Genomic DNA, 72089 nt, shown 5'->3' with positions numbered 1-72089 from the left:
TTAGTTAAGCATTAACAAATACTTAATTAATCATTATTAAGTATGTTTTAAACATTACTTAAAGGAACATGCCACCCAATGTCAGTAGTAATATATGTTCTTACCTTAACTTTCACGAGTTGAGTCATACCTCTCCCGTGTCGGTACGTGCACTCAAACGCTCTGGTGCGCGGCGCGAATGTGTTAGCATGTTGCTATGCTAGCAGGCTCAGACGTAGCCATAGAGAGTGGAAGATAGCAGTAATCAAAAACATCCACGTTTTCCCTACTTAAATACAGTTGCACGAGTAGTTGATAAAAATGTGTAAGGTCACACAACATGAAACGTGGCGATTTTCCAAGCGAATAAACAGGAGAACTACAATGTGTGGCGGAATAGCACTTGGGAGTACTTCGACCTAGCGTAGTAATATTAATTAACACCTAATTGTAGATCCTATCCACCACAGAGTTTAGAATCCATGCTTGATCGACCCCTCAGCCTCCCCCTTCCCTCTGAGCAAGAGAGAGAGAGGCACACACACTAGAGGTGCACGGATGGGCTATTATTTCAACCGTAACTGCATAGCAAAACTTATCTTCCATCCGCACCAAAGTTTTTTGACCAATTTTCAAAACCGCACCCGCCAGCCATCCGCTGGTTGTTTTAATGTATATGGGTGATGCGGCGCTGCTTACATGAGGCTAGAAAGCTCTTGCCTGTTCTAGAAAGACTGATCCAATGCAGCAAATATATTAAAAGGCTAAAGTCCTACATTGGCTATGTTGTAGCCTATCCCCAGAATATCAGCAGCAAACTCAGTCTCTGTCTCGCAAAACAGTCTCCAAATAAAACGCACATCGGCCTGTAGCCTACAATTTTATCATTGTAATAAAAAACGCAATTTGGCACATAATTTCAACATGCTGCTATTTAGCCTACTAATTAATGCCTATTGTACTTTATTTTTTGCAAAAAGAAAGAAATCCTTGATAAAATAACAAGTCATTCACATTATAGGCTACTTTATGCACTGTCATGTCAGGGTGACACTATGACAAGCCTGTTCTGAAGACTCCCATTCATTTTGACTGCATGGGAAGAAAGGTAGTGTTGACAAACTGGCCGATGTGTCGGTTAAATCAGGGGTCCCCAACCTTTTATGTACCATGGACCGGTTTGATTCCCATTTTTTTTTCACGGACCGGTGGTGGGGGGGGGGGGGGTTGGGGATTCCATGTTCCGTGTTGTGCATGCATTACTTGAAAAGAACTAGCTCCAGTTATGTATGAACAGTGAAGGTAACGAACTCTTAAAAATGTGAAAAACGTGTACTTGAAGAAGTGAAAATTTAACAATATGAACTATGAAAATTTAACAACTTGAAGCTACATCTATCATGTGTGAACATGCTTAACAAAATATGGTAACAAAACATGGGAACTAAACGTGCATTACGAATATAATCAGTGGGAGCCCAGTGCTTGTTTCCCTGCAACAAGAAGGTTCCATCTGGGGGTGATGGAAGACAGTGACACCCTCAGTGTGTTTGAAATGTCCAGTCGATTGCGCAATTTGGTCTTAGTTGCAGTCATTGCCGAAAACCTGGCCTCGCATAGATACGTGGTGGGAAATGGTAGCAACGTTTTCAGCGCTTTTACGGCTATCTCGGGATATTCTGCTTTGGTTTTCATCCAAAAACCCGCCAGAGAGGTTTCCTCATAGCCTACACACTCTTAAGACCACCGTCATTTGCAATTTCGATCAACTGATCTTCCTACTGCGCTGACAAGTTAGGACTATTCGGGATATTGACAAATGGGTTGCGGACCCACTCATTGGTTTGCCATGGATCTTTGGAGGATGGGAAGTAACGCTCAAACTCATTTGAAAGCGCAACAAGGTGATCGCGCACCAGCTGCGAGAGAAAGGGCCCTGCCTCAGTCTCTCCCAAAACCCCCACTACTGTTTGGAACATATCAAATACATCCCGATCCACTCGTCGTACCCACAAATCAAGCTTGGCTTTAAATGCAGCGACTTTATCTGCCAGTTTAAAGACAGTCGTCATTCTCCCCTGCAGTGACAGGTTGAGATCATTAAGCAACCCGAATATGTCACACAGGTAAGCGAGTTTTGACACCCAGCCCTCATCACTAAAATATGCAGCTAACTGTGACTTTTTTTCTGTAAGAAATCTCTGCAGCGGCTCTCGCAACTCAAACACTCTGGCCAGTGACCTGCAACCAACCAACTTGGATAGCACACCACGGTGACCCATTCACCCACTCTAACAACTGTGCCTCAATATCCTCTGACATATCAACAATTCGCCTATGGACAGTGCTTGCAGAAAGCGGTACCTGAGCTATTTTTTTAGCTGCAGCCTCCCCAAGGAGTTCATTGCACATGCCTTTACCAGCAGGCAGAATTAACTCTTCCCCAAGGGCTTCTTAGATTTAACAATCCGACTAGCCACTATGAGGCTTTTAGCGCAGCCATGTTCACCGATATGGTTGCTTTACGCACTAGTTTTTTGTCCTTCTTGCTCGCGTTTCTTACGCTCAAAGAACTCAAGGGGTTTGTCTTTAAGTGTAGGATGCTTGGACTCTAGATGTCGAATTAGCTTTGATGGTTTCATTGCTTCGTTTGACAACTTATCGCCAAATACCACACATAAAGGACTTGGTGCATGCGAGTCACCGGTCTCTGCGAAACCATATTTTAAATATGACTCGTCATATTTCGTATTGTATGACCCCTTCTTTTTCTTTGAGGTATCTGGCTCACCATCGTCAGTGGGTATTACTGCAAATGTGACATTATTGCGAATTAAATTGAGTTTATTTAGTTTGCATGCATTTTTTTTAAACTCTTGTCGTAGGCTACGGCCCGGTTAGGAATGTCCCGGCCCGGTGGTTGGGGACCGCTGGGTTAAATAACCCGGTTCGTGTCACTGAGCCGGGAGAATCGAGTGCCAAACGTCAATAAACCGACTCAGTGTTCCTAATATCATTCTTTTTCACATACGGAGCAACACTGGCTTGATTGGCTGTGCTCGAGTGTTCTCGTCGCTACTCTTTCATCGTATCGCGTATTAGCACCTCTACTGGAGTGGTAGTAGAATCAGTCAAACTATGACGAGCCTGTATGGCTCTGAGCCTCATAATCGTGGCTGCCAAACGAGTCAAACAGTTTGCTAGGTTCTCCGGGGCTCGTAACCCTGGCTGCCACACGAGTCGGGAGCGTATCTATGTTCCCCGGGTCCTATGTTCCCCGCTTTGTATGGGACCGGGGAACATAGGACCCTTTTTTAAAAACCTAACCATAACCATAATCCTAACCCTAACCCCGAGCGGGGAACATAGGACCCCGGGAACATAGGGATGACCCCCACGAGTCAAACAGTTCGTTAGGTTCTCGGCAAGTTCCAGTAATCAACCGATCACATAAGCCTTTCTAGTGCAAACTAGATGCTTATGTTAATGAAAATGTTATTGATGGGAAAGTATTATATCACATACCTACACATAGGCCTAATGTTATCTTAGTAGTTACGTTAAATAAATGCTTAGAAGTAAATGACTGTAGGCTGCAGGCTGTCACGAGGAGACTGAATGAGACCGAATGTAACCGTGCAAACGCTGTACCCTTTATCGTGTCTTGGTTCTCGGCAAGTTTGATTCATACCAGCCTTGTTAGTGCATTGTAGCCTAGATGATTTGTTCAATGGCAATTCACACATTATCGATGGGGAAGTAGGCCTACATCTCATATTAGCCTACACGTCATATTATCTTAAAGTTATAAAGTTAAATGTTAGAGAAGACTACTCGTGCAACTGTATTTAAGTATGGAAAACGTGGATGTTTTTGATTACTGCTATCTTCCTCTCTCTATGGCTACGTCTGAGCCCGCTAGCATAGCAACATGCTAAGCTAACCATTCGCGCCGCGCACAAGAGCGTTTGAGTGCACATACTGACACGGGAGAGGTATGACTCAACTCGTGAAAGTTAAGGTTAGAACATATATTACCACTGACATTGGGTGGCGTGTTCCTTTAAGGATTAAAAAATATATTTTTCCTCATTAATAGAGTCTTATTTAGTACAGTAGGTGTTATCAGTGTGTTTTCCTTTGTTATTACATTACATTTAGCAGACACTTCTTGACCGAAGTGACTTACATATGTCAGCTATATTACAAGGGATTACATTGTCCCCAGAGCAACTTGGGGTTAAGTGCCTTGCTCAAGGACACAGCGGTGGAAGCCAGGAATTGAACCGGCAACTTTCAGGCTACTGGACGCTAGCCCACGTCCTTAACTACTACACTACCACCACCCTATTATAAATGATGAATTCCTAATGTGTATATACTGAACTCATGATGAATTCATAATAGGGGTGTCACGATTCTCCAAATCCTCGATTCGATTTAATTTTCTATTTTAAAGTCACGATTCGATTTTCGATCTTTTTTTTTAAATATTACTATTAATGCATTGCTTATGTTATTTTCGTTATTTTGGCCTTTTCCTTTTCTGGTTCGTGGGGCCTTTATTTTGATACCGCTTTTTATTTTGAAATGTTCCAACCGCAAGGTTGTAATGTAAACAGAACAAACATTAGGTAAACAGAGACGTGAACATAGTGAAATGAAACACATGAATGATAATTTGATTGTTTCACCACACTCCGAAGAGACCCAAGGCTAGTGTTCATGGAATATGTACTTATCAATGCATTTTAAGCCTTAAAGTTTTTGGACTGTAACTTGATCATCTTTTCACTTGCTACGTTGAGTAGGCTAAGTTAACGTTAGTGTGAATTGACGTGAATGAACGACAAAATACTTCCACACCGGTGATTTCAGAGTAGCAAGAGGGGCTTCAATTTCGGTAGGTTGATGTGTTAACTGGCTGCAGCCTAAAATTAGAGGAGTGTTGACGTCGCAGTTCAGCACGTGCGTGTGCGTTTGTACGTCTTGGCATACATGTTGGACGTGAGATTGGGGGTGTGGCTGCATCGTCGATTCTACTTTTGAGTTCGAAGTTCGAGATTAAGATATAAAATCGAAATCGTGAAACCCCTAATTTATAAGGTACAAGCAGTAAACTAATTCATAATTCCTTATGTTTATGTTTAAGGATATTTGATAATCCTTAACTCTTTAAATCTCAAAAATTATTTCAAGTTTTTGCCTGAAATTGTTCCCACCTCCATCAAATGTTGGACCTCTATAGAAAGCTGAGAACCTCTAGTTTTCATAGGAAACAGTCAAAATAAATAAATAAATTGTGATGTACTCACAAAGAGTTACAGAGGCTAGAATATAGTTTTTTCTTTCTGCCGGATTACAAGCATCTCTGAACTGACCACATTTCAGCCCTCTAGGTCACTTGATATGACTTAGAAACACAACTGAGCCCTAGCACCAGGTCTTGTGAAGTTGTGTGCAAAAGTAAATCAATATAGAATGAAAATATGAGTGCTTTAGACTATTATTTGCCAAGGTATGCTCATGCGTTTTGTAAAATCCCTATGGAAACTCCCCATAGGACTTTTTGTTATCCAAAATGCATACTGACAATCAAATGCTTACTGCACATGAACCCCTTTGTGTAGAAGCATAATCCTGGTCTCAAATGAAAGGTAACACATTGAAGTTTCATGCTTGTATTTGGATTATACTTCAGGGGTTCTGGTATGGAATGACTACACTAAATATGGAATGATTACAAAAAAGTCTCTATTTTTGCATTTACTTTGTTGGTTCAATGAGTGTGTATAAGATAGACTATACATCTGTACAACTAATATTGGATAACACAACATGAAGATTAAATTTCTATGGATTATTGTGAATATTTCAGTACCCAATATGTTGCATCTACTTATTGTGCTGCAGCTACACTGCAGCCAGAAGTCAGGGTAGCACCAAAAGTGGAGGGGGGGGGGGCATTTTGGATCAAATTTAATTGAGACATAATAAGATTAATCTGAGAATGTAAAGCACTATACAGATTGTACAGATTGTACATCATTTTTGGATTCCCAAGAGTCAAAGCTTTGAAATGGTGTATAACATTACTATGCTACATAGCAATATGGTGCATACAATTGATTTAGAATGTTGGGGGGAGGGGGGTAACCGTCCCGCCGGCAGGACACTGCAAATGATTAAGTAATGTTGAAAACATACTTATAATAATGATGAATTAAAGGATAATTCTGGTATTTAGCACTTGAGTCCCAGATGGCATGCAGCTAATGGGATACTGTGCATAGTTGGGAATGTATGGTAGGCCAATTTGGTGTGAATACACACACACACACACAAGGGAAATTTTCTCTCGTTGTTGAGTAGCCTGATGGTACACACAGTGCGTACGGGTGTACACCTGCAGGCGCGCCAGCAAACTAGTGCCAAAGTATGTTTCTAAAGCCTAAAGCTAATAATTCAAGGGTTCTTATTAACAATATAGCTGCAGGCAACAAGGGGGCCAAGCAGTCGGCTAAAGTCGTCATGGCAACTGGATGCTATTACATCAGACATATAGCTGCAAGCACTCATAGCAAGTTTCATGTCAAACAACCAAAGACTGACTGAAATATTGGGTCACTTCCTGTTTAGCTGCTGATTTAGTTTAGCTGTGACAGGCAAACAATTTTGAAAATGGCTCCAAAAAGTAATGCAACTGTGAGCCATGATCTGAAGATCATGTGTGTCAAATTTGGTGATGATCGGACGAAATTTGTGACCTGTGAAAATATTGTTGCGTTTCCGACAAAATCCAAGATGGCAGTTGGATCGATTATGCTGACGTCCCAAGTTGGCATGTGTCTGCCTAAGGACCTCCAACAGTATTAACAGACAGCACTAGTATGTTTTAATTCCAAGCACATCAACAGTTAAAAGCCTAAATGCATTTTTGCTAATTGAGGCGTCAAAGGGTATCACATTTCTTGAGCGACCTCCTAATGGGATCCAAAGTTCATGTACTAAGGTTGGTTTTGATACATAAAAGAGTTGCTGAGATATGAGCTTATTTAATTTGGCTGTGACAGGCGAACGCTTTTGAAAATGGCTCCAGAAAGTAATGTGTATGCAAGGCATGGGCCGAAGATCATCTGTGGCAAGTTTCGTGATGGAACGGATAAAATCTGTGCCCTGTGAAAATGTTTTTGCCTTTCTGACAAAATCCAATATGGTGGCCGGATCGATGACGTTGACATCACAAGTTGGCATGTGTTGGCCTTAACTCCCACAGTATTGACAGACACCATTGGTAAGTTTTAATTTGAAACATATTTAAAAGTAACAAGCCAAAATGCATTTTTACTAATTGCAGCACCCCCTACAGGTCAAAGGTCACCACATTTTGTTGAGCGTCCTCCTAATAGGGTTATGAATCAATGTACCAAGTTTTGATACATGAAAGCTTTGCTGAGAAATAAGTTCAGTTCCTGTTTGGCGATTTTGATTGGCTGTCAAAGGTGAATGCTTTTGTTAATGGCTCTAGAAAGTAATACATGGGTCAGGCATGGTCTGATGCTACGTTTACACGTGGCCGGCTATTTTCATAAACGGACATTTCACCCTCTCCATTTTCAAAAATAACATCGTGCACACCTTTTTCTTAACACTAACCTAGGTATATGCCTTCAAGAGCATGCCAAACCTGTACATGGCAGTGTAACGAGAAGCTCAAGCCCATGTTAGCCAATCAGAATCCCGAAAATATCAACAGCAATGAATCACTTCCTCTTTCTCTTTTGAACTGACTAAAAATCTCCGCTTCGTGACATAAATCTCCGTTTGTACCTGTTTAGATGCAAATGAACAAACAGAGTTTTCCCAAAAAAAACGATCAGCCCGGAGTTTTTAAAAACTCCGTTTGCGGGGGGATAAAACCTCCGTTTGCGTCTAAATGACAGGGTCAAATGCAGAAAAACATCACCGGTTGCATTATTTTCGTCTAAACAGGCCCTGAAGGTGATGATTGGAGACCATTTGTGACCTGTGAAAACGTTAAAGTGTTTTTGATCAAATCCAATATGGCGGAAAATTTAATATGGCAGAAATTAACGTCATAGGGAGAATGACATTTGTAATTGAAAGCAAGTATGTTAAGTCAATAACTTGGCCATTATTGGAGAACTAGAGCCATTTTATCATGAAATGTACCACCCTGTCACATTTATTATTTCAATCCATTATATTTAAATGTGGAAAATGTGCACAATTACATAACATTACACATATGTTTCATCTGAAGTCTGACAGGCAATACAATATGAAAAATTGGGTTTAAACAAAACTCCTACAGTATGTGTCATATGTGCAGTTATTCTGAGGCTAATTATTGCTAAATTACTTGGATAGCTCATCTTTAAGATGACAGAAATTGTAAATTGGAGACCTCGTGTCTGAAAAAAAGTTTTTTTTTTTCTAAACATGTGGAACATTTCTTAACATAAACCTTCTGTCAGTGGTAATGTATAAGGGGCCCTTGGGCAGGGACTGAACTATTCTAGACAAAGTTACAATGTAGGTTGGACAAGATTAGATGGAATAGAGCCATCCTGGGGTGGGGACCAGAGGCCTCCTACAGAAATCAATTATTATGTATGACACCAGTTAATGTCACTGCAGTCCATGAGTTGTGCTTGTTTCCTTTTGCCACATGTCTGGCTACTTAGAGCTTACAGTATGTCTGATAAATCAGGCTTGTCGTTGGCCCACTGAATTCAGTTGACACATATAACCAGCATCGGATGTGTGTATTGTAATGGTCTACAATTTGTATGTGGAATTTGTATAATTTGTTTGTTTGCTTATGTCTAGTGCTAATTAAGCTACAAGCCTTAATGAAAATTAAAATTAAGAAAAAAAAAAGATTCAAATTTCGGAAGGACCTAATGGGGTATACACTGCACTATACATCAGTCCAGCTCATGTGTCCACACTTAACTTTGCACCAAATTAGCTTTTTTTCATGTGTTATTTTCATGTTATTTTCTTCCTGTCAGATCACAGAGGGGTAAGCTACTGTAGCAGATTTTGATTGCATGTCAACAGCGAGTCTAGTATGTCGTTTCAGTCACATCATGCCATATTTCATCATGATGATTTTTAAAATATATATAAGCATTGTCAGGAGAGAAAAAAACAATGATATCAGTCATATCTACTGATAATACTCAAAGCTAAACCAGTGAGGGGAAAAAAGGGGTCAGATAATGACGAGTGCGGAGGAGATCTAGAACTGTTTATCCCAGAAGGCTGTGACTCTCCAGCTTGCTGCTGTGGCCTCGCTTGAACTCTGGATCAGAAGGATGAGTATTCATGGGAGCCTTCTGCTCGCCGCACAGCACGGCACGGCACAGTGCAAGCTCTCCTGCATCTGCTCCTACCCCTTCATTTCTCCCTCCCTTCCTCTCTCTCTATCCCTCTCTTACTCTCATCCTCTCTCTCACACACACCTCCTCTCTATCCCTCCCTGTCATCCTCTCTCTTTCTCTCTCTCTTCTCTCAATCATCTCTCCCCCCCCCCACTCTCTCTCCAACATGAGAGAGAGAGAGAGAGAGATGGAGGGGGAGAGAGTGAGAGAGCTCGGTGACAGCTCCTGAAGGGGCAAAAGAGAGAGAGCAACAGACAGAGACGCAGCACGGAAACAAGCTCAGTCATACACACACTGACACTGTTCTACACTCTCACTCTCTGTACATATCTTTGCCCCCCAGATATTCTCTTTTGATCACTCTATCACTCGCAAGCATGCTCACTCGCACAAATAATCAGGCTTGTCATGGTTTCATAAACAGAGCGCGATACTTCGGCGTGGCTTTCCTTTTAATGAAGAGTTCCCCCGATCCTCCAGCTGAGATGGAGAGCTTTGTCTCCCATGGCAACGGAGCATGACAATATGCAAGAGAGATGAAAAGACTAGGGGTTACGTCACCAAACCACACAGGCACATGCAACACTCAGTTATGTTCTTACCACTGTTCCGCTCATGAGGTGATGAACTCTGATAACGTTGTGTTTCTTTATTGAGAGCATACAGGAATCAGTGACTACGCTGGTGAGTCAGGGAAAGAGAAAGAGTAGATATTAAGAGAGAGAGAGACCACAGATATAGCTAGATATCACTGCATTCTGCCAAACCAATAAGTGGCAGGAATTTAGGCTTTTATTGACATTGTAAAGAGTTAAAGGAGCATCATGAATATTTCGTGACAGTTGTTTGGCCCTGATTTATCAGGACATATTTTGCATTTCCTCAAGGAACACAAATAACAACAACCGCATAGGACTCAGTGTTCTTGAGAAGGAGGGGTCGAGAACAACTTGAATGAACCAAGATATGTTAAAAGGCCAGAAGAATATGTGTAGTTTGATGCATACCTTAGTGATGCTGGAGGTAGATAGCATGGATTCATTTAAGAAATAGCTAACTTTGAAATAAATCCAACTAGATGCACCTCATTCTCATCCCATTCCTGACCTAAACTTAGGACAAGGAGGTTTAGAGTTTTAACAATACAATACCAATCTGAAACACACAGATTATTATGAATGAATCCATTAATGTTTGCTTACTAATATTCAGTAAAAGTCCTGAAACAGCAGTAATTATAGATATAGTATACATAGAACAAGACACTTAAGTACATTTGTACATATATAGTAATGAAAATATATTCATGGGTGTATCACTTTGGACTATTTCACAAATGTAAAAGGAGATTTTGAGGAAGTCTTCAGACAGTGAATTGATTTGCATCATTATCCTCAGCTGAACTCATACCTCAATTAGCTTCAAACTTTTCTCTTTCGGAAAGTCTCACCCCCTCTGAGCTGGAAGTAAATTTGGAAATGCAAATTGAGTGAGAACCTCAGCTCACAAAAGAGATGATTAGAGACAAAAAGGGTTCACAGCTGCGTAGGTGGTGTAAAAAATACCAGGAGCAGAATATCAAATGCAGAGAAGGAAGAAAAAAAGTCTTGTTTTTAAAAGAAGAATTGCATGCTGATTCGATACCAAACACCTGCGTGATCCGGTTTGTCTGCTTTTGAGGTTGTTTCCCAAAAGATTGTGAAATCTAAATAATAGTTTGACTTGGTTGACTCAGGATGGTGAGACAGTGATCTTGTTTTTAACTTTTTTTCCAATATCAAAACATTTGTACCATTTTTATTCTCATTTTATGTACATGCTTTCTGTGAAATATGATGCAAGTGCAGATATAAGCAGAGTTGCTGGGACTGTGTGTGAAGTATTTTTTTTTTTTTTTTGAGAAGTGCAATATGCATACAATCAACAGTGCCACATACTCACATATGTATGAGCAACTAAAACAAGTTCATTGCCTCTTATTACCCTGATATGGCCAATGGCCAGTTTCAGTCCTCACTTCCACCGAAAAGCATCTGTATCTCTTTATAAGAAATGCAATATTTGAAGCATTGGTGAAAGAAAGTAATAACTTTAACATTCATTTTTATGCTCAGGAGGCAATGCAGTTGGGTGCTGTGAGCGTAGCATTCCTGGAATGTTTACATAAGACATGTTTAAGGATGTTGGCATGAACTCCAGTGGACTTAATGACACTTGATCTGTGAAAGTTCCTCTAACCTACTTCTGGTACCTGGTTGTGAGGGATGCTTTTGTAATAGATGAATCAATATGCCCAATCAAACCTTCCAGTAAAGCTTTCAGCTATACCTGTAGTAGTTCTTTGAATGTAGTTCCTCGTATGCCAATTGGCACTTAAATCAGTTGATCCCTGTAGAGTTAAATTCTAGCTAGCTCTTTTAATCAATGAGCTTAATTTAGCACACAATTCAGAGTACCACTAACGTGTTTAACCTGTTTAACAGAGAAGTGTGTTAAGCAATGCCACATGCTGTGGTCAATTGTCTGGGTTGTGCTAGCCTGATCAGGAGCCTGTCAAGGGTGAATCACATGAAAAGTGTGCTTCGGCAGTTTTTCAAACTCTCTGTGGTCATGTGAATGTTTTTTATGCCCCTGGGTCTCGAGGGGGTGAAAGCCCAATGGAGAGCTGCCTCAGTGGATGAAACAGGAGTGGGTTTTCTCCTTTAAATTCTATGGCCATGCTCACAGAATACAGTCTCAAAATAGACTGCATGACATGACCTCAAAAAGGGGCAGATGCAGCGCCACTGTCCCTCTCCTTTGCCTCTTTTCCTCCTCTGCTCTCTCGCTCTCTCTCTCTCAGTCTGCTCTCTTTCAGTCTCATCTGATGTTAATTGTCCTCTTCTTTTTACTCCTGCTTAGCTCCCTTCCTCTTCCTTTCAGTCTTCCTCTGCCTCTCATTCCTCATCTCTCTCTCTGACTCACTCCCCACCCCAACCTCTTCCCCTCTCTCCTCTGCCTGGAGACTAGAGAGATCAGCTGGGAGCACCAGCAGAAATACACACACACACACACACACACACACACACACACACACACACACACACACACACGTGACGGACAGACAGTGGCACAGCACAGGCTTCGTGTTTCTCATATTAAAACCCGACGTGCTTGCATTAATAGCCACCCATAGATGAAAGCAAGGCAGTTGTGTTGCAATCCTGTAGCACAGAGGCAGCGCTTTCATTTCTGCCAAAGAGGAGTGTAAGGAAGCATGTGCCAGAGGCTCCCATAAACGTCAGGCGCGGTGACAAGCAGCGGAGACTGGGGTGTGTGTATATGTATGTATGGGTGAGTGGCTGGGTGCGTGGGAGGATGACACACCCTGAAAGCCTGCCAAAGGGAAGCTGCTATTTTGTCAGGAATTGCCCCTGATTAAAATTCAAATGGCTGTTGCACTATCTTTCCTCATCAGTTGTGTCGAAGATAATTTATTTTGGTGTGAAGTAGTTATGGGACAGACTCTAGTGTAATGTATCTCGGTGTAGTCTTACCAACTTTTTAAATTGTTTACTGTTCAATTTAACTATTGTATTATTGTTGTTATTTGTATGTCGCTTTGGACAAAATACTAGCTAAATACCATAACCATAACCATAACTCTATGAGACAAGCTCTAATTAATGAGAGTATCCAAAATGTGAACCATGTATATGTCAAAACCTCTTGTCAATGCAGTATGATGTTTTATGCTGTGTAACCTTATGGCAGCTTTGTCAAAAAAGTGACCAAAAAACACAGCACACCCTAGGTAAAAAATATAGACAGTATATATATTTAAGTCCCATACTTAAGAGCAATGCTGAGAAATTAGCAATGTTAATGCTGTATGATAATATTGTTGCCCAGACTAAGTAGTACTTTCAGTTTAGCCAAGTGTTTGCAAATGGTTACAAAGTCTATGCTGTTTGAAATGATTGAGTTAGCCAGTGATTAAATTAAAATGAGTTTCACCCTTCTGAGAACCATTTAGTTTCTCAGCCCTAGCTTGTTCCTTTAACAGTCTTGCACACGTGAGATCTCAATTAGTGATGCCATGACTTTTTCTCAGTTTAGTCAAAGTGTTCATTGATGTGTTTTTCTTCCAAATCAACAGGTCTGTCAGCAAACATAGGCATGGCAAAACAATTCATAGATGACTTGACATTCAAAACATTCTGATGTCATATTATGTTGGAATATAATTATGGTACCAGTGAAAAGTCTCTAATTTTGTTTAATTGGGAAAAATGTGAGGACAGATGAGGCCCAGAGCTGTTTGATGAATTAATACTCTGTGTGATGTCTGTTTGTCTGACAAATTTAATGTGCAATAAAGAAAATGTAATGCAAGTAAATTTGTTTGTTTCATTAAAAAAATATATATATTGTAAAATATACGCCCAATCTCATAACTTGACATTGGAGTTTAAATTCTTTTGTCTAGATGTGGACATGTGTGGGTCCATTTGAAATTTCTTTTCGTGAAGCCTGACTGGCATGTAGTTGCTTGCTGCCTGTCTGAGTGTGTGTTTACGAGTCGAGTGGCACAGAAGAAGCTCCACGCCGGCCTGTCATCTCTGAGCCTGAAGGGAACACTCCACCATCTGTGACACAAGCCCCATCAGGAGGGGGATGCTGTTCCGTGACACTGAGGCCCAGTGCCCAGCCTCACCTACAAATCCAGGAAGACGTTTCAACTCCCTGTGCCAGGTCACCGCCGCATGGTATTTATTCCCTTCCCTTGAATGACCCCTTCTCTGAAGCTCACGGGCTGGAAACCACATCCAATAAGACACCAGCATTTGTGCGACAAGACGTCGGGCATGTGCACCAGTGTGAGCAAACAAACAAGCGTCAGTCTGTCCGTCCCTCCTTCCGCCCCTCCATCCATCCAAAAACTGGTTTCCCTCGGACAATTAACTCGTCGCTCATCAATCTCACAGATCACATCCAAAGCGGTTGAATCAAAACTTCACTGAACATGCACTCACGCCAAAATACAGACAAGGCTTATTCACGGTGTCTGGTTTTGTCACGGTGTAACCTCAAACAATCTTTTACACACACACTGTCGCTCTTTCCCTACCCCTCCTCTTTCTTTCTCTCTTTCTCTCCCTTACTCACAAACACAAACACACACACACTGACACACATCACTCAAACAGTATTCATTTTCAGCAATTACCGACCAAACCTATTCAGACACACATAAGATGAAAGAATGCAGAGTATTTTATTATGGCAAGTGCTCTGAGAAATGGGGAGGAGAGGAAGGGGGATTGAGAGGGAGTGGGGTGTTGGGAGGATAAGCAATTTTGCAGCAGTGAATCAACAGTGAATAGCACAAGTCTCCCAAGGCCATCTGTCCTCGTTTGACACTTGCTGGGTATTGGCAGCGACGCAGGCGCAGTCACAGACGGAGCCCCAGCCTGATGCAGCAAGCATGGCAAGTCCCTAGCACCCTTTCTGCACGCTTCTGTTCTGGGCTTTGGTTCTAGAAAGGGTCATTGATTAAGTTCCATAGCAATTTTGGTCATAGAACTGTTTCAAGAATTGAAATATCTTTCCTTGAAACTGTCAAGAATTTGGTTTCAAGAAAGGATAGTTCCAAAGATTGTAAACATGGTTTAAAAGTTTGGTGGTTGGAATGACAGTTTGAGAACAGTTATTCATGTAATTCATGGATATTTGCTGTTGTCAAAGTTTTAATTGGATTAGCTTGACAAGATTGACCTTTTAGGCCTGGGGTTGGCACCTCTATTTTCAAAAGAGACATTTTTTACCAGATATAATTTTAAAGAATCTGCCAAAATATTTAATCCCTTTAAGTGTAAGTAGGCTTCAGCCAACTGGGCTGAATGATCTTATCAACATCACCTAAATCAGGGGTCGGCGACTAAGTTTATGTAGGTACAGTATGTAATGACCTTGACATTTCGGCTCAGTGTTCAAATGCAGTGTTACCCCTGAAGACGACACAAAACTACCAGCCAGATTGTCATGAAAGTGGGTGGAAAGCTGTAGCATGGGCAAAGAAAGAATCCATAACATTTTGCAACAATCATGGGGAGCTTTGACTGTCGCTATGCTGCATGATTTGCATTAAAGTTCATTTGTTCGTTCAGCCACAACTATGTATGATGTAGTTCCATAGATGCCTCAACATGCTGCATGGTGTCATTAATAGCATTGTTAGCACTACTGTGGTTTGAGCGTCAGAATTTTGCCATTTTTGACTGAGCTATGACACACAGGCGTGATATATTCATCTGGCTTTGAGGACAGTAAATGATGAGGGACATGTACTGGAGTTAAGTTTACAAGCTTTGTTAAGAGCTGACCAGAAGATAAAAAGAACATTGGAAACAACATACACTAGACAATTAGTGTTCCTAAATGGGATTTTCAGTTTTTAATTATATAGTGTCATGGTTGTTTTCCAAGTAGGCCCATAATTCACTGGTTAAACGTATCTCTTAATTGAACATACTTACCTTTGTGATTTAGATGTTTTGACTAAAGGAGCTGAGTGTTAATATCCTGATCAATTGTTCATTTGTTAAACATGTGGCAGGGCTATAAAATCCAAAGGGCTTGAACAGTTGGCAATAAAGTTGAAGTGAAGTTATTGATATTCTGACTAACAAGCTATGACAAAAAAAAAAAGTAAAAACTGTCAAATCGATTGAGAACCACAGGACACAGATATTTTTAAACAGAGAACATTTGTTTTGAAAAATAAGTCAGCTTGTTCGTAAGCATTGTATAGCCTTTGCGTTACATAAAAACGCCTTAGTGTCTATTTGAATGGTCCTCTGGCAATTCAAATAGGTCCATTGTCCCAAATAATAGCACATTAATAATACTGCTTGTCATAATACTCTTTAGGATATGCGTGTATTCAGAATATTCCACACACTGAAGCATTTATCTTGGGAATCTCAAGTGACAGTTAAAGCTGGCTTAAGGTTCCAACAGAATATGTATCAGTTATGCTCTCAGTGGACCAGCAACACTACATGTTTCACTAGATGAAGTGGGTGAGGATCTGTTCCAGTGCCAAAGAACGAATGTTGTTAGACTCTGAAGAAGGAACGTTCTCTGACTTGCACAGTGCTGTATAGTCACATCATGCAGTTTCACTAGCTATGCTGATCCATAGGCATTCACAAATTCTTCTTTGAGATTTGCTGTACCAAGACAATTCAAAAACACAGGCATATTTGTGTTATGCCAGACTAGCCAGAACTAGATGCTTTATAATGGCCACAGTAAGATGTGCTTATCATGTACAACAGGCTGGAGAGAATAAACACAGGTAGGATGGGGGTGTTTGCAATAATACCATTGCACTACTAAGACTATCTGTCTATGTTGTTCTTTATTCTTTACCCAGTATCAATGTATCATCAAATGTATAAAAGGCTTGGATTTGATTGCAGTGTGTGTGGGTCATTTGGCAGACCAGCTAGTGCAAGGGACTCCTTCTAGCCAATCACCAAAAGAGAGTAAAGACAAAGCTAGCAGCCATTCATCCCACCTTTCAGCAGCATGATTCCCTGTACCCTCTCAAAGCAGCAAAAGGGAATGAAAGTGGATGTGCAGTGAGGAATGGTATCTCCAAGTAAAAATGTGAAATGTTATGTGAAAATGTTACATATACTTATAAAAGTGGACAGTGACATTTTGCTCATTCTGCTTGCTTGATGTGATGCCTGATGACAATGGAAGCAGTGCTCTCCAATGTTTCCATCTGTATGGCAGAGCAAAGACTGGTGTCAAACCTGGGTTTCCCTCTTTGGCAAGCTGATCATTTTGCATTATGTATTTTTATGTTTCAGCAAAGGAAGCTGTGTGATTTTGTTAGTTGTATGCCTAATTATCTCAGCTAGGCAAGGCAAGGGTAAGTTATTTAGTGTGGTTTATGTATCTGTGTGTAGGTAGTTTTACACAAAAACTACTGGCCCAATTTCGTCAACAGATGCAGTATTCTAAATGGACTCTGCATTCTAACTCCTCAAGTTATTTCTGTTTTATCCCCCGGAGACAGGAAATACTCTTTTCTGATAGGCTGGTGGGGTGGCTATTAATTCTGTATATGGGTCAGTGACATGACATGCAGATTTCTGTGTCCGAGTCCATTACTTTGGTTTAAAATAATTTTAAATGATTCATAACAAGCATCATTTTATTCTATAGAACCTGTATGATTTGAACATATTTTCTGTTTATCATAAAAATAATATCACTGATTCTTGAGATAAGGGACAAAAGTACTTTTGAAAAGTGACAAACAAAAAATTGGATATCTTCATTAACATAGGTCTCATCTATCATGCTTGGAAAGGAAAAGGTTTTTTTATTTAACCACTTTTTATAACAATTGACATTTACTGACTTAGTAACTTGTCATTTGTCAACTGCGTCTGACACATGTGTTTGATCAATTCAACAACACTGTAAAGTCTTTAAGTGTGTAGAAATGTTGTGCCTTAACCAGGTTTAGTGATAAATTGCATTGCATACACTTTTAATATAATTTTACATTGTTTTGGAATAAGCCATTTGAAATTACCTTAAATTAGTTTACTATTTTCTTTTTTTTTTCATTTTTAATATATACAATCAGGGGTTTTGTTCACACAAGACACTGATGCATGTAGATAAGTTGGTGTTTTAATGTATGAACACACTCAGTTGATCAAAAGAAACATACATTTTTTTATAAAAATGAAAAACCTCCATCTTACGGTGTTTACACACAACTGACGTGTTGACATACTAATCGAGAATCAAACTGATTAAAGATATTTACCTAGTTTTGACATGGCAAAGGGAGAGAGTATCAAACTTCAAACAAAGAGTTTCTACAGGGCCTCAGGCAGGTAAGTTTTATGATTTGCTTCAATTTCTCTCAGCAAGTAAATATATATAGAGAGTTTTATCTGTCATTACTGCCTTCGGTGTAGAGCCAAGTATTACAGTAGATACTTATATATAATAGTTTGTCTAACCTGCGGGACTTGGGCATTGGACAAGGGGTGTTGAACATGCCTACGCTCTATGAAGTCCATAAGATCAGGGGCTATGGCATAGAGCTCCCTGGTCTGGCTTGCTTCGAGGGGACAAGCTGTCCCTGTCAGTTTCAGAATCTTTCACTGGACAGAAACAGACATTCCTCCTTCCAATTCTCCTACTTGTTTTACTTTTTTGTTTTGGATCCTGTCCTTCCATCTCTGTCTCTCCTTTTCTAACTGGTCCCTTGTACTTTCTGGGTCACTGTTAAGTCTTTATCTCCTTTTTCTCTGGTACTCTGTTTCTTTGCTCCTCCACTGACAGTTTTTGTCTAGCCATGTCTGCCTAGAGTACAGATAAAAAAAAATACTTTTTATCAAAGTTATTATCTGGCATTTGGGTATATTAAGATATTTTAAGTCAATCAGCATGCATACTTAAATCACATTATCATGTTATGTACAGTACTTGTTATACATCACTGAATGAGTATTTGGGAGCACTTTTCCACTCCGTCAGCTTACATGTCAACAGAGTTCAAGTTCAATTTATTTCTTTGTCCCAAATAGGCATTTGGATTGCAGACAGGATCACATACCACACGACAATAGACACAACACAATACAATACAGACAGATATGCACAAAATAATAATTGTTGTGATAAATAGGTCTGACAATGCCTAAAAAGTCAGTAAAACCAAGATAAAACCTCATTAAATAAAGCTGACATCTGACGGAGTTGACAAAACGACATGTTTTTAACTTAATCATGTGTAGTAGATGGTAGCCATTTTGATTTTCCTCAGTTGCCAGCTGTCACTAAACTAAACCAAAATACCAACTTTTATTTCAAACTTCTTGATTGAATTCATCCCTTCTTTGGAGACAGTGTTGACACATAAAAGCTGTGACCACAAGGATTTTGAATATTTTTAGGGGCTGTATTTTGCACACCAGCGCATGGCGTAAAACTCGTTTTCCACCCGCGCAAAGTTTAATTCGGTATTTTGCTATCGTACACCACCTAAACCTGGTCAGAAGTCAATGGTGAGTTGTTCATATGCTATTTTAAGAGCGCATGTCAACAGTCATATTGGCAGGTGCACGCACCATCCTTCTATCATTCATGAACGCACACCAGCACACGTCCATGCAAAGCATTACAAATTGCACAATTACAATGGGAAACATAATTAGAATAAAGATATTACGAAATACTGTACATCTCATGATGAGTAGTTATTCACCATCATTTACAAATTGGTAATGACGGTTAAAAGTGATTAGGGGAGAGGCGAGAGACAGGTATGGAGCACAGCTGAAGACGCACTGTCACGAGATATAAGCAACTCCTCTGCAGGATAAATGTTGTTTTATTCAGTCATTTGAGCAATATTAGGGTAAGTGTTGCTTTTTCCAGCCTATGTTTTCGATGGTAACCCATTGTCTGATAGTGAAAGTAACTGCATCGTTGACTGACACCTTGGTGAAGTTAGTTTCACTTTGCCAATGAGTTCAAATAATAGACAAGTGCAAATGCGTGAAGGCTATGCTAGGTTTTAGTAAAGCAAGGTTTAAGAATGACTATTCCATACGGTCTCGCAAGCAGCCTCCTTCAGATGCGCCGTTGAATGCCAAAATACCGATGCATTTATTTGACATATCGCGCTTTGCGCCGTTAAAGGGAATGACGGATGTCTCATTGGTTTAAATTATGTTACGCCCCAAACACACCCATATGACTGATTAAAAAACCCATTAACACCTTGTTGCGCCATGCGCTCCACGTTTGATAACAAAACCCCTCCCAATGTGAACTGGACATCCTACTAAATTTGAATAGACTTTTGACGAGTGACGATGCACTTTAGAATGTCATGATAGGGCCCCATGTGTTGGACTGCTGCATCCATCAACAGAAAGAAGTCAAAGGGGGTCCTCAGGGTAAAAGCTGACCAAAATATGCCTGATTTATTTTGACTTATATCTGACGGAGTTGACATGAATTGAGGACAGATTTTGAAAGGCTGTTGTTAATGTATGAAATAAAGCAATGTTCACTTTAAGTATTTTGTGATATTGTATTAAGCCATCCAATTAACCTCATATTCATATTTGTGCATTTTGGGCATTTTAAAACACTTTATTTTTGCAGTTTGATACTGTGTACTCTACTGTGACGGAGGACGAGCTCATTTGCATGGGCTTTCATAGTACAGGGCCCACTTCCCCGAAACCATCGTAGCTTAAGAGCGTCGTGAAAAAACTCGTAGATCTACGAGTGCTCCAGAGTACTCGTTACCGGCTAAGAGCGTCTTAACAGTACTTCTCACTGAGGTCACCAACAGGACATACAGAGGAATTACAACTTAGAATACATAATCCAATTTACGTTCCCATTCTTTATTGTGTTTACCTGTGATGAATCAGATTTTAGCGTGCAAAATTTACATCTACATTTAAATGGTCATAATAATGTGATGAAAAGCGGACAAAAATGCAATCAAGTTATGAAACGAGACGTTGCCAGAATAGTTTGACATTATCTTTGCTAAGTGAATATTTTATTAGGCCTATGAGGTAAAAAGCAGAGACAGCAACATGTGGTTTAGTCTGTAGCCTACTGCATCAAAATCTAAGCCTACACATTTTCTCTCTTTCTTACTCGACTTCTTTCTTATCTTCAAACGTGTTCTTAAGTGACACCGCGAAAAATTATTGCATGGCGCAACAATCTAATCTTAAAATAATTACAATTATGTATGTCTCTGTGTGGTATATAACCTACTTGCTTACATGCAGATGTCAAAGTGTTTCTATTTTCGTATTGATGTGAATTATTGTGTAGATCCGAAGTTTAAATGGTAGGCCTTTAAGGGCGTCGTAGTGGGGGGACAAGTGGGAATAAATTACCCGGGCCCCAAGTGGGGGGAGGGCCCCTAAGGAGTTGAATTTTATTTTCCTTAATAATAAATAATTTCCTTAATTTAAAGATCTTAATAAATATTATTAACTAATATAGATGCAAATATTTCGGGTAAATGCATCAGTTGATTGATGTATTAAATTGTGTCCATGCCAACATTGTTTGAGGGCAGGCACCCTCTCCCTTGCACGAAATGGTTCAGTCCACCTTCCCCTGCTAGGCGCATTTTTGAAGTAACATTCATTCTGCCGAAGCGGCAATGCAGACGGTCACGGTGTGAAGATGTCTAAGTCTAAGAAAGCTAAATCCGGTTCCCAGAAAAGAAAAGAGAGGCAAGAAAGGGAGAAAAAAAGAAATGAGGGAAAACAAATGTTAACAGCCTTCTTTCCCAAGAAAGGTGAGCACAATGTGAAAGCAACTCCTGAAGGTTACAAAACACTTCAATACCACCGCGAATCCGCGATTATCAGCGCTAAAACAGCATTAACACAAAATTAGAAATAACATAATGCCTGATTTATAGCCTACCACAACATTTCAATAGCCTACTAATTCGAAAATTATTATGAGCTAATAGCTTAACTTAGTAGGCTCAATGTTATATAGGTTCATGAGGAAAGGCTGTCAAATTAGTAAGCTAACTTGTGAAACGCATCACACTCAGTTAGCTATAGATAGCTGTTCTCTCAGCCAAAAGTGTTCAATTTGTATAGATAGCTGTTCTCTCAGCCAAGTGTTTTCATTCATTTCATGTTCTAGCTTTTAAACATTCTTCAAATAAAACAGATATTCAGTGAAGTCTTGGGTAATAAGATTATTTTCTGTTATACAGTACATATAAGAGTTGTTAGATTAATTCAATGTGTGATTAGATAGTTAGTTGTGAACCTCATGCTTCATGCTTACAGCCGGTGGTTGGTTGGTTGGTTGGGGGGGGCCCATGGCCACCACTTGTGCATAGGGCCCAGAATTTGGTGCTACGCCCCTGGGCCCAGTTCCCCGAAAGCATCTTAAGCCTAAGAGCGTCGTAAAGTCCCTCTTACGAACGTCTTAAGATTTGCCGACTGTTTCCCGAAACCATCGTAGCTTAAGAGCGTCGTGAAAACACTCGTAGATCTACGAGTGCTCCAGAGTACTCGTTACCGGCTAAGAGCGTCTTAACAGTACTTCTCACTGAGGTCACCAACAGGACATACAGATGAATTACAACTTAGAATACATAATCCAATTTACGTTCCCATTCTTTATTGTGTTTACCTGTGATGAATCAGATTTTAGCGTGCAAAATAGCCTATATTTAATGGTCATAATAATGTGATGAAAAGCGGACAAAATGCAATCAAGTTATTAGACGAGACGTTGCCATAATAGTTTGACATTATCTTTGCTAAGTGAAGGCTATATTTAATTAGGCCTATGAGGTAAAAAGCAGAGAAAGCAACATGTGGTTTAGTCTGTAGCCTACTGCATCAAAATCTAAGCCTACATATTTCCTCTCTTTCTTACTCGACTTCTTTCTTATCTTCAAACGTGTTCTTGACACCGCGAAAAATTATTGCATGGTGCAACAATCCAATTTTTAAAATAATTACAATTATTTATGTCTCTGTGTGGTATATAACCTAGGGATGCTTACATGCAGATGTCAAAGTGTTTCTATTTTCGTATTGATGTGAATTAATGTGTAGATCCGAAGTTTAAATGGTAGGCCTATAGCTGTGACGTGCAGTCACCTGACATCACCGTCAAATCAGAGGATATTTCAGAACTATTAACGTGGACAGCTCCCCTTAAGAGCATCTTAAGAGCAGTGCACGCGCGTTCACGCTACGAGCATGTTCGGGAAACAGTCGGAAAAACCAAACGAACGATCGTAAGATGAATCGTAGAAAACCCTCGTAAGAGCGTGTCTCCGTCGTTATCGGGAAACTGGGCCCTGGGCCTATAGCTGTGACGTGCAGTCACCTGACATCACCGTCAAATCAGAGGATATTTCAGAACTATTAACGTGGACAGCTCCCCTTAAGAGCATCTTAAGAGCAGTGCACGCGCGTTCACGCTACGAGCATGTTCGGGAAACAGTCGGAAAAACCAAACGAACGATCGTAAGATGAATCGTAGAAAACCCTCGTAAGAGCGTGTCTCCGTCGTTATCGGGAAACTGGGCCCTGGGCCTATAGCTGTGACGTGCAGTCACCTGACATCACCGTCAAATCAGAGGATATTTCAGAACTATTAACGTGGACAGCTCCCCTTAAGAGCATCTTAAGAGGAGTGCACGCGCGTTCACGCTACGAGCATGTTCGGGAAACAGTCGGAAAAACCAAACGAACGATCGTAAGATGAATCGTAGAAAACCCTCGTAAGAGCGTGTCTCTGTTGTTATCGGGGAACTGGGCCCTGCACTGGCCCAGCCGACTTGCCGACTGTTTCCCGAAACCATCGTAGCTTAAGAGCGTCGTGAAAACACTCGTAGATCTAATAGTGCTCCAGAGTTCTCGTTACCGGCTAAGAGCGTAATTTACGTTCCCATTCTTTATTGTGTTTACCTGTGATGAATCAGATTTTAGCGTGGGCCCAGTTTCCCGAAACCAAGAGCAAGATCGTCGTAAAGTCCCTCTTACGAACGTCTTAAGATTTGCCGACTGTTTCCCGAAACCATCGTAGTTTAAGAACATAAGCATATCTTATAGCATAAGCCCCTTTCTTTTCAACCAGATTATGAGATGAACCATTTTTCCAAAAATGAAAAGAAATAGATTAACATGTAGCTTGCCATGAAGAGAAGTCATCGTACAAGAAATATCTTCAAACTTTGATTATGGCTCCATAAACTCTTAGTCTGAATCAACTTTTATTGTCAGCTGGATTCCCAAGTAAATCCTGAGAAAACAAAAGTATTATATAATAGGCATAATTATGCCAATGTGAATAAACTAAATGACCTTAACTTTCCATCATTGGGGCTGAAGCTTAATATCATCAAGCATCACATATGTAGTTTTTTTCAGTGCAATTCATGTTGGTGCTACCATAAACAATTTATCGGTTGAATATTGAAAGAGAGGCATTTCTGAAGTTCCTGGACAATTAGGAGGAGATCTTAATGAATGTTCATCGCAAACTGCCAAAGATCACAGCTGCAGCCCTCTGCTCCACATTTGTGTATTATTCATTTCATCCTTGGTAGGAAACACTCTCCAAAGCTTTTTAGAATTCTTTCTTTTTTCCTTAACCACAAAGTATTTTGCCTCAGTATGTCTTTTCACAGTACAAAACACTGTGAACATTAATGTAGATTTATATATGGCAGCTAATGCTTTTGTTTTCATTACATTTCCTTGATTACTAGGTTTTGTGGAATGATGAATGACATTTTCTCACAAGGAACAGAAAATTGCTCTAGCTTGAGTATCTTATTCAAGGAAAAGGTACCTCAGACTTTACAAGCAGAAACAAATCATAATGTCCTGTGCTCATTCTTGCATTTCAGACATAACATCAAACTGCACACGTTTGTTTGTCATTATAAACAAACAGAAATAAGAAATAATTTCCATGTCCCTCAACCATCTTGTGAAAATGTCAGTCATCTTGTGAAAATCACATTTTAAGGTATTAATTCAGTCTGATATTGTTTATTCAGTGCAATGCGTATTGCCTAGAGGCCATTTTATTTCTTCTTTTTCCAATAGACAGCAGGGCATCTCCAAAAATGTTCTGGCAGATTTGAGAGATAGATTTCTCTGTTGCCTTGCGGTCGAGGCAGTTGGATCTCTCTCCATCCTGAACTCCAGACGTTAAGCCCCCTGCAGATGTTTGAGGGACACGGGGCCCCAAAAGATGAATTTAAAATACCAGCCTCTCACCTCAGATTAGTAACATAAGATTGTATGCATTGTATTCAATATATCACATACTGTATACATACTATATAAATCATGCACTGTGGATGTGTTGCTCAGACAAACCAGTTCTTATGTCAGATCATTCTTCTGACGGTTTATGCTCACTGACACAAGAGTGTCACCTCTATGGAGAGTGTGAGAAAACATTATGTCGATTGTGCAGAGCCAATGACAAGAGAGGGGGGGGATATGTGTCAGAAAAGAAAGAGAGGGAGAGAAAAGAGTGGGGGAGAAGCATGGAGAGAGAAAAAGACAGAAAGAAAGAAAGAAAGAAAGGGTAAAGACAAAGAAATGTGCCTACCAAGAACAGTGTTGCTCTCTCTATCGGATCTTCGCGATGGGAAGGTAGATAACGATGTCGATGTGTTGTGATTCAGTGGTTAAGCACGGCTCAGATAAGCAAGGGGCTGCTAGGAAGTTCATTCAAGTTGAACGGGAGCTACCCTGCTTTGATTCACTGCTGACAAGAGTGGGGTGTGGGTGGAGGGGGGTGGGGATGTGAGATGGGGTTGAATCACAGCGTTTCATTTAATAGTTTATGAGCAGTGTATCAGTGAGCATGTAGAGTATAGAGTGTGTGTGTGTGTGTGTGTGTGTGTGGTGATGGTTGAATCCAAAGAGAGAAGCCGGCATTGATGATTATCATGAAATTGCTCTCTGGTGACTCTCTTTATGATATTCCATCAATGCTGGGCTTCTGGAGGTGAGCCAGCCCAATGAGTATGCGGGAGGCACTGGGTGTTTTTCTAGCTCTGCATTGTCCTCAGACGAACCTCGCATGGCTGCCAAGAATCCAGCACAGTTTATAGAAGGTAACTGGGTTAGAAGCCAACACCGTATTTCAGCAACTTCAGAAATAAATAAAAAAAGGAAAAGGAAAAGAGGGAGAGGGAGGGAGGGAGAGAGAAAGAAAGAGAGGGAAAAATCTTACAGCGAAAGAAAGGTAAGCATTTCTTCTTTTTCTTCTCCAACAAACTTTTGTTCTGCTACTGTGGGAAAGCGTATGGCATGAAAAGGTGCAAAGCAGGTGAAGAGGGGGTGGAGGACTGAAGAATATACGGCACAAGACGAAGGAGAGGAAGAGGGCGAGGGAAAGAGACAGAGAGAATAGAAAGATTATGTTCAGCTGTACAGACAGGATCCTTGTGTGCACTCTTGCTAGGAGTTTATTAATGCTGACAGAGCATGCAAACCACACTAACTCTGGTACACGCTCTAGGCAATAGAGGATTTTCACGTACGTGCTGGGCTTCCACAGAAGGTATTTACAGAAGCTGAGGGGAAGCTCATTGCTGAGTCGTGGTGGTGTGACAGTGGCTGTGGTGTGACTCTCGGAGCCTGGCGAAAGTCGCCAGGTCTGGGCCACATTTGGCTCAGGCACAGAGATGACTCAGCAGCTGGCTGTCTTTGTAGTGTCTGAGGGTAGAACAGGCAGTGTGTGTGTGTGTGTGTGTGTGTGTGTGTGTGTGTGTGAAGGGAGAGAATATAATAAGAAAGAAATTATGGGATGCGTTGGTGAATTTGGTATTTGAAACAAAACTGTCAGATGACACAGCAGACTAATAATGCAGAGAGATAAGAATACAAACAGTGCTATTGTAGATCATGGGTCATCTGCCTTCTCAACATTTTTGGTGCTTCTTCTCATAAAAATTATAAAGCACTGACACATTGCATCTAATGTCATCTCATGAAGTAACAATACACTATCTTTACAATTTATTATTTATGAGTATACATTTGTTTAGTTATTTGGTCATATAAGATGCATATTTGCCCCAAAATATGCTTTGGTCAAGATTAATTTAAGATGTCAAAATCTTAAGAGATCCAGATTTAGTGTTTATACCATTCACTTTTTTTTTATTAGTAAACAACAAACTAAATCAAATTGTTGCTGATAAGCAGGCATTAAAAAGTTGTAAAAAATTAGCATGACTCAGTTTATAGCTGCAGAAATAGCTAGACTAAATATGCACATGCTGTTACCAAAACATCTGTACCATTCCTTAACAGTTATACGACATATTGACACATGGGAAATGGACAAATTTGTCACAAATGTCTTACCTTGACAGGTGATGGGAAAAGCCAGTGTCTCAGTCCAACACACATTCTTGTAATGCACGGATTAATGGTATAGACTCTACGCGACAAGAAAGAGCAATCGAGGTTAGCCTAGAGAATTAAAAAATCTGATTATGATTTGTATTGCTGAAAACTCAGTGTGTCCTTACAATGGCAACTGTATGTTAAAAGTCCAAATGATATAAGACTCTGTGGTTATTACTCTTGTGTGTCTTTGTTCAAAGTGACTGCTTTCATATGAGTCTAAGGATATGGACCAATTGTCATAAAATCATTATAAGATGAAGTGAAATAATTGTGTAAACCGATCTTCTATTCGGTTTCAACAAAGACAGTTAGTTGGAGTCATGACAGAGTTCAATCTGAAACTCACAGAGGGAGTGAATCTGTCTCATGCTGAATACATGTGAGAATGTAGGCCTCGTCACCACACTTTTCCTGTCTGACACGTGAATATGCAAATTATCTGTCATTTTCCATCGTCTTAGGCTGTCCACAGGGTGTTTGTGCATCATGATTGAATTCTGGTCAGTCCGGCTAGTTGGCATTAGGGATACCAAGGAACTGTGCTGCCATAGCAACTCAAAAAACAGACCTGCCAGCTTTAATCCACCAATGAATTAAATCACCTCTCCTCATCTCCGCTAAGAAATCACACTCTGAATTTGTATCTATTTGGCACTGGTACCTTTTTCTCACCAATGCAGCCCAGCATAGAACAAGCCCATGGTACAGAGGGATCATTTTCTCATCTGCTAAAAGTGACAGAATCACACCATTGTCTGAATAATCAGCCTTATGTCTAATCAGCAAGCACATCCAAAATCCAAATGATTGCATTCAGTTCTCTGTGCTGTGGTGTGCTGGGTAATTGTATGCCTTGGTGCTGCACGTCAGTCCTTTTTATGAAAAAGCCATTACTGAGACAAATTACCCGTGGCACCATTTCCCCAAACCTGGATTTTGAGGATTATGTTTATTACAATTAAGCAATATGGCACGAGTGAGAGTGGTGTTGGTAACAGATATTTCCATGGCTGTGATTCAGTCGTAGGTACAAGGCCAGGGCCATATCGCTTTCATACAACAGTTCTACGACCAACTAATCGAATTTAAAAATATCAAAGTGTTTTCTATCATTTATTTTTATTTTTGTTCATCCATCCTCCACCCACAAAATTTGTTTCAATCTTAGTCTTGGCGTCTCCTGTTGCCAAGCAACAAAATATTTCACTAGAGAGCTAAGTTCAGTGAAAAAGGCTATATGTGCTTGTGCACACACAGTACATACAGTAGTAGCCTACTTGCTTGTCTCACGCTAAATTGAGCATTCACCCTACTCCACTGACTCCATTTTCTCACTCAGTGGGCCCTATTATTGTGGTCTATAATGTATGGTCACTAGTTAAAAGCTTATTTAAATTTAGTTAGATGTCCAGTCCACATTGGGAGTGTTTTTGTTATCAAACATCGGGTGGATGGCGCATCAAGGCGTTCCTATGATTCTTAATCAGTCATGGGTGTGTTTTGGGCATAACATCATTTAAACCAATGAGAATGACATCTGTCTATGACAGGAAGCAGCGCATCGGTATTTTGATAGTCAGCTTCGCATTTGAAGGAATCTGCTGCCATGCGAGACCATATGGAACAGTTATTCCACTAAACCATGTTTTACTAAAAGTATAAAGTATGTTTTACTAAAAGAGTATAGCCCAATAATGTTCAAATGACTGAATAAAAAACATTTATCCTGCAGAGGAGTTGCCGCTTACATCTCGTGACAGTGCGTCTTCAGATGTGCTTCATATTTGCCTCTCGCTAATCACTTGTATCCGTCATTACCAATTTGCAAAAGATGGTGAATAACTAATCATTGCGAAATGTATTTTGTGATATCTTTATTATAATTATGTTTCCCATTGTAATCGTGTAATTTGTAATGTTTAGCATGGATGTGTGATGGTGCATGTTTGTGGATGAGAGAAGCAGGGTGTGTTGTGCACTAATGATAATGCGCTCTTAAAATAACATATAAACAACTTGCCGGGGATTTCTGACCAGGTTTCTCTTGGTCAGTGGCGTAATGCGTTTCTAGGTAGTGTACGATAGACCCCTCCTTAGGTTGTTAATTGCCACACCCCTTGGCGCATTGCTCAAAAAAAGAGACGGGCATGGCAAACAACTCAAGTCTACGACAGGAATAAGCTTTGCATCGTGATAATTATAGACTTTCCGCCAAGTTTTGAGTCACGAAAATAGGGCCCAAAGAGTTTTGGTGGCTGTAATGCTGTAATGGACATGGTATTGAGACAATCATGAAAATGATTGTAATTGATAGTTCAACAGGTCCTAATAACTGCTACTGCATGTTGCTGTGAACCTGTGATGCGACTCTGCTAGCCTACCATGCTTCTAGCAGCAGCAGTTGGGTTGAATGAACAAACAGCAGTGGGTTTTGGTCAGATTTTTGGCCTGTGAGATAGCCATTTAGCCATGTGGCAGATTGAGCCTCCTTCAGAGTGAGGGGGCGAGAGACCATGCAGTGAGTTGCGAAGTACATCTGCTAATACCACTGAGGTCTTTCTCTCTTCTCTGTGGCCTTCAGGGTTGGATGAGTTCATGGGTTGACAGGTCTCACTGCCACAGCCTCTATCTGTTGAGTACCGCTATCTTGTTGTGTACAGGTATGTGTGTCTGTGTGTGTTTCCATGTATCTGTGTGTGTGTGTGTACTGTATGTGTGTTTGTGCATGTGTCTGCGTGCATATGTTTGAGTGTTTGTATGTCTGAGTGTATGTGCTTGCGTCTGTGTGTATATATTGAAGAATGCTATTAAAGCCGTCTCCTTAATTCCAAAATGGAGACACCAAGTCGACCGCGTAGATTCCAGTGTAGTTAAGAGCAGGTAAAACGTGCTCTATTTGCCGCTCTGTCTGCCTACAATACACATTCTGTAAAATGACAGTAACAATAAAACCACTAATATTCAACAGTATGTACGTGTGTGTGTGTGTGGTGTGTGTGTGTGTTTGGTAGAGAATTAACCCTCTACTCTCCACCAGCATTAATGCTATGCTGTTTCCAAGGGACCACTATGGTGTGGCTCTGTATATGCCATAAATCAGCTCGCAACGCTGAGCCAAATGGAGGGACGGTGAAATTTGATCATGGGGGTGCATAACGTACCTCATGTTCTATAGGCCCTCCTCGACAGCCAATCACTGTGTCTAACCTTGCTGTCCTTTTCCCTGACCCTGGGACTGTGGTTCCAAGTTGGGGTTAGTAACTTTACACTGTACTGTGCAGGAGCTTCACTACAAAAGTGGCAGCATGATCAAAATTTAGACGGCTTGTGTAACATGTGTTGCTCGCGTGGGTAGGAATTCTTAATGGAAAATGCCTTTGATCTGTAGGGGGTAGTGTCATCTAACTAACTGTTCACATATCACTCACTCATCAATACAGTGCAATAGCTGTGCTTGCAATTTATGTTCAAATTCAATTAGGACCAAACATTCATGATTTAGGTTTTCATTTAAAAGATATGAATAAAAACGCAACCAGGTTAGTTCCTGTGTGGAGCATATTTATAGACCTGCATTAGAGGGTCAAGAAACTTGCATCATTAAGTGCAACAAATGGCCTGTAATCAGTATGATCATAACACCAGCTAGTGTGTGAGTGTGTCTGACGCAGAGCAAAACATCAAAATTGTGTTTTTATGTGCATATGTGTATATCTATAATAGAAATGTATATAGACAGAAAAAAAAAAACCATCATGATGTATTTGCAGTCAGGCGGTCCCACTATTAGGTGGCAATCAGTGGGATAGTTGATACGCATATACACTTATGTAAGTATGCATGTACAAACAGTATTTAGGTGAAGTGCAGTCTGCAAATGAAAAATGTTTAAGTACTTTATGTACTGTCAGAATCCGTCTGCCATTCATTTAGGTCGTGCATATTTCAATGACATTTGAAATTTCAAATAGGCCAGAAAGAGTGTCCTCAGGCATAAGGTGTCCTCAGAGGACTTTAGGAACCACATACGAAGGAAAAGGGAGGGGTGGAGTGAGGGTACCCCTGCCAAGCTATATATTGTTTGAACTGCATTGAATACATTCTGTGCTAGCTGTATTTTTAACATGCAACATGATAAATATTGTACACTAAAGTGGCGTTAACATATTTATTTTGCTACTTGATACCCGCCTCCAACTATATTTACTCATGTTTTGTAATGATCACCAAGCTAGCGAAGCGGCGGCCATATAGTATTAGTATATTTTTTGTTCCGAATGTTATTTATTTTTTCAGTAATTTGGCGTCAATGATTCCCGGGACACTAAAAGACTGTGCTCCACAAAACTTGGTGGACATGTAGCCTCACAAAGATGACACGGAACCATTGATTTACATTTTGATCCGTCACCACCAAAATAAGTATTGTCTGCCGGTCACTATCAGCTGGACTTATTTTCCGCTTATTATACGGCTACTTGCCAAAACGAGAAAAGAAAATACACACAATGGGTCCTTTAAAATTATTTTGTTACCATTTTGTGGTATACACACACATTCATAAACTGCACACAAACACACACATGAACAGGCACACTCATGTGCGAGCGAGCACACATGCACACAGAAGCAAACACACACACTCACTCACTTACATGAGTTGGAGTTGCAAGAGTAGGGAATGGAGTAGGAGATGGAGACAAATTGGCAAGCATGATATATTTTTGTGGAGAGAATGGGCAGGACTGAGCAGCGGTCATATTTTGTACCGATATGCAGTACATCTAGTTTAGTATGAAAGTGTTCTTTGTAGACTCTTCATCTAGCGATTTTATTGAAGAGAAAAGTACCCGTCTCCTGATAGGAACAATAAATAGTATAGTTTACTGCAGAAAACAGCATACTAGCACCACAACTGACGTAGGTGTGGATCAGGGCCAGATCAGGACCAAAAGTTCTCCAAACTCATCTCCTATCTAAGCTGCCAACTGCTTCCCCACAAAATGATTATTCAGACACAGTCAGGCCAGAGCAGACAAACTATGATGGTTTCCCTCTTTTCCTTTTGCAGATATAAAGATGCAGAAAGTTGTTTCTCTCCGCATGACAGGTAGACAATTCCTTCAGCAATCTGTGTTCATGTGTCTTTCACAATCTGCATCTATTGCACCACTTTGTTCTGTTTTGCACAGCATGGGCCACACTATGAAGCACAAGTTGAATTTATTCAAGTGCTTACATGTTTATAAAAGCCATAGCCACTCTTGGTCGGTCATCTGCCAGTCAATATGGCCTCTTCAAGTTGCCTTACTGTGAGTGATCCATACTGAAGTTATTTTGCAGAAAAGAAAAGGTGAGTGAAAGGATATGAATCACATGGCAAAAAAAACAGTCATGCCTCTGTTATTTGACTTGCTGAAACTAACAAAGTGCTCTTTCAAATCTATTCGCTGAGACTCATTTTTGCACTCTGTGTTTTAAATGAGAGAAGAAATTCTGAAGACAATTCTACATACACCAGGCTATGTTCAAACTACGGCTAAAAGCCTGAAAACAAAATAGTGTCCACTATAAAGATATTTTTTTTTCCTCTACTTTTTTAGTAGATAACTAAGGTTATCTTTGTTATCACATACAACTGAAGGGAAGACATGAACATCCCCAAAACACTATTTGCTGGATGCAGACTCAGAGCAAAATTGTAAAAATGTATTATTAATAATTAATAATTGAATGTGCATAACTTGTCAAGCATGTTGCTATTCTTCAGACTGCTTTTGTACATGCTTCTTCAGTCTTTGTAATCACAACAATGAACATTAGTAAAGTATATATAATAGTTTTAAACATTTTTAAACTAAAACTATAAAGATCATTCTTCGTGCATATTGTATGTGGACTCAGATATAGACAAACTGTTCCTTTGATTTCTCCTTTTGATCTTCAGTGTCATAGAAAACATTATGAAACAGGATGGTAGCAAACCAAGATGTTGTTTATGTATGAGTAAAAGGTCACTTCTCAATTGTGTTAGGAAGAACTCCTGTCCTCCCAGGAGGAGACACACTCCAAAGATTCATGTGACATGTGGTCACAGTTTGTTTAACCTAATAAACAAAATGAACCCAAAAACAGGTCGCGTTTCTGTGTGAGGCCAAGACAGCGAGTGCACTCCTCAAAGATGCACATCTCTATTTTGGTTCATGGTGTGTGTGTGTGTGTGTGTCAGGCTAATGCCCTCTCTTCGTCACAGCACTCTTCAAAGAAATTTCTGGCAATGTCATCCCTATACACACAAGGCAGTCTCGGTCCAGACTCCAGATTTGAGGTTTGCCGATGGCAGAATGAGCTATACCAAATGCCATCAGAGCAGGGTTCTCCTTCTTTCCATCTTAAAAAATCTACAAAAGACAAATTTCTGAGAACACCTCCATCTCACTTCTAACACTCCAACATGCCTAACTTGCACTTACCGTGCACTTCTGTACCTGATCCCCTGCCCTTTGTCCTATTAATTAGCTCTTAGAGCTTATTCCAACTGCTAAAGCTTGATTGTTGTTCCTAGCTTGTAAGTGGCTTTGGATAAGAGCGCCTGCCACATGAGTTAACGTGAGTGTGATATACGTCAGTGTATATGTCAGTATATATGTCAGTGTATATGTGGACTACTCACATCCTTGTGCTTGCACCACTCTGCAACCCGACCGATGAGACATTTACATTTTTATTCTTGTACAGTTGCCTTTCAGCTGTTTGAAATGTCCTATACATTGGTAGGTCTTTTTACAATTACTTTCCTTCTTTAGACTGATTCTGATTTTAGTCCTTTCTAAAAGCTGTTACATATAATTAGATAATGCAGGGAATTCATGGACCATTTTGGCAAATTCAATCCTGTAATGTTTTGGAGGATATAGACATCTCAGACTAAATGCAAATCAACTAAAATATTCATTATATTTCATTTTTGACACAGTATCAAACTAGCCACATTTCATGGCTTTTACTTTCAGCTTTGTGTAAATGTTCAAACCATGATTCCGAACATGAATTCCACAGCTGCTGAAACACAACAAGGTATCAAAGGTATCAAAGGTATCAAAACGAAAGTTGCACTGAGAGTCCCCTGAGAAGATAGCAATGCAGGGGAGAGACATTGGTCTAGAAAACCTAAATCAACATCCCAGGGGAAAGCTCAGGCGCAGGCAACCTCATGGCTATTACTAGGCTATCTGGTGTAATTTTACATTTATATCCAATCAGTATAATTCCTTAGACTGAAGGAAGTCCAACAGACATTAGTAGTGGTTCAAGGTTTCGCTCCATCCCAGCTGTGAATATGTAATTGTAGCGCCCCTAGACTCCACCAGGCATGCCTTAAAATAACCGAAGGCCCAGAGCCATATAAAGGTAGAGTTGCGACAATTCCATTGACGCTAATGTTCCATTTTTTTCCAACAATGGCAGCTAATGGAAGCCTCAAATAGTTCCCGGAAGTTAACAATTAATAATAGCACCAGTGCAGTTACAGCAGTATAGACTGTTTGTAGCCAACATTTCAGACTCAGACGTACATTCCTTTGCCTCATCCGAATAATAATAATAATAATAATAATAACTAGAAAAGCATTTCCTGAAGGAAATACAGTGCATGAAAATGCAAAAAATATGATGTAAAATATCATACAGAGTAAAAACAAACTATATTGGTTGCTAGGTAGATGAGGTTTAATATAGTTGGAATGACTGAACAGTTAAATAGGTGGATAGTTAAATGATTTGCTTGGTAGATAAGGTTTAATATAGTTGGAATGATTGAATGGTTAAATAGGTGGATAATTTAAATGGTTAAATTATTTAGGTAGATAATTGACGATAACTGACAGTTGGAATGGCTCTAATGTTTGCTAGCAGTTATGCTAACTATGTTATCAAAGATAATAATATTAACCAAGTTACTTAACTTAGTTAACTTAGCTAATGTTTTCATTTTTAGTAGTTATGCTAACTAGCATGTTAGCAATGCTAACTATGTTAACCATGTGACTTAGCTAACCTAGCTAATCTTTTTTAGTAGGTATGCTAACTAGCATGCTAACATGTTAAGTATGCTAACCATGTGACTTAGCTAACTTAGCTAATCATTTTTAGTAGGTATGCTAACAATTTAACTAGTATGCTAACATGCTAACTATGTTAATCATGTTACTTATCTAACCTAGCTAATCATTTTTAGCAGTTATGCTAACTAGCATGGTAACATGCTAGCATGCTTACTATGTTAACCATGTTACTTAGCTAACTTAGCTAATCATTTTTAGCAGTTTTGCTAACATGCTAACAAGCTACAGTGGGTAGGAGTCATAGTTGATGACAAGTAACAGTTACAATGGCTGAACAGTTAAAAACGTCAGTAGTTTAAAGGGTTAAATTGTTTAACAGTGAAATATTGTAGTGAGGACTTTTATTTTAAAACAGTTTTTGGCAGAGGAAGCAGTTGAACAGGATGTGTAGTCTTAATAGGGCCAGTTTGTATGCTTAAAGCCTGAGACTGGCAGTTGATGCAGGTGGCCCGAACACCTGCCATAGGATTCTAATTGCTTAACGGCTCTATTGTGATGTCATCAGCCCATGTTAAGTCTATGGGGATTTTTAAAAAGTTTTTCTTTAAAGTTTTCAAAGTTGAAAAGACATACCAACCTGATCTGTTTGAAGACCTACATTACAAAGTTTGAATGAAGTTTCTAAGTTAAACTGTTCAAGAGAAATTGCATACGGAAAAAGTGGTAAGTGGAATAATAATAATAAGAAAAAGAAGTTGTTGTTGCCTAGGAAGAACAGTACAGTGCATTTTCATGCACTGTAATAAGAAAAATAAGTTGTTGCCTTAGGAAGAACAGTACAGTGCATTTTCATGCACTGTAATAACAGTAATAGTAGTAAAGTAATAGTAGGCTATCAATAGCCTAATTATAATAATAAACAATTGATGTATCGACTATGACTTTTCTGCTGCTCAGTCTTTATCAGTTCCTCATCAAATAAATTAAAAGAGGCTAAAAGCCCAATAAATGTGCCACACTAATAGCCGAATATAAGATAACCTTCCCTATCCCATTTCAATTAGGCAGCACTACACCACCACGAACAAGCTGTCATTAAGTTTTTGCGTTTAGTAGGCCTACAACTTTTATGACGTGACGTTTCTTGGGCATTTAGCTTCACCATCACGTCAAGTTGTAACGTATGCGCAATGCTCATCAAGGCTATGGATTTAAGTGGCTTAAAGGCAGCAAAAGTGGGATATAGTGCAACTGCTTCCCCAAAACAATTCCTCCATAACTGTGTATTTAATCGTTTGATATGTGGATAACTTTCAGTGGACTAAACAAAAGGTAAAGATTTTGTTATCACAAGGCTAGCTGGTTCGTTAAATGGCGAAGCATATAGCCAACTTTGTTTGCAGCAGTGAAGCTAAGTTTGTTGTTAACATTGTTGGTAACTGTCAGGGAATTTAACCCCAACATATAGATACAAGAACCACAACACGTAGTGGCTTTGCCCACAAACTCTGGTACCAAGAGGAGAGCCTGCTAAGAAGAATTCCTCACACCATCAGTCTTTGACTCTGAAGCCCAAAAGCTGTGTCTTTTATTGTACAGATGCACACAGAAAAGAGGAAGCAAGACATGGTGACTTCATTGTGACATACTCTTATCTCACCCACACACACACACAGACAGGGTGCAGTTCCTGTCTGTCTGGGTGCACACTTCTTAGAACTCAGCACAACAACATTTAACTTGAACTCTGTTCTTAGAACTCAGCACAACAATATTTCTGCTTACACAAATGGTTATACAATGATAATAATAATTTCCTTACAGTAACGTAAACGTTTCTTCAGTTAGGAGCAGTAGCCTACTGTTTTTTTTTTTTATGTTGCATTCATTTTCATTGGCAAAAGCTAGCCTAATATGCATGAGAACCTATAGATTTGAGGGAGCTGCAGCTGTTAGCATCAGCACGGTCACAGCAGGCACTAGCCCAGTGAAGGATCGTGTAAACCCCATCCCCAGAAACCAGTTTCAAACCAAGCTTGCGCTGATATCATGCATGACCACTGATCAAATTGCAATTTTCTGACAGGATGAGCACAACCATGCAGGTTCTCTGAATCTCAAGCTCTTTAGCCTAGCATCTTAATGCTGTATTCACAGCACGGTGAATGACAAACAGTGACAAAATGCTGTTGTTTATGAGTTCATAGCTGGTTTATCAAGGACTATTAGTCCATTAGCTCAAAATTGAGTCAAACCCGGAACAAATTAGTAACAAGCTGAATTTTTCAGGATATATTCAGAATACCTTTAGGAATAACATACTAAAAGTCCCCGTGAATCCCCCATGTGCTTTCTGAGATATTCAAGATGGCGTCCAAAATTGCCGCTATTTGGAGATTTTTCCATATCTCATGCTTAAAACATAATACAAATGCAATAAAAAATGTTTAAATATAAGTTCTCATACAAGGAATCCAAATTCACCATTGACACACTGCTAAAATGAAAGTTAACCAAGATTACAAGGTCATTAATGAGAAATTCACATAGTGTACCTATTAAGCCCAGGCACCATTTAAGCCCATTTGTAACTTTGAAGGGCCTGTCTAATGCTATTCATTATTTTGTCTAATCACACAATGTCTTTATTATATGTTAGTTTTTATTTGGCACCAATCACATTTGTCAATATTGAATAAGGCTTGCTTACATCTGTGCAGTCTCAAGGAGGCTCAGATAAAGTCGCTTCAAAACTTTGGTGTTTTCGAACCCCTCAGATAGAGCCTCTTTTCAATTATTTTCAGCCACTGACTTAGTATGTAGATTCATATTATGTAAATTGGGAGATTATTGTTTATTGTTTTGTGTGTATAAACAGGTAGTTCATTGTCATTTTTTACCATTTGACTTTATGTAGAAAGAGGAGTTATGCTAGTTAGCGCAGTGAGCAAACCATCGTCAATAGTCAATACATGTAGCCCTACTGATAGATATGTAACGGGAGTATTTTGCTCTCCATAAATATCCTCTGCGTTGTGTTTTTAAAAGAAAAGTTGAAATAATGCAACGTGACGTTCGAACTGGGTCTTACTGAATTTGTTTATTTTCGGACACAGGCTATCACATGCAGGTGCTCCTGTTGCGTGAAATCTTGACAAGCCCGCCTGGGGTAGTGGGACACTTAGTTAAAAGTTAATTTTTGCAGAGCATAGCCCCACGTCACACCTACACCACATCCCCTTACCAGGGCTCCGAACCGGTTCAAGGAACAAAAACGAAAACCGAAAACGAACAGAATTTTACGAGGAGCGGAAACGGAAACGAAAACAAAATGGTCTTCAACTGTTCTGGAACAGAAACGTTATTATGAAATCCACAAAACCGGTTAATAACGTTTTTTTTTCGTTCTCTATATATTTTATAAAATTTCACAAAAGCATATCCTAAGTGTTCTATTCGTTTGATTGTAGGCGAACAGCCTAATAATTTGATTTCTGCAGTTTGAAAAAAAAAAAAACGAATAAATGGACCTTTGGTCCAAATGTGTATATTTTGTCTTGCTGTTGTAATGTAACCTATCCGTCTGCCACTTCGGATCTCAGGCCAGCTTGTAGCGTAGGCTACTGAAACTGATTTGGAAATTGTTTATAGCCTATGCGTAATAGCCTATTTTGCCTGTCCACGCCTTGTCGTTTTAAAGTCGGGATTTGAAATGTTTGCGCAATTATAGCCTATTCTATGTAGAAGTGTTAAACGGGAAATTTGAGATAGGCCTTTTCAGCAACAGACAGGTTCGTTTATAAACAGGGTTGGAATTATAGCGCAAGCCTTTGAAGATCTCCATATGGATAAAACTTAGGCTACAACCAGGTAAGGAGTTTAGCACGTATCCAGAAATATTTTTGATAAGAAATTATTTATAGACATAGGTTAGGCCTACAGTAAGTCTGTGATTTATTATTTTTGGGCATAGCTACGGTATAGGCTAAATCAAGGGGAAATAATGAGTATGTCTTTTCTAAGGTAAAGTCCACAAAAATAGACTTGATAGGCCCGCCAAACACTGCCGGAACTTTAAGAACGAACGATATTTTGCGTTCCGAACCGGTTCAGGACCGATATGTTGGTGGCGCATGCAAGAACGAAAACGTTAAACATAGGCCTACCTGAACCGTTCGGAGCGGAACGTTTGAAAAATAATTTCGTTTTCAAGCCCTGCCCCTTACCCTTAGATTCCCGTGGGAAAATAAAGAATATACAAAAACTCCAAAAAGAAAAGCACAACTCATGTGGGGAAATTCAGGGAAACAACATTAACCCTGCTACAGATACACTGCTTTTAAGCATAAAAGGATTAAAAATGTTGAGTATACAAACTATATGTTTTCTGATTCATTTTACAAAAAAATAAGAATTTGGATGGGTGAAATATGTTCAAAAAATGCCTTTTTCCAAGGTGGGCTAAAATGGTACAGTGACCCAAAAAACAGCTAGCGTAAGCTAACTTAAAATAAGAATTCCTTGTTAATTCAGAGAGTTTGGCAAAAGAGGAATAACTATGATGGCAAGTTTTAAAGCATATTTAGGCTACAGGCATTTCTGTATACATTTGATCATGTTTATAAACCATCTTAGTGTCTATGAAAAATATGTGAACTTAGAAGGTTCAAATCTCTCATGTCGTGAGCGACTTCCGCGACAAAAACAACAGATTTATTATTTAGCAGCTGCATTTTACCAGTAACAAAAGTGATTTTGGTAGCTCTTGGTCTGAGCGCATAGTTAGACAACAATCAGACAGCAATTTTCCCTCTATAACCTTTGTAATGTAATAGCACATAATATTATATATAATGCTGACTTCATATAATGCAGCATCAATGCCAGCTTTACTAGATGATGAGGGAGAAACTGAAGAATCAACACCAATTTCTGATGAGGATGATGACTGAAGTGATTTATTAGTATGAAATGTCTCCATTCAAGAAACTAATATGAACTTGACTTACTTACCCTAAAAAACATATATTTTGACCTTTTAATTACATTTGTATCAGGTTTTAAGCCTGAGATACGGAAAAAATCTCCAAATGGCGGCCATTTTGGACGCCATCTTGAATATCTCAGAGAGCACAAGGGGGATTCACGGGGACTTTTAGTATGTCATTCCTAAAGGTATTCTGAACATATCCTGAAAAATTCAGCTTGTTACAAATTAGTTCCAGGTGTAACCCTATTACTACTGGACTATATATCACGTTTTATATGTTATTATGATCACTCGCATCGCATTACCATGGGGTTACTGTGTAGGTAATGCTACGGTTAACTTAACATGCCCACCATTACACTGGAGAGATGTTAAAAAACTTTTTTTTTATTCTCCCGAGACGCTAGCTACTTAAGTTCGCTCATTATCTCAGATCAGTGAAGAACTACCAGAGAAAACGTTGGGGAGAAAACTCAAACAAGTTAATGTTAGATAGTGATGTAGTACTCGAGTCCGGTCTCGAGACCAATTTCTGCTTTCTCGGTCTCGTCTCGGACTCGTTCGTTCAAAGACTCTGTCTTGACTCCTGTCTCGGACCACAGTGGGAGGAGAAGGACTCGTAATTTCAGACAGAGTCCTCGAGACCAACGCATTTTTTATGTTCATATAAAAAAAACACACAACAACAATAATAATAAAATGCAATGTTGACCGGCATTATTTGAAAATGACATCCCATGGTGCAATGCAAAGATACTGCCGTCAGAGCCGTTTATTTATCTCTATGGCTCTGCTGTCGGTGAGTGTCTGTAGGTGTTACGGGACACAGACTCAAGGCACAGAGAAGTCAAGTTCTGAGATTTTACTTGTTGGTTTGCATGAATTCAAACATAGAAACTGAAAACAGGACTCTTCAATTCTCAAAGGACACACTTGGAAGGAGTAGTTTCAAACAGGAGTTACTGGATCAATTCAAAGGGAAACAAGGCAAGAGTCCAACGATTTCACAGAAATGCAAATGTCCAAAAGGAAAACACAAAAGTCAACTTAACTGGTGGGTTTCTTCTCTGCAAGATTCAAGAGGCAAGGAGCTGAAGTCCGTGTAGCTCAGTGTGAAGCCAGACAATGAGTGAACACAGTGCTGTGCACAGTTTACACAGTGCTGGCAATTAGGACAAACGAGGGACAACGAGGGCAGGTGTGGCCTGTTAGTAGACAGGGGAGAGTGAGCGGGAAGCAGTGTTTTCAGTAGAGTCAAGAGTGGGCGTGGTTGATGGAGAGCTTGGTGTTGCTGTGACATTATCCCCCCCCCTCCAGGGGCCACTCCCGAGGACGAGGGGCCACGGCGACGCGGTCGATCCCTACCACGAGGGCCTGGTCGGCTGGGATGGGTTCTATGGAAGTCGGCGAGCATGGTGGGGTCCAAGATGTCAACTCGGGGGACCCACGATCTTCGGGCCCATAACCTTCCCAGTCGACCAGATACTCTAGACGACCCCTGCGGCGCCGAGAGTCAAGGATGGTCTTCACCGCATAGACAGGACCCTCTTCCAGGAGGAGTGGCAGTGGAGGATCCGCAATCACACCAGGCTCTGTGGGAGAAGAGAGAGGTGAATGATAGGGTTTGAGAAGCGAGACATGAAAAGTTGGATGAAACTTGTAACTAGGAGGTAACTGCAGCTTGAAGGTGACTGGATTTATCTTCTGTGTGATAGTGAAGGGGCCAATATATCTGGGACTTAGCTTTTTACAGGGGAGATGCATCCGGATGTCTCGGGTCGACAGCCACACCTTCTGCCCAACCGCATACTCAGACGGAGTGGATCTGTGGACGTCAGCATGTTGCTTCTGACGGCGGACGGGCCCTCTGCAGGTGGTGGTGCGCTTTATCCAAACTCTCTCGCTTTCACGGTGCCATGAGTCCACGGCTGGGACGTTGGATGATTCCCCAGACCAAGGGAAGAGTGGCGGTTGGTAACCGAGCATGCACTGGAAAGGGGTAAGGCCAGTGGAGGGTTGGCGCAGGGAGTTTTTAGCATATTCGGCCCAGGGGAGGAACTGGTCCCAGCTGTTTTGGCGGTCATGGCAGAATGTGCGCAGGAAGCGACCAACTTCCTGGATCTTCCGCTCAGTTTGGCCGTTGGTTTGAGGGTGATAACCTGAGGAGAGGCTAACAGTTACTCCCAACCTTTGCAGGAAGGCCCGCTAGAATCGAGAGATGAACTGGGGCCCACGATCTGACACGATATCCTCTGGAAGGCCGAAGCTCCGGAAAACGTGTGTGAATAATGCATCAGCTGTTTCTGCTGCTGTTGGGAGGCTCTTCATTGGAATCAGCTTGCAGGCCTTTGAGAACCTGTCTACAATGACAAGAACGCAGGTGTTGCCATTGGAAGGAGGGAGATCCGTGATAAAATCTACGCCTAGGTGTGACCAGGGCCTTTGTGGAATGGGTAATGGGAGGAGTTTGCCAGCTGGCAAGTGGCGTGGAGTCTTGGTCATTGCACATTCTGAGCAGCGAGCAATGACCTGGCGGACATCCTTTGCCATTCCAGGCCACCAATAGCAATTCTGGAGAAGGGAGAGAGTGGCATTGGCACCAGGGTGTCCAGTCCAAAGAGAAGAGTGGGCAGCCGTGAGGAGTGGAATGCGCAGACTTCTGGGAACATAGACATGGGAAGACGGAGCAGGGTCAGTTTCGGCGGCGGCTAGAATCTGGGCATCAATCGCCCACTGAATGGGGCTCACGATGATCTCTGGAGGTAGCACAGGCTCAGGGGGATCGGTTTCTTCCTCAGGGTTATAGAGACGGGAAAGGGCATCTGCTCGTATATTTTTGGAACCGGCGCAATAGGTGATTGTGAAGTGGAAGCGTGTGAAAGAGGGCCCACCTTGCTTGTCTGGGATTCAGTCTCTTGGCCTGACGGAGGTATTCCAGGTTTTTGTGGTCAGTGAGAACGGTGAAGGGATGCTTGGCCCCCTCCAGCCAGTGACGCCACTCCTCCAAGGCAAGCTTAATGGCGAGCAGCTCTATCTCCGATGTCATAGTTGCACTCCGCAGCCGTGAGCTTCTTGGAGAAGTAGGCACAAGGGTGGAGGCGAGGAGAGTCCTCTTGAACCTGGGACAGTATGGCTCCAACTCCAGTTGTAGAGGCATCAACTTCCACCACAAATGCTCTCGGGGTTCGGATGGGTGCAGTGGTGAAGGCTGTCTTGAGTTGATCGAAGGCCTGGGTGGCTTGTGAGTTCCAAGCCAGGGATTTGGGTTTGTTACGAAGGAGGGATGTCAATGGGGCAGTGAGCATGCTGTAGTTCTGGATGAAGCGTCGATAGAAATTTGCAAAGCCTAGGAAACACTGGAGTTCTTTGATGGTCTGTGGACGAGGCCAGGACTGCACTGTTTTCACTTTCCCATCATCCATGCTCACTCCCTGTGGGCTGATGTCATATCCCAGGAACTGGACTGTGGTCTGGTGGAATGCGCATTTCTCTGCTTTGAGGTATAGGTTGAATTGCCGCAACTTAGACAGGACCAGGGTAACATGCTTCACATGAGTCGGGTAGTCACACGAATAGATCAAGATGTCATCGATGTAAATAATGACAAATCGGTTGAGGTACTCACGGAATATCTCGTTCATGAAGCCTTGGAAGACCATAGGGCATTACCAGATATTCATAGTGGCCTGTGGGTGTGATGAATGCGGTTTTCCATTCATCTCCCTTATGAATTTGTACCAAGTTGTAAGCGCTACGGAGATCCAGCTTGGAGTAGATAGTTGCTCCTCGTAGCTGTTCAAGAGCTGCAGGAACAAGTGGCAGTGGGTAGCGAAACTTGGTGGTGATTTTGTTCATTGCCCTGTAGTCGATGCAGGGCCTCAGGCCGCCATCTTTCTTAGACACAAAAGAAGAATGGAGAGGCGGCTGGCGATGTTGAGGGTCGAATGTAGCCCTGTTCTAAGGCCTGGGCCACATATTCCTCCATGGCATGGTGTTCGGGGAGGGACAACGGGTAAATCTTGCCATGTGGTATTGGATGTCCTGGAAGGAGATCAATGGCACAGTCCCATGGTCGGTGTGGAGGTAGACTGGATGCACGTTGTGGACAAAAGACATCTGCGAAGGAGGAGTACTCTGGAGGAATGTGAATGGGCTGGTTCTGGTTAGGACTCTAAAGGGTTGTGGCTTGGACTGGCAGGGGGGCAGTGTGGGCCCGTGGGATTGGGAGATGGGGAAAACATGACCCATGGCAGGATTCACCCCAACGGAGAATTTCACCCGTGGTCCAGGAGATGGCAGGTGAGTGCTTCTTTAGCCAGGGCAGGCCTAGTATTATGTCGACTGTAGCATTGTCTGAAACTAATGGGCTCCATGTGAAGGCTTCCTACACTTAGCTCTAGAACATTAGTTTGGAATTGTACCTGTTTGCGGGCGAGAGGTTTTCCCACTATTGAGTGGACAGTGAAGGTTGTGGAGCTGCGGGTCGTCGGGAGCTGGAGTTGATGGCAAAGGGATCCAGATATGAAGTTCCCAGCGGAGCCCGAGTCAAGGAGTGCAGAAACCTCGTGTTTGGAAGAGGCAACAGTGAGGGAAACAGGGATAAGGAGAGGTTTAAGATGCACTTCAGGAGCATAGACTGAACTCACCGTTGGACGTGGTGGGCGAACTGGACATTTGATTAACCACCATTAATTAATTAATTAATATAGGACTACTGGCCTGCACGCACGGAGTTTGTTTAATGCATGGAGTTTCCGACCGTTTTCCCCTGAGAGCTTAGAAAATAAAGTGAGGAGAGCTACTTGTGTTTTACATGTGTAACATTTATTCACATGGCCAGTTCAAAATCACCTAAGGTTTTGACTGAAATGTGTGCCGATATCAATTATTGGGAAAAACATTGTTTGGAGTGGATGGCGGGTGGATTGTTGATGTAGCTGCAGGTGCAGATGACATGACTACAGCTCATCCATGCATCTATAATGTTGGAATTTGATAGGATACAGGAACTGCAGAGATAAATTGAAAATGAGGATAGGTCATGTCGCAATAGTGATACTAAAAAAAATCGGGGGCATTCATGTGCATTTTGTATGTCCATAATTACAATAGCACTTGATGGCAGCGTTTACAACTGAATAACAGATGCCAGGTACGCTCCCTTGACACCAGACCCTACTCAATTGAGAGTGAGTCTGGAAAAGGTTAATTGACTTGACTTCCAGCCGGGCCGTAAATAACAGTGAAATTAAACTTAAATTGGTGCATTAAACTCTTACCAAATCGTTTCAGAAGTGTAGTAATCTTGTAAATGAAGGTTTTAAATGCAGTTGTTTAAATTCAATTCCAAGGAAATGCTCGTCTATGCCAGATTAGTGATTGCATTTGCATGCCTGTGTTTTAGGGCCGAAGTTTGTAGAGGTATTTCCCCCAGGGGGGTCATCCCTATGTTCCCCGGGTCCTAGCCGCTCGGGGTTAGGGTTAGGTTTAGGGTTAGGGCCCTATGTTCAACTGGTCCCATACAAAGCGGGGAACATAGGACCAGGGAAACATAGGTACGCTCCCGTCATTTTAATGAAAACATTTAATTTCAATTATTTAACAGTTTTGTTTATTCTGTATTGTTTTGTCATCTCTCTCTCGTTTCTAATTTAGAATTTGCAAAGAGTGAAACAGCACCCCCCTCTTAATGTTATATGGTGAATATATGGTGAAACACAGTATTACACCTGCCATCTCTAGGGGAACCCAGTTTGAGTGAGTTGGCAGCCTTTTTAGTCCAAGAAATATTGGTACAGGGAGACAGAGAGAGGCTCTCAGCTTACTTAAAGGAACTGTATGTAAGATTGTGGCCAAAACTGATACTGCAATCACTTTCAAATTACTGTAGAGCGGTGTATCCCCTCCCCCTCCCCCCTGACTGGCAGAGCTGGCAACCCGGATGCCGAAACACTACTGACTTTGTGATTAGTAGATAGGTGGAGGGTGGCGCATCAGGCCAAAACACAACATGACAACATCAACATCAGTTGAGGGCTGCAACTTCACTTTTTTATTGACAATATCCAGTTCCTCCAGGATTTCGCGAGGATTTTTTGAGATTGTTGCGATCTAAAATGCCTGATTTCGCGACAACTTTTCTAAAAAATTGTGATGGAAGTTGCGGTGTTTTTAGCTGTTTGTTGCAAAGAAATTGCGAGAGGAAGTGAAAATTGCAAAAATAGTTGCGATTTTTAAAAAAATTATTTTTTAATTGAGGGTAATTAAGGTTAGTAAGACCAAAATTACACGAATCATCTTGATGCTTATTAAAAAGGATAAGTAATAGTAAGGGTTACAGAAAATCAAAGTAGGCCTACTTTATTTGTGTAAATACTTTGACTGGCGTAATTCACAAAGCAGTATAACCTTTCGTAGAACTGTCCAAAAAAGACAGCCCCCTAAAGAGATGGCATAATGTCATATGTTTCAATACATTCATATATGTTGTAATTCATATTAAGTTCATATCTTTTTAATAATTCATATTCTGTGACTTGCATAATTACTAATAGCCAACTAAGTATCTAGTAATTTCATATTGATTTAAACTATTAGACTACACTTTTCTTGTAATGTTATTACATTGGTGGTGTGTAAGTCTAATTGACTGCCTGCCACTTTAAGGACGTGAGAGTACTGTAGGGTAATAACTAGGGGTGTAAAGATTAACCGATACGTATCGGTATCCGTTTTTAACATGTAAGATACGGCTACATCGATACGTGAAGCCCCGTATCGGAAAAAAACTGAAATGAACCGGTCGTTATATCGATTGACTTGTTATGAATCAGTGCACAACCTTTTCTGCTCGCTCAGACTCATTTACGTTCCAAGCAGCGCGTTCATCCCACTTCCGGTTTTGAAACTGCACGTGGCACGGAATTGTGGGTAATACAGTTCGTTTTTGGTTACATTCATTGCCCAAAGTTGTCAAATGACCTCATTACCCATACATCTATTGCAACTTAACCATGTGACAACTTGCACTCGGTCGGCTTTTGTTTTTCGAAATCCAGCGCGAAATTAAGCACTTATAGCATTCCTAAACAGCAACGATAGTCTTTAGAGTAGCCTTACCTTTGATGAAGGGATTTCCTTAATGTTAAATAATAATTTGGCCCTTGCTGCTAAAACGATGCATAAATGATTAGCCAATGATTTTGTTCATATTCACTCAGACTTGTGGCATTTTAGGTTTCTGCATTAGGTCTACTGTTGGAACAAAATAAGCCCAGAGAGTTCATTGATTTGTAGGCCTATTTTATTCTTGTAGGGTAGGCTAGGCCTATATGAGAAAAGGCCAAGAGTGTCTTAAGCACTGTTTTATTTTTGTATTGTCTTACCTCAACAAGGCTACAGCTCCATGAAAACAATCAGATATAACTCTATAAAATCTGTAAAGTCTATAAAAATGTATTTTTATGTTATATTTGGCTGCTGTGCTTGACTGAAATGTAGACTATTCTTTTTTCATTTCAATACAGTATATGAAACAAACCTCAGTTTAGATAATCATATTCACACATTTTGTTGCCTAATTGACAACCATGACCATGATAATTGATAATATAAAATGAATGTGCACCTTGAGCAAATAATAAAAAATCTTTCAGAATGCTTTCCATTCTTGAACTGCATCGAATTGCATCGCATCGAATCGTACTGAATTGTTTTTTATAAACATGTATCTTTTCTTGTATCGAATCGTGCCCATGTATCTAGATGCGAATCGTATCGTCTTTTACATGAGAGATTCACACCCCTAGTAATAACATATCTAAGTGGATTGGAACACTTGCATCTCACTGTGTTTGGCTACGACTGGAAATAACTTTTTGCATATTGCATTACAATATGTGGATAGAATTCGGGATGTTTTCTATGTCATTAGTTAAAATAAATGTTAAAAAATAACTCGTATGAAATCATTCTTGGATTAGAGGTAAATGTCTTACAATGTTATTAATTTCTATGATTTTGGTAGCACTGCACTACACAAACTGAGCCCACAAGCTAGCAAACATGACACAAGCTAAAAGGACATCTCCAGGTGTAAACGTTTGCCAATGGGTTGCATATTGTAGCCTACTCAAATGTCAGTAAACAAAGTAGGCCTTAATTAACTTACTTTCATAGCTTAGGCAGGTTAGCAACACTAGGTTGACATGACAGATGCAAGTAAAGCAGATCATTAACGTTAGCCTTCTATTTATTGTCATCAAAACTGCAGAGGAGTGAACAAGTTATAGGGCAGTCTCTGGTGTCTGCAGATGTGAGTGTTGCATCTGAGTCAATATTCTGGGCGAGAGGCTGTTGTGGTAGGTGAAATTCCACGGGGAAATCATGATGATTGGTCAAATTTGCGAAAAAGTTGCAGTGTTTGGACAAAATTGCGAGGTCGCCCAGAATTCATGAGGATTTGCTGAATTTGCGTTAATTGTTGCGATCGCAACATCGTGAATTCCTGGAGGGACTGAATAAAGTCAGGGTTTAACAGTCAAAACGTATGTTTATCCGTGAAATTTGTTCACAATATGAAAGTGTAGACTGTATACTGTCGAATTATGCAAAAATGTGAAATTCGACATTTTAAACCGTACGTTTGTTTATCGTGGCTTTTCTGAAAGTAGTACTGTGCGCAAGACGACTGGTTTCGCCTTGGGTCACAAATGTTAAAACAAAAGTCTAAATAAAACACAGCGCTTTGCTGGAAGAAACTGAGAATGAAATAAATTGCTTAACAAGCAATGAAAGAAGGGTAACACTTTACTTGACAGTATCGACATAAGAGTGACATGACACTGTCATGAACACATGACACTGTCATGACACATGAACTCTAACCCTAATCCTAACCTCTAACCATAATCCTAACCCTAACTCTAACCCTAACCCTAACTTGTCATGACAAAAAACGAATGACACTTAATAATAGAAGTGTTGTGTCATAAACATCTATGACTTGTTTATGACACGTTCATGACCGTTTACTGTATTACTGTCTATAATTGTACATGATGACAATGAATCACTCTTTCGGACATGGAATAGTTAACGTGTTCATGATTTGAGCTAGCTAGCTAGCTAACATATGTAAGTGGTTAGCTATATGCTAACAAGTGGCTAAAAATTAACTCTCTAAACGCCAAAGTCGCAAAATTGCAAAAAAAAAACAATCCAAGTACAGTGCACATAATGTCATTGGTACGCTCCACTACTAGATGGCAGACATCCAGATCTTCAATTCGAGCCCAAAATCATGTCATCTTCCTATTCAAGTGTTCGAAGAAGTATCAAACGTGAGAAGTGTGTATATATATATATATGAGTAAATTGAAGCAGAAATTAATCTACAAACTATGTGTAATGAAGTCTTGGATCTGTTATTCGGTGATTCTGATCTGACTTTAGAAGATGACGATCGATCGACTATTGACATTGATCAGTCACGGTGCGTCTTAGCATGGCGGTGCGTCATTGGATTTGCACGACAATGTCCACTAAGCATACAGTGTTTTTGTCCGTAATGGACGTCGTAGAGGCAGCAGTGGTGGTCAGGTCATCACAACTAATTTTTGACCAGACAAGACTTTAGTGTTAGCTTAATATTTTGGACTGGCTTTGTAACACTTACCTTTCTTTGGGAATTTAAGGGTCAAACGTGGTTGTGTCACTTATTTTTGTATTGCAGACATTGCACACTGCTGTTCTTATCTTGTTAGCCTGGTCAGATACATCATCTTTGTATCCAAACTTGAGTATTTTGTATGTTATGTTGGTCGAGCAAGTCTCAAATCATACAGTTTGTGATTTGAGTCAAGTCATGTGACTTGAGTCCCCTCCCTTCTGTGTTCCAGTACTGAAGGTTAGAATGCTAAAACTGGCATAAATAATTTGTGTTACCTTATGGGGAGAGCAAATTAACCAGTGTCATCATGGAAATGACCCTTACAGAGATACTTGTTTGCCTCAGCTGTAATTATTGTTTACAGTCATGTTCCACAGACAGAAAGTAAAACAAACACTTAAGCCTACAGAAACAAACAGTCTTTTCTACAGTGTCTTTATGGAAAAGCATTGGGCTTCAATCAAAGTTTTGTGGCAAAATTGTTTTTCTTTGAAATTTGACTGGAGCATTCTGACATCCAAATAAGCTGCACACATTGCTTTCGAATTTGGACCATTTCGCCTTTTAGAATTTTACAACTGAAAACCAAAAACATCTAGCCTGGGAGAACCCAGGCATACCTGTTAGCAAATTTCAATTTGCTCTCTAGGTCAGTCTGGCAAGGAAGCCATTAATACTTATTTCCAATGTTCCAAAAACCCAGCCATCACCATCTCGTATCTGGCATGGGGCGGGTTTGATGACAGATAGAGCAGTGCATTCAACAAAACCAATGGCTGCCCTGATGGCGACAAGATTAAACAGATATGGACGTGTATTTTCTTTGGAATTCAGTATACAACTGCATTTAAAACCTTCGTTTTCAAGAAAGATTTGATTGCTGCACTTCTGAGACGATTTGATAAGAGTTTAAGGCACCAATTTATGTTTAAATTCACTGCTGCACAAATGTAGTAGACTAGTGGCATTGGGTAGATGTTGCAACACTAAAGAAATTGGCTGGATGGTAGGAAAGCATCAGGCAAGAGAAACACAGTTATCAATGCTGCCCATGAGGGACATCATTTGACACTTAAGTTGACAACAAAGATAATTTCAACTATTTGTTCTCTGTGGTTGTACATTGGCATGGAATGAAAGAACACAGTCGATTAGCTCGCCAAAGGCAACAGAAGCAACCTACCCACAACTAAGCAACAGGTTTGGAACTGACAAAACTCCAGAGTGAAATGATGCCAGATAATTAGCAACTGCAGTAAACATGCACTTATGAGCATTTAAAGATTACAGATTAAAGATTAGCTCCTGACAGATGTTTTAACTTAAGTGATACCTCACATGGATCATGCATGAATTATTGTAGTGTGTGCCTCTCAAGGGACACTGCAGATGTTCTCATATGCTAACTAAGCTCTAAGGTCATTTATGGATCACCGAAATCTGATATTGTCCCTTTTAGACACATCTCTCACAGTCACATATTAGGTGAATGTTGTCATAAATATCATCCATGGCATCCATGGTGTATATTGGGATACTATTGGTTCTACCTACCGGTCAAAAGTTTGTCGCTTAGAAATTGCAAAAGGGTTCTCCAATGTTTTCAGTTAGTCTTTTAAAATCACATCAGATTAGTAAACAGAATGTGGCTTGGAACATTGGATAAATGGTTACTGTTAATGGGCGATGTAGATATTGCATTAAAGATCAGCCAACAGTCAAGAACCCTTTTGTAAGCACATAATGTAATCTGAAAACTGCTGGCCAGATTATAAAAAAAACAATGCAACTGATCTCAGCTGGTATTCTGTCTATAATGGAGTGGAATGGAAATTTCTAAGTGACCCCAAACTTTTGACCGGTAGTGTATAACCTCAGACGTATGAAGAGTTACAGTATGCAATATAATTTTGATACATGCAAAGTGTTGTGAAGATATAGATGGATACTTTATTGATCCCCAAGGAGAAATTCAAATACATTGAACTCACCATCTACTTACTGTACTAGAAGCTGCTATACTATGTGCAAGGATGGGGGGTATAGAGTAGTACTTTATACCTTTACCTTGACCTTTACATTGTCAATAGTGGTTATGTCATCAAAATGTGATTAAACTAGATGTACCGCAGAGCGGTACAAAATATGACCGCCGCCCAGTCCAGCACATTTTTTCCACAAAAATAAATCACGCTGAAAGGCGTATGATTCTAACTGTCTCACTAAATTGCATTATCCACACTCAATTCTCACTGATATCTGCTAGACAACAAGTACCAAAACATGATTCATAGATTTCACATGTAAAATTCATTTTATACAACCCCACCTCCACTGGGTGAAAAGGCTCTGAATCAGGGGATATACTGACCGGATATTTTTTATGACATGCAGCATATCAGGAGCATCTTTGATCTTTGAGTTTTTAAGAATCAGTGAAAATATTGATTTATTTTGACTCCTGATATGCCAATGAGATATCAGGGGTATGTATACCCAAATCACAAGTCACACACACCATTTCTGGATATCTTTGGGTAGGTCTCCACCCTTGGATAGGCTATCATACAAGATCTGCCTAATTAACAGTCACGCCTGCCCTACGCCCAAAACGTACCATAAAACATCACTGATAGGCTATTTGCCGTTTGATTTCTATCTAATTTCGGGACATTCAAAAATAGACTATTTACAGTGTAAAGACTACCTTTTTCAGGCCAAGGCTAGCCTACTTACCTAATTATTTTGGTTATGGTTCAATTTCAATGATATCTTTGAGATTTTATAGTTGCTGTAGGCCTAGTGTGTAGGTCTAGCCTACTTTTTATGTATAATATGCATGAGATATGTTGGAATAAAGTCCACATTTTAAATGCTGTCTGCCAAAACGAATTCGGTTCAGCTGGAGTTGCCACATAACAACAATACAAAGTTAAATTTAACAGTAGCCTAAACAATTTTATTTGCATATTATTTAGATGCGCACTCAATCGCGCATCCATGCAGGCAAAACGTGATCAAATGTGGCGACGTTTACAATACGTGACAGCCTACAGTTAATGTGAATCGCGGACAATAACCAAAGAAAGGAATTTGCACCTCCATTCACCAATTAAAGGCTGTAGTAGGCCTAGTGTTTCTACATGTTGGCACAAAACGTCATTTCTGTCAGAAGCCAGTCTATAATGCATACAGGGGTAACATGAGGTGAGTCAGACAGAAAAGGGGCCTGTCTTAGTAGTCTATTCCTGAATCCTGTCCCTTTCAAACTACGTTAAAATTGTGTGATTAGCCGCCAGCATAATAAAATCTAAATTAAAAGACAAAATCTCAAACCTATGAGTCTAAGCCTTAGTTTAAAAAAATCTTCAGGTGTAAGTAATAAGTCAAAGAACCACATTCTGTGTAATATAGAGGTTATCATAAGATACTCTAGTTTGTAATTTCTTTTTAAAGTATACATTTTGAGTAGCCTAAACAATTTTAAAAGTTGGAGTAGGCCTATTAAGAAGAATAGCAATAATAAACAACAATTCAATCAATAGCCTAATGAAAATAAATAAATACTATGTGCTACAAACCATAACACATAAGAAAGGCTTATTAAACTTGTTAAAGTTGAGTAGCCTATCTATAATTTCATACTATTTTAACATTACAAGCTTCCTTGTGGGCCAAGTTGATTTAATTAAGAAACAAGGCTTCAAATGAAATTGACGTCAAACTATATGAGAACCAATAATGTTAATAATCAGAATAGTAGTAATAGCCCACTTGGCTACTATGTTTTGACACTTCTACAAAATCAGTTTGGTAGTCATTTTAATGTAACTAAAATGCAGGCCTTATTTACACGATTTCTTTCGATAAGCGCATGCGCACACACAGCATACCATCCCCAAAGATTCTAGAACAGAGCGCCCATCCCCCACCCCTGACTGACTTTTCAACAACTCCCTGCCACTGGTGGTGACTTCAACCGTCACTTTTCTGTCATGCATCTGACTGCAAGCTGTACAAACTCTGCCGTCATCATATCCAAGGTAAGAACTACATACTTTTGTATACCAATTGAAAACTGGAATTAATTACAGTGCATGAAAATGCACTGTACTGTTCTTCCTAGGCAACTTCTTCTTATTACAGTGCATGAAAATGCACTGTACTGTTCTTCCTAGGCAACTTCTTCTTCTTATTACAGTGCATGAAAATGCACTGTACTGTTCTTCCTAGGCAACTTATTATTATTATGACCGCTGCTAGCGAAGCTAGCGAAGCGGTCATATAGGGATTGTCAAAGTTTTTTTTTTAAAATTTGGTGGGTATGTAGCCCCACTAGACTTTTACGGAAAAATTTCGTTTGGTCCCCGGGGGCCACTCCCCCTCCGCGCTGGGCCCCCCGAAACCCAAAAAATGCAGTTTTTCCTAAATAACTACCTGAACCGTGGCACCGAGGATGAAGAAATTTTTATGGTATGTTGGTCTCAAGGTCCCACATCAACCTAGCCCATAATCACTCATTTGTGATTTGCACCCCCCCGGTAAAAAATGAAAATGCAATATAATTCTGCTTTAATCGCCCCTCTCTTCAGTTAAGACGTTCAGAACTGCACCAAATGTTATGTGTATGATTAACCTGACATTCTCTGGGGGTATGCCAAGTTTCGAAGAATTTCATCCATGGGGGGGTCTAAAAAATGAAGTTATGTGTACATTTAGTGACTGTACTGTACACTCATTGGCCTGTAGATGGTCGTGCACACATATACACACGCACACACACACACAGGCACGTATACCATCAGTATCGGCAATTGGAACGGCCGATACATAATTACAAATTCAGTAGGATTAAAGGAAAACCAAATATTCATCATAATAATTTGGCTGCATTTCCAGTATTGGCGTCCCGTAGTCGTTTGTCCACTAGATGGCGCATCGTTGCAGTGAGACGTAATTTTGTTGGAAGTTAATCTAAAGTGGGTTGGAAAGACACGCTTCCTACAAGGACAAGACAGTAGGCCTACAGTAGTTTACCGCAGAGAACGTCTAAGGGTAGGATGATTTCTGCATGACATGTAATTCCCATTTCCTCTTGAAGCCGAAATAAATCTGAGAATGTTTATCGGACATGCTTGTTTTTTACTGCAGGTAGGCTACGTTAATCCTATCAATAGCAGAACGTAGGTAAAATAATGTTACCATTAGCATGGTTGAGTGATGGAGGCCAATTTGATTATTGATGTATTTGTAGAAAACCATAAATGCGTTTATAGGCTACCAAGCAAATTGATAACAGCACTAATTGTATCTTTCGACTGTCATCTCATTTGCTTATGACCATATCCAAGGCTACTAACAGGAGCTAAGTGAGTTAGCCACAATATGTTCGCTACGTGATGGTTTTTAAATGGAAAATATATAGGCCTGAAAGATAACCTGTCTATGATGCATCCTAAACACCGGCCTGGGACATTTCTGCTCGAAGTCTCAAAAAGCAGTCAACGTTCATTCCCAAACACCCATATAGGCTACTTCAATCCTCTATTTTCAAAGGTGATTCAAGTAAGGAAGAGCATGGCTCAAAGTAAAGTAACTGAAACTACATAAATTCGCAATGTAGATTTATTAACGCACCCGTGATGATCTACATTTCCATTTAAACCAGATGTTTTAGAGCGCACGTTGAGATGTATTCAGGGCAGGGCTGTACCTTGTTGCACGTGCTACAAAAATCATTCTTTGCGATGAATGATTTAGTACCAACGTTACACCGGTCAGATACAGTTTTGCCTATGGCTATATCGTGAGACTGAGGCGCTTTTTGTTTGTTCGAAGTGCGTGTTTAGGGTGTGAGAGAGGAGTCGATGTGCTTTGATTCCAGCTTGGTAGTTGTAGTATATGCGATTAAAAAACACGTGTGTGTGAAGTATCCAAACAATGATAACGCTTTCATTATGGCTGCTTTAGCCACAGACCTTGAGCTACTGTACAGTGGGTTGTGTTCCATTTAGAAGTGTCCACTTCATTCGCCCTTTCGGTGATTCACACAGCTACTTGAAATGTATTACTACTGATATGCATAACTTTTCGCCAAGAGGTGGCAGCTTGATACTGTAAGGTGTAAGCCATTGGTTCCAAAGGAGATTTTATTTGGGTCGCCAGCATAGGCTAGTGACAATTTGTGTTGTGTAATAGGCCTAGCATAGGGCCTACCTTATGTTTGTTAACAGTCACGGTTTTGTCATAACTCCCTCTATGCATTTTTGCATTTACAATAGCTCTGAAACTATGGAATCAATTTTGTGTCAAAAAAATTAAAGAATAGCAAGCAAAAAAAATCAAATCAAAATACCAAATAGAAAAAATCTAACAATTTTTTTTAACTCAATTAAAAAATACAAGATTGCAATGAAATCATTTGGGTAACCGTTTAACATATTTGTCTTTGCCTCTTTCTCAGTTTTGTTTGCTGCTGTTTTCTTTGATTACGATTCCAGCTTTCTCGTTTGCGCTCCCTGACTTTTTGATTGCGGTTTTGACACAAACGTGTCGGGGGCATAGGTCAGGGGGTTGGGATTTCCTTGGGTGCATTCCCATTGGCTTATTTATGTTTGACGGACAGCTAAGCAAGTTTACGATTCAGTTTATTATTAACAATTGTAACTATTACTGATTGTACATTGTTGTTTACAGGAGCAAGTACGAACTGAGTTCTTACAAAGAATACAACAAAGATTCCTCTTAATGTTGAGAAATGAAGCAGTAGACCTCGGCTATCTATTAGATGTTGCCCAGCAGGAATGGAATGTTAGCTACTAGCTAGCCTACCGAGCGGGGCTCAAGGCGAGGCGGTGTGTCTTGACGTGAGCTAGCCGGTTACCGAGCGGGGCTCAAGGCAAGGCTGTTGTGATTGTGCTTGACTGGGACTAGAGGTTACCGAGCTGGGCTCAAGGTAAACCGCTCCGTGTTTGTGTTAGACAGAGGCTTGACTTGGCTGAGCTGGGCTCCAGGCGAGGCTACCGCAGTGTTTCCTCTAGGATTTTTTTAAGCAGTGGGGGCAGGCCTGTCCGAACAACCCCACCGCCCCCCCGTCCCACGGAACTGACAACTGACACTTCGCTGCAACACAAACAGTTATATGTATTCACCTCTATTCACACACAATGAGGCATTATTTTCAGTTGTGATTGAGCTGTATATTTGGAGAATCTACAACAGGTCTGCACAATGAATTTTGAAAGGCAACTGCGACTATTGTGCGTCTGCCCCATTTCTGATACCGTGGGGGAAGAAAATTAAACCGTGGGGGGCCGCCACTACCAAATCAACGTAGAGGAAACACTGCTACCGTGCTTGTGGACAGTAACGTTAGCCAGTCACCGAGCATGGCTCAAGATGAAGATTCCTCTTAACGGGCTGTTCAGACTACACTCTCGGATAAGTTGGATTGTACTGACGACCTACGTGTTATTTAACCTGGAGCTTGTTGTATTCTCGCCAGTGCGTGGATATCTCAATCGCAAAATTAAACAATATTTCTATCGGGCGCCTAGCATGGACTAGGCTGGGTGAAAATCAAAAGATTGAGCTTGGTCTGGCGAAAGCCAGACTAACCATGGACCTCATAGTTGCAAAATGCAAGGGAACATGAATCAGCATATTATTTGCACAAACAATAACGGACAGTAGCTCTTCAACTTTGCCCGTTAAAATGTGTATGAACAGTCTCGCAACGCATTTCATGAAGGCCCTTTTGGACATGTCAGTTATTTGCTCCACTGGGTAAAACGGCATTTTGTTTTAGACTACTGGTATTTCATTTGTGCATTGACAATAAAGCTGAATATCATATGAACTACATGACTAAACTTGAATGTAGAAGAAACATTCACAAAAATCCGTGACATGACCTCTCTTCTTGATAGCTGTTGAAAACTGCATGGAACTGACAGGGATTGTTTTGTTTAATAATAAATAAATGAATACATTATGCTGCTACCTTCTGCTTTTCCCAAATACAATGTAGCCTACAGGTGTACCTTTCATCAGTGTAGTTGTAATGGAAGGACTGTGATGAACTGCCCCAGGGCCGTAGTCACCATAGACATTGAGGGGGACGTGTCCCCCCCAATATTCAAATATGACCAAAATGTCCGGACATAGAAAAATAAAGAAAGAATAAAGCGCTATACTAGGCCTACAGGCAGGGTATCTGCACATTTTCCAAGAGCAAATTTAAAGACTTTTAAGACCTTTTCAAGACATCTAAATGGAAAAATTAAGACTATACCACGGCAAAAAGATACATGCGACTCCTTAAAACTGTTTCATGCAATAGTTTTTTTTCTACTAATTTTAACCCCCACCCCATGTTGGATGTCTACAGAAGTTACCAAATATATTTTGGCGAAAGAAGAATAATTGTGTGTGAATTATCTTCACAGCTATGAATGCCCAATTTTAGGGTCTGAGCTGCTTGCTTTTGAAGCTGGCTGTACATATTTGGTTGTGCTTACTGGCTGAGGCTGTTCTTCACCTGTCTGTATAGCCTAGGCTACTTGCCAAAGACATGTGCACTGGACTGGATTCCCTTCAATATTTTTTTCAAAGTTAGATTAAGCTATTTAAATATTTTAATAGGCCTACTTTATATAATTTACGATCATATATTGTCCCATGTGCAGCACAGCAAATTAAAGTTAATCCACTGCTTTACATTTTGCATAGCTTACCAGTTGTAGGCCTATCTAAACCAACCAAAGCTTGACTGAAACATTGTAAAACCATTGACTTGTTTTAAATTAATTAAGAGACAGATCCTCCTCGCATGATCCTGCAGAAAGCTGCTGGTTTCATCTCAAGCACGCACGTATTATGAACGCACGTTTTTTTTTTTATGTAGCCAGTCGCCGACATTCAAAAAATATGCGGTTATATTTCACAACTTTAGCGAAGTAGGCCTAGGCCTACTAGGAAACGCTGCCATCAAGCTGCTGACAGATATTACAGGTATTATAACTTAGACAGATATTTTCTTCCCTAGGCTAGGCCAGCAACACACGCTGGAAAGATGCAAACAGATCAACTTAACATGGACAGTATTTCCTCCTGATTAGCAATGCGCATAATTTGACCAGCAGTCTTCGCGTCCATTGTGAAACGATGCTGCGTCCAAGCAAAGATTCTAGATGGCCAGCGCAACTCCAAAAAGGAGGACAAATGAGCGTCCGGCTTGAGGCTCAACTCTTTCTCCTGCTCAATCTACCGCTCACGTAGGCTACCTGCGTATGTCTCAGGCCTCGGCTACACCACGAAAACGTCAGGCATATTTATACATACTGTATAATTACCGTTTTCACACCTTTAACCACACCCGTGAAAAACATCTTCACTCTGCAGCCACTACACTTCCTCCCGTAGCCTTATAGTCACTTATACAAATGCGTTTTAAATACACGAAACCGATGGAAACATTTTACTCGTTCTCTTGCACTCGCTCACTCGCTGGCGGTCCCATACGCAAATTTAATACCTCCCTTTTGAAAATTCAAGACATCCCAGACAATTTAAGACTTTTTTTAGGCCTTAAAAACCGAAAGTTGTATTTAAGACTTTTTAAGACTTTTTAAGGATCCGCGGGAACCCTGTACAGGAAACCAACACGTATCTGAAATGTAATCAAACGTAAGTAACGCACAAATTAGTGACCTATGGTTCCAGAGTAGCCTACACCCCTGAGTGGTTTGTCCTGGTGATTTTCCGTTTTTCGTTAGTGGCGTGCATCAAGAGATTCCATTTACTGCACCCTAGTGCGGTGAGTGAGGTAGGGCTGTCAACAATATCGCAAAAGCTACCGGTACACTTTTCACAAAACTTCTTGGAAAGGTGTAGCACAGGCTAAGGAAATCCCATACATGTTTGGAGCCAATCAGACTGAAAGGGAACATTTTCCATATTATAGCCTATTCTCGCAATGATAGCGAAAGTGAAACGTTTTATTTTAAATGATGAATTTGTGCAAGCCTGTGTCATTTCTTTCACGTCTTTCAACATAAATAGTGCATTCATATGCTAGTAGTAATGCCAGAAATTACCGTGTATAGGCCTCTTAGAAATGATAGTTGCATCTTGCATATTATTTAGATGCGCACTCAATCGCGCATCCATGCAGGCAAAACGTGATCAAATGTGGCGACGTTTACAATACGTGACAGCCTACAGTTAATGTGAATCGCGGACAATAACCAAAGAAAGGAATTTGCACCTCCATTCACCAATTAAAGGCTGTAGTAGGCCTAGTGTTTCTACATGTTGGCACAAAACGTCATTTCTGTCAGAAGCCAGTCTATAATGCATACAGGGGTAACATGAGGTGAGTCAGACAGAAGAGAGGCCTGTCTTAGTAGTCTATTCCTGAATCCTGTCCCTTTCAAACTACGTTAAAATTGTGTGATTAGCCGCCAGCATAATAAAATCTAAATTAAAAGACAAAATCTCAAACCTATGAGTCTAAGCCTTAGTTTAAAAAAATCTTCAGGTGTAAGTAATAAGTCAAAGAACCACATTCTGTGTAATATAGAGGTTATCATAAGATACTCTAGTTTGTAATTTCTTTTTAAAGTATACATTTTGAACACAAATGGAGTCACGGGTCCAGGGACGGACCAGTGAAGTTGCTTCTTCTCCACCCTTCTCTTTTCACAGGGGGGGGGTCCGTCAAAAGTTTGGAATAACCTAATTGACTGACCTAACTAACGACTTGTTTGTGATTTTTAATAATATTTTTGCATTGTAGGAAATGTATTGAAATTCTGTTTGGGGGTCCCTCAGACCCCACCACAGATTTGGTCCCCCCCAATGTTGACATCATGACTACGGCCTTGAACTGCCCTACTTGTGATTGTTTAGAGATTTTAAAGGTTTTATAACAATGCTACAAATGTTTTGGCCCAGAAACAAATCTATTCACCTTTGCAGCGCCAGTAGGCTACTTTGTGTGCCAAACAAGCATACACAAAAGTTTCAAGAGTGGGGAATGGAGTAGAAGATGGAGACAAATTCATTAATATGATTTATTTTCGCGGAATGGATGTACAGGACTGAGCGGCGGTCATATTTTGTACCGCTATGCGGTACATCTAGTTACAGTGCATGAAAATGCACTGTACTGTTCTTCCTAGGCAACTACTTCTTCTTATTATTACAGTGCATGAAAATGCACTGTACTGTTCTTCCTAGGCAACTTCTTCTTCTTATTATTATTCCGCTTACCACTTTTTCTAGACGCAATTTCTCTTGAACAGTTTAACTTAGAAACTTCATTCAAACTTTGTAACGTAGGTCTTCAAACAGATCGGGTTGCTATATCTTTTCAACTTTGAAACTTTTATACTTTTTAAACTATTAAAGAAAAACTTTTTAAAAATCCCCATAGACTTAACATTGCCGATTATGACATCATAATACGGCCATTAAGCAATTAGAATCCTATGGCAGGTGTTCAGGCCACCTGGATCTCAACTGCCAGTCTCAGGCTTTAAGCATACAAACTGCCCTATTAAGACTACACATCCTGTTAAACTGCTTCCTCTGCCAAAAACTGTTTCAAAATAAAAGTCCTCACTACAATATTTCACTGTTAAACAATTTAACCCTTTAAACTACTGAACTTTTTAACTGTTTAGCCATTGTAACTGTTACTTGTCATCAACTATGACTCCTACCTACTGTAGCTAGTTAGCATGGTTAGCATAGTTAGCATGCTAGCAAGTCAGAGACGGTTGATAAAGCGAGACGATTCACAGAAGGGTTCTTCCTGTTCCCCTATGACGTAGGGTTCACTAGCGCCACGCCTTTTTAGGAGACTAGCGAGAGATTCTTTACACTGTGGCCCTATGGAAGAAATCATTTTTTCTCGGATTATGCCCCAGCCCTTAATTATACAGCTCGAGATTGGGCATTTTAATGCATTTTCTGTAATTGACATGTGTTCCTTACATTCTGACATCGACATGGCGTTTTTCAGATGAACAGTTAATGAGAAAAACGACTTTGTTTGCCACTTGTCTGTCTGTTTCTGTAACCCACTGGCACGCGATCTACTAAGTAGCCGAAGGTTCTCTGGAATAAGTTACCGTTGCTTACCACTTCGATGTTGATCACTCAATCGCGAAAATGGATTGCGTTCAAATAGGCTGTATAGCAGACGGCCATACACATAAACTAGGGCAGTGGTTTCTCAACCTTTTTTCAGTGATGTACCCCCCTGTGAAATATTTTTTCAGCCAAGTAGCCTTCCCCCTAACCAGCGCAAAGCATTTTTGGTTGAGGAAAAAAAAGATTTAAAACAGAGCACTGTGCCATCAGTGTCTAATTTATTAAACTTTGGAACTAATAAACACATACAAAATTCAAACATTTGGATAGTAATCCATGACTACATTTATTGCAAATTATTTGTATATTTTAAAATCTCACGTACCCCCATTTGAGAACCACTGTACTATAGTATTGCATATTATTGTTTAACAAGTAGGTCATATCACATAATAATCTGGACAGCCAGGGGTGCGTTTCCCAAAACCATAGTTTGCATTGTAACCAACAAAGTAGCTAACTTAGTTAGCAACTATGGTTATGGGAAACGTGCCCCTGGTTAACAAGTTGCTAACTAGCACACCTAACCAGACGTCTGCTTTCTCAATTAGCCTTACCTCTGATGTTTGATAAAGTAGCGCCAATCGATGTATCCCACAGCGCCGCCACACGGCCATATCTTTAGGCCTACTACCCACGCAAATTACAATGGAAATACACCACTTATTTTTTCATTGACATAAGGCTAAAAATATGATGAACACTGGCATTTCTCTTTCAGATACCATATTATTGAACTAGTAGAAGAAAGAGGTAGCTTGTTAATATAAGGAGTGCCGACTTGTCCATCCGATCCAAACAAGTAAACCTGAGGAAAGGAGGGTATAAAGTGTGTGAGGCTAACTTTGAATGGTATGGTTTTATTTGAAATTCACATTTTCAACAAATCCCACAATTTAACACCTGCATACATAGCCACATTCTGCAGTCTACCCACAAGGAAAAGAATAGCACAACTGCCCTAAACCCCCTCCATCAACTGCCAGTAGATGTGTCCTGCATTGAGTGGTAGTTAAGCATTTACAAAACTAAATACTGTTATTGTCTTTGAATTAACTAACATCCTGAATGGAGTGTAGGAAAGCAGGATCTCTTCGTTTGGTTGGATGAAGGTTGAAGTCATATGGCCAGCATTTACAGCACCTAAAACAGAGACAACACCACGCAAAGTAAAAAAAAAAAAAAACATCATGAATTACAATTATGTTCTTATGTTCTTGAAATTAAGTTACTACACCTGCACATTGCTTTGCTTAATATGATCCTTCATACTATAAATGCTGTGATAACACAATAGGACTGAAGACTATGATACAGCTGGAGAGGCTGCCAAGTTAGGCAAATACTACAACTGACTTCTTTGAGGCCATGAACAGGCTTTTTGATGTCTTAAATTCACGGTATAAATGTCCATTCCAATCCCCTACTCCAGTTTTAGCATCAGTCAAATTGTGATTACAGCACTTGATTACAAACACAAACACTTACTTCTCAGGCGCATCTCTGACCCCAATCCATGGCGTCGTCCTATAGGACCACAAAGCAGACATCAGATCCACCATCTTACGGAGAGCCTTCAGTGGATTGAGTCTTGGACCTTCAGGTTGCTAGAGAACAATACATATAGTGCAGCAATCATTCTCAGTGTGTTAACTAATGTTGAATAATAGATATTTTTTTCCATACAGAGGGAAGTTTAAATCTAGTTACAGAGTTTCATAGTGACAGGCTGTTGGTCGAAACATGTTGGCCAATGCAGCCAAAAAGGCTTTTCCTTTGGAGTGCCTTTTGTAGAATTAGTTTCAACTTTATTTTGGTAGTGTTTCATGAAGTCTTCAGGTCTGATTGTTAGTAGCCTAAATGAAATTATATTTGATATGTTTAACTTTGAAAGTCTGTAACTTGTATAGGGCAATTCCACGCAAAACTGTCACATCCATAATGCCAACTAAATACCATGGCATTGTGTTGGTGTTATGGATGTTACAGTTTTGCGTGGAATTGCCCTATACATTTGAATGGCCACAAGAGCGGACAGTTACAGAACACAGTACATAGCATTGACTTATCCTCTGAATAACACAGGTTCAAGTTCATTCCTCCCTGTCATCGCGGGTTAATCCTCACCATCCATAGCGTCCTTCTGCTCGTCCAACAACTGGGGAGAGAATTAGCAAACATGACGTTCATTTTAGTGCTGCTTGATAAGGGTCTGTGCAAGACCATCCGAGAAAAACTACTCACAACTGATGTAACGTTATTCAACACAATCGTTGAGCGCCACCCTGACTACACATTTGCCATCAGAGACAAACTTAATACAAAAATATGTAATGTGCAGGATCGGGGCAGAGATCAGTAGAGAAAATCGTCGCGTCATCAAGGACAGACAGAGAACATGGCGTAAAACTAAATGTTTCACTAGCTGCTACGCTAGGCTGATAATAAAATTCAGTGCACCAACAACTGTGTACATACGGTAGCTACTCATTTTTTACTAGCAACTAAACACATTTCAAAACTGCTAAATCAATGTCGCTTGCAGTAGATCTGATCCACAAGCTATAGTGATGCCGATTTAGGTAGAGCAAATATCAGGTTCGTAAATTATCTTTGTAGCCTAACTACCAAATTAATCTGGTAGCTAGTGCCTCAGCTAGCTCTGCTATCGGTATCAGATGGTTAGCTAGCTAACGTCAACTAACGTTACTCCTCAATGAGCTAACATTTATGACGGCGACACGAGATAATAATAATGTTATTACCTAAACTCCGCAGACATTTTACTACATAGATAACTCGTTACACTGACACAGACTAATCACAAATACCTTGCCACATTTCAAACTGCCACTTACCTGGAAATCAGACCGCATCTTGCCACGACGATGTACCAAATTCAGTCACCCAGGCCAGCTCCAGTTGGTCACAGCAAGAGAGAGGCGCGAAAATGAAAAATATTTGACGTTTTCATCAACGAGGTAGCGTCAGCGCATTCTGACCACGCCTTTTTAGGAGGCAGGAACTGTGTACAATTCCATTCCATTGTAGAAGCCTGTGCTGCTTTATCTTTGTATATTAAGGATCTTTGATGTTAGTTAGCATTTTTAGCAAAATTACTAAAAATGATTAGCTAAGTTAGCTAAGTCACATGGTTAGCATAGTTAGCATGCTAGCATGTTAGCATGCTAGTTAGCATTTTAGCAAAACTGCTAAAAATGATTAGCTAAGTCACATGGTTAACATAGTTAGCATGTTAGCATGCTAGTTAGTATTTTTAGCAAAACTGCTAAAAATGATTAGTTAAGTTAGCTAAGTAACATGGTTAGTATAGTTAGCATGCTAACATGTTAGCATGCTAGTTAGCATTTTTAGCAAAACTGTTAAAATGATTAGCTAGGTTATCTAAGTAACATGGTTAGCATAGTTAGCATGTTAGTTAGCATAGTTAGCATAACTGCTAAAAATTATTAGCTAAGTTAGCTAAGTAACATGGTTAACATAGTTAGCATGTTAACATTGTTAGCATAGTTAACATGTTTAGCAAAACTGCTAGAAAATGTTAGTTAAGTTAGCTAAGTAACATGGTTAGCATGCTAGCATTGCTAGCACTGCTATAAAACATTAGCTAAGTAACATGGTTAACAGAATTATAAATCTTAGCATAACTGCTAGCAAACATTAGAGCCGTTCAAACTTTCAGTTATCGTCAAATATCTACCTATACACAGCCATTAAACTATTTGAATATCAACATTCATTAAACTGCTAGAAAACGTTAGCTAAGTAACATGGTTAGCAGGTTAGCATTGCTAGCACTGCTATAAAACATTAGCTAAGTAGCATGGTTAGCATAGTTAAAAATCTTAGCATAACTGCTAGCAAACATTAGAGCCATTCCAACTTTCAGTTATCGTCAAATATCTACCTATACACAGCCATTAAACTATTTGAATATCAACATTCATTCAACTTCCAGTCTGTCAACAACTTTTAAACTATTTACCTTCAACTTTTAAACGGTCTACTTTTAAACTATCAACTTTTATTAAGCTATGCAACCACCATGTCTATCCTAGCATCACCGTAGTAACCATCTCTGTATTATCTGTTTTAACTATACATGATATTTTACATCACAACTTTAGCATTTTCATGCACTGGTAATTCCTTGGAATTGCATTTCTAGTTAGAAAAATACTGTTTTTAGCATTAATGTTAACCAAAACCGTTTGTTAACCGTCATGTTAGAATCAGCTAACGTTTGCTAGCTAGCGAGCTAACATCGCTAACGTTAGCTGCTAGCTGTTAATGTTAACTTTTCCAATAACTAACTTTACCATAGTGTGGAATATCTGGAATTGTAGTAATATCCTATTCAACAATAACTCTGTCTGAGATTTCGTTATGGATGTAAAGTTTTAGTTTGAATGAAATGGCCAAGGCTATCAGGCACAAGTAGGTTAGAGGCTAGCTATCCTAGCTATAACTTCTCCTAGCACTACATCTATAGTGGCTGCTAATGACTATGCAGGCTAACGTGAACAGGGGGTTGACGTACCTCAATTTGATGCCGACAAGTGAAGGGATATTTAGTTTGTGAAGGTAACATATAGTGTTATATTTAGCCATCTTTACACCAGAAGACTTGACCAGATTTGGGTAAGATTATTGAAAGATTGTAGTCTTTTGAGTAAAGCTTGAAAGCCAAATCTTGGCAAAATGTTCATTTCATAGCCTTTATTTGGTTGTACCTGGCTTGTGCCAAGGCATGTGTTTATTTAAGATGCATGTGAGGGCATTAGTGCTTTAGTGATGGTCTTTTCATGTTATGTGTAAGCTTATTTTGCAATTTATTAATCTTAATTTCCCTCTGTTCTCTGATTGCAGGCAGTGAGTTGTAAGGACTGCTTCCCTGAGAACACTGGGTGCATTCTGGAATATTCTAAATGTGTGCCACTTCCATACAAAAGAAGTTTCAATCCCGCAAGAGAGTTCACTCACCAGGTAGAGACAGACAGACAGATAGACAGACACACACACACACACACGTAGAATAGCAAATAACATTATAATGTGTTTGCATGTATTTGTGTCTGTTGCTGTGTTGAGTTTATCCCCTTTTTTCATGTGTCTGTTTGTTGTTATGTCTGTAGTGGGCTCCATCAACAGACCAGGGCAAAGTCGGTCTGTCCTGCTACTACTACGTGCTACTTGACTATGTCTGGAAGCCATGGCTTCTGCCCTCAACATGCTGTAAGTGTTTGTGTGTTTTCAATGAGGGCTGTGTCACTGTGCACACTCTAATTTGTTTGACAAATCTGCAATGTAATGCATTAATACAGAAACTAATCATCATTTTTGAATTTTTAAGTTTAGCCATGTTTACCATTATGTTGGTGGTAATGTAAATAATGTGTTGAATATATGCCAAACTGAGCATAATCATAATTTAGTTAAATCTTATTTTCTATTTACAGAAACTGAAACCCTCACAAATAAACTGATATCAAGAATTAACATTGATGGTGATGGTGGCAAGGGTGCCTTCATAAGGTAATTATAATTTTTGTTTGAACACCTGATTGACTTACCAACTTATTTTTTAATGTTTGATTTTTTATCTTAATCCACAATAACATAATGTATAGCAATTGCTGTTTTATTTTTTTAGGTGCCATCCAGCAAGTCCCAGCCTGGAGCCAGAAGCAAGGCAAGGCAAGAGCTTCTGCAGACAGTGTTGCAATTAGGTATGATACTTTTGGAAATTGATCTTAATGCCTTAATTAAAAAAATGAGGAAAAATCCAACCTTTAAGGACAACAATTTTCTTTGTGAATGAATAATGTATCGTAAATAAATAAGTGTTCCTTAAAGGTTAGATTTTTCCTCATTTTTTTAAATTAAGGCATTAAGATCAGATGATTTTTAAATGTATGTGTATGCTAAGGTTATGTAAACTTATGAGCACAACTGTAATACATATCAAGGGCAAGGGCCCTAAATGTTTTAAAGGACATATCAAGGACAAGGGCCCTAAATGTTTTAAAGGACATTTCATGCCCAGACCATGGACTGTTTAAACCACTGTGGTCAAGCAGAAGTCTCTGTTCTCACTCGAGGCAGGTCATTGAGAGGGGGCGAGTCACTGCGTAAACCCCCTACTGGAAGCGAGAAAGCCATGTTGATTTGAATATTGATTGATAAATACAATAAAGGCCATGTAACACATTTTATTGCCTGTCGTATATGAATTTTCATGGTAAAGTAAAATAAGTCATTGGGATTTAGCAGGTGTAATTCAAAGTAAATAATGTAATTAAGTGTATGTAAAATTAATATGAAATATGATTTAAGTTAAAATTGCACAATAAGCTCAGTGTTGGTTATGTAGGACTATCTCACGTTTAAAACCATTACATAAATCACCATACATAAATCACAGGATTAATTTTAAAAATAAAGGCATAAAGCCTATGGAAAAGCAAATAAAGGCATACACATAAATGCCTGGAAATTAGCTGTGCCTGGCAGTATATGGGCAGTATATGCGTAGTCCCATGTTTGACATATCAGGGGATATATGGGAACAAGAACAAGAGGTGTCCGGGGTCATATAAGTAGCTAATACTTGAAATATGGATCATATCAGGTGAGAATATGAAGTCTGGATATCTTGCATGTCATCGCAGTCCCATTCAGGACTTTTGATATGCTCCTGATATGGCAATTGGCACTAAAATATCAGGAGCATATCAACCAATATATTTCCTGATATTACACATATCAGGTAGCCTGGCGAGCCAGACCCACATTATAATGTAGGGTCTGGGCACTCACCGTTCGCAGTGCTCAGTCCGAGGGTCGGGATAATCAGTTGTCTTTCAAATTCCCTCTGCACGCAATAGGACGCAATAGGATATTTGTTTTCAAGTAGCAGGGAATTCAAGCCAAACCGTTGCAACTCTGCCATCAATCATTATGTTAAGCCCAACAAACGACTATACACGATTTCAATGCCAGATTTAGTTTCGATTTCTAGAGCTCACAAGTCAACAGAGAGTTGCTAGACTAGCCCTGGCTGCCGCTAGGGGCGCGTCTAGATTTCTAGGCTACATATCAGGAAATATATCACTATGAATATTCCCTGATTCAGAGCCTTTTCACCCAGTGCTCCATCTTGCCTGTTCATAATTCTGAGAAATTCTTGAATTGTGTGCATGTACATGTTTATGTTATGTGTGTGTGTGTGTGTGTGTGTGTGTGCGTGCTTGTGTGTGTGCCTGCGTATGTGCCTGTGCATGCAAGCGTACATATGTCTACTGTGTGAGTATGTGTCATACGTATGATTACTGTGAATGTATGTGTGTGTGTATATCTGTTTGTGCACATGTGTGCACATGAAATGGGTTAACATGACCCCTGGAGGCAAACATACGGAAAAAAATCGTCATCCTAGTCCCTACAGTTCTCAAGATATTCACAGAGAACTGTGTCTGCCCTATCCTCCTTTCGGGGGGTCCAGTCCAGCGGGGGGGCTACAGATCAAAACGAAAAATGACGGTTCCATGCTATCCATGTGGGGTTACATGCCCACCAAGTTTTGTGTACCCCAGTCTTTCAGTGTCCCGGGAATCCTTGTTGGTGTACGTCACTAAATGTACACATACATTATTTTATTGTAAGGCCCCCCATGAACGAAAGTACACAAAACTTGGCATGCATTCGGAGGGTGTCATAATGATCCTACACTTTTAATTTCGTGCAGTTTTGACCTTGTCAGCCAGAGATATTGTGATGAAAACACCTAATTTTTTGCTTTTTAATTTTTAACTAGGTGGCGCTATACATGAAATAAGTGGTAATGGGATGGGTTGACATGCCCCGTTAAGACCAACATACATAAAAAAGGTGGACCTCCTAGGCCCTACGGTTCTCGAGATATTCACAGAAAACTGTCTCCGGCCACCTACAGGCCAGTTGGTGTATATTAACATAAATGAATTTATTGTGTGGCCCCCCATGAACGGAATTCCACAAAACTTGGCGTGCATACAGAGGGTGTCATAATGATCCTACACTTACAATTTCGTGCAGTTTTGACTATGTTAGGTCACAGATACCTGCGATTACAACACCTCATTTTTACTTTTTTGTGTTTAACTAGGTGGCACTATACATGAAATGAGTGGTTATGTAATGGGTTGACATGGCCCCTTGAGATCAACATACAAAAAAAATGATCCTCCTAAACCCTACGGTTCTCGAGATTTTCACAGAAAACTGTGTCTGCCCTACCCTCCTTTCGGGGGTCCAGTTCAGCGGGGGGGGGGGGGGGGGGGGGGGGGGGGGGCTACAGATCAAAACGAAAAACGATGGACATCAGGACAGGTATGCGATGTGCAATGCTAGTTGTTTGTCTTCACGCTTATTTTGTCTTATATAGAGTGTCACAGTGCAACGAATAGCCTATGCTTTGGCAAGTAGGCCTAGTTGATCTAGTGTAGGCTATACATTATTCTGTGCAATAGTATCTGTGCGGGATTAGAACTATTGGTTTATTATATATTAATATGATACAAGTTATTAGGGGGGGGGGGGGGGGGGGGGGGGGGGGGGGGGCTACAGATCAAAACGAAAAACGATGGTTCCATGCTATCCATGTGGGGTTACATGGCCACCAAGTTTCGTGTACCCCGGTCTTTCAGTGTCCCGGGAATCGTTGACGGAAATTTGGGCTGCGCGGCGGACATAATAACATGTACAAATTGTATCATTACATGTCAGGTTATTGAACTGCGTTTTCTTATTAAATCTTATTACGTAATACATTTCAGGTGTAGGCTGCACTGTGGTGTGGATAGTCCCTACACGTTCACCATATTTCTGTGGGGTCGCAGTTAAATTAAACCCGTCTGTTTTAATAAAGGCTGATCTTAACCCAACTATAGTCTATCCATTGATTAGTTTAGCGATTGAAAGAGAGTTAGAACTAAATCTTACTCCCAACAGTATTCTAATTGATTGATTGATTCGTTTCCACTTCTGTTAACTCATTCAAGAGTGTGGTCATACACTTTGCTGCAATCAAATCCTGTGATTGTTTTAAATATTCACAATATGCCTCCGTTTTAATGTTTGTTCCTTTAGCCGATCCTCCGCATTGTGTCATTTTTGCATCTTAGCTAAAACACTAGTCTATCCATACTGAAAACCATCGCTGCTCAGAAGTCTTTGACGTTTTGGGAAGGCTACCTGTTTTAGCTTCAAGGACATCACACACTTAATATGTACTGGAAGACTTCAGAGACGATTCATCCACTTTCTATCTCTTACCTCCCGCGCGTAATTTGGAGCGTAAACTGGCTTTATTTCATTGGGTTTATTATATATTTGGGAAAAATGCTGCTAGACAGATTGTTAATATCAATTACATTTTAATATACCGAAATAAATAGTTTGTTATTAAATATTATCTCATCCATGAAGAAGTTTGAATGTATCACCACTGATCATTGAGTGCATGTAACTCTCCAACGAAGATGATCATCGTCTATTGTGCACCCTTTCGTAGGCTACATCACGGTCACATAAACTTTCTCTTTACAATAGTGTATTTTCGCTATCAAGTAAAGCGAATATGTTTGCCCTAAGTGTTTTCCGCACCCCTCCGAATAGTCTCCCTGTTCTTGTGGCAATCACCAGCGCCGTCTAGTGATTTTCCTATGCGCTTGGAGAAAATAAAGCACCTGCTCCTAGACAGCAACAAAGCAGGACAATACAAAGCAGAATAACGACAACTAACCTATGCTAAAGGCTAAACATTCA

At 40.1% G+C, this 72089-nt stretch overlaps 3 long non-coding RNA genes across 5 annotated transcripts; 1 reads left to right on the top strand and 2 right to left on the bottom strand.

The window, feature by feature from the left end:
• Nucleotides 1-24193: 24193 nt before the first annotated feature.
• LOC143139447 (uncharacterized) lies at nt 24194-27691 on the bottom strand. Its single transcript, XR_012990413.1, has 4 exons — nt 27502-27691; nt 27335-27410; nt 26506-26680; nt 24194-25165 (listed from the first exon to the last, which is right to left on the bottom strand). It is a non-coding gene; the product is annotated as an uncharacterized LOC143139447 (long non-coding RNA).
• Nucleotides 26049-68594, top strand: LOC143139446 (uncharacterized). Of its 3 annotated transcripts, XR_012990410.1 has the most exons (6): nt 32449-32489; nt 32572-32732; nt 67152-67268; nt 67418-67517; nt 67742-67817; nt 67936-68594. It is a non-coding gene; the product is annotated as an uncharacterized LOC143139446 (long non-coding RNA). The 3 variants fall into 3 exon arrangements; XR_012990411.1 differs by lacking the exons at nt 32449-32489; nt 32572-32732 and adding an exon at nt 26049-26207; XR_012990412.1 differs by lacking the exon at nt 32572-32732.
• LOC143139445 (uncharacterized) lies at nt 63102-65349 on the bottom strand. Its single transcript, XR_012990409.1, has 4 exons — nt 65120-65349; nt 64389-64419; nt 63750-63868; nt 63102-63404 (listed from the first exon to the last, which is right to left on the bottom strand). It is a non-coding gene; the product is annotated as an uncharacterized LOC143139445 (long non-coding RNA).
• Nucleotides 68595-72089: the final 3495 nt, after the last annotated feature.

Source organism: Alosa pseudoharengus, unplaced genomic scaffold (assembly GCF_046254945.1).
Source record: "Alosa pseudoharengus isolate Yale_2024_CS ecotype anadromous, Long Island Sound unplaced genomic scaffold, YU_APseudo_1.1 YU_APseudo_1.1_scf_22, whole genome shotgun sequence".
In the NCBI taxonomy this organism is placed as follows: Eukaryota; Metazoa; Chordata; class Actinopteri; order Clupeiformes; family Clupeidae; genus Alosa; species Alosa pseudoharengus.
The sequence above is the reverse complement of the archived record's forward strand: the minus strand, read 5'-3'. Positions and strand labels throughout refer to the sequence as shown.